The following is a 68,901-nucleotide window of genomic DNA, read 5'->3' as shown; positions in this document are numbered from 1 at the left end:
TGTCAAAACAACCAGCCCAATCTGAGTCCGAAAAAGCATGTAAGTCTGGCGGAAATGATCCCCCCTTGGTACACACCTTATCCTCTTGTCCTTTATTGACAAAACCATGAGGCTGCATTAGATAAACTTCCTCAAATATGTCACCATTCAAAAAGCAGTAACAATGTCTGATTGGTGTACATCCCAACCAAAATGAGCTACCCATACACATAGAAAACGCACAGTAGTCATACGACAAGTGCGAGCAAAAGTCTCTTCATAATCTATGCCATTTTGTTGTGCATAACCCTTTGCAACAAGTCGAGCCGTATAGCAATCAATCTCACCATCAGGCTTGCGTTTCAACTTGTAAACACTTTGTACCAATAGCCTTTTCGCCAAGAGCAAATCACATAAAGTCCATGTGTCATTTTCTATAAGTGCATCATATTTCAATTGCATGGCAGCCATCCATTTTTTTGACTTTTGTGCTTCATCAAAAGACAGAGGTTCCTCAACATCATGTAAGCTAGACGCAACCAAAGCATAACAATCTGATGCATAAGATGCATGGCGAGAGCCTGTACGAGTGCGACTAGACAAAGGTGCATCCAATTTACTGTCACGCAAAGTATGCACTAGCCATTTAGGCATACCTCTAGCTTGCTCATTTTCTGCCCTTTCCTCGTCAAGTACATCATGTAGATCTGGATCAACAATAGGCTAATCTGTAACATCTTTAGAAACTCCCATAGGCTGTACATTTGCCTCATTGGAAGTTACATTCGTACTTCCACCACTAAAAAGAGGAAACAAAGTGTCATAAATGTCCTGTGAGCTTACATTATTGTCTCTAGTACATGACAGCAAAGGTTGAACAGAATCATCCACAAACACAACATCTCGTGAAACCAGAATACGCTTTATTTGTAAATGAAACAACCTGTAACCTTTGCTTTCAGCACAATAACCAACAAGAATACATTTGATAGCCTTATCATCCAATTTTTTGCATTGTGTTTGTGGCACCAAAGCATATGCCAAACAGCCAAAAACACGCATGTGCTCAATAGAAGGCTTTCTATCATCCCATGCTTCATATGGAGTAATAGACTGCAAAGCTTTTGGAGGACACCTGTTTAGTACATAAGTGGCACACATGATGGCCTCAAGCCAAAAAGAATGCGGTAAAGCTTGACTTTTGACCATACATCGTGCCAATTATGTAAGTGACCTATTTTTCCTCTCAGCAACACCATTTTGTTGAGGCGTATAAGGCACTGTACATTGGTCTTTTATCCCACGACTAACCAAAAATGCATTAAAGTCATGAGACATATACTCCCCCCCTCGATTGGAATGAAGGGTGCCCATAGTACTTTTTGAGACTTTTTTAGCCATAGCCAGAAATTGTTTGAAGCACATAAATACTTTGGACCTCGCTTTAAGCGGAGATACCCATGCATTCCTGGAGTAATCATCAATGAAAGTCACGAAGTAAAGGTAATTGCCCAAGGACTAAGTTTGCATGAGCCCACAAACATCACTATGCACAAGCTGCAATCTGCATGTGGCCCTAACTGAACCATCCTTTGAAAACTTTGAACGCTGCATCTTACCCAAAATACAGCCTTCACAAACATGCTTGAGGGGTGCTTCAAGAGGTGGCAAAGAAGCAACCATATCAGATTTTTGCAAACACGGAAAACTGACAAGATTCAGATGACCAAAACGTGCATGCCAAAGTTTTGCATCTGAAATAGCCTATGAATCCACAATTGCATTTGCAAAATTTTGCCCACACTTGTCATAAAAAGTGAGCATATGTAGCCCTGGACATAAAATGCAAGATGCAATTACATCATCAAAACTAAGATCATGAACTGTACATCGATCATCCACAAACTTGTATACAAGTCCAAGTCTAGCAAGTGCAGATATAGACAAAAGATTCTTCTTGATCCCAGGTACATAAAGTGCAACAACAAGTGTGAAAGAACTTCCATTTGCAGCAGTAAGCAAAATCTTTCCAACTTTCGAAACCGGATAAGAGGCATTGTTGGCACAAGTGATTGAATTCCCATGAGGGACACATCCAAGAGAGGTGAACAATTCACAATGTGAGGTAATGTGCTTTGTAACACCACTATCAAAATACCACACATGTGAATCTGCAGCAACAACTGACATGCATGCATCATGGAGAGCAGGATTGTAAGTGCACTCTGCAGTAAAAGCCCATTTTGCATCAACATCATCATCACATTCCCCTTTCACAAAAGACTCAACAATGGCTGCATTTGTAGTGGAACTAGCATTTGCAGTGGAACCACCCTCTTTCTTCTTAGCCTCTTTGGCCTTCAACTTAGGACACTCCTTGATCAAGTGATCATTAGCTTTACAATAATGGCAACGCATCTTCTTTTTGCCCTTATCACCAGAATTGCCAGACAAAGTGCTGCCAGCAGAAGCATTAGGAACATAAGTTTTGCCACTCGCAGCAAAACCATAAGAAGTGGTTCCATTCTTGTTCCCACCTTTTCTTTGAGCTTCAATAAAAGCCTATTCAACTGCACGTTGCCTAGTCTTGTTTTTTCTGGAAAGTGACTCTTGCAACAACAATGTGCATAATGCATCAAACTTGACAACTTCAGGATTTCCTTGGTTCATAAGTCTCCAAGTACTAGCAAAAGTCTGGTAAGAATCTGGTAAGTCATCAAGAACAGTCTGCACAAGGGAACTGTCTGAAATGACTTCACCTGTAGAAATAAGTTGCTCATTGGTATCCTTGACTCCAGCAAGGAAAATTTTCATATCATCTTCCTCATGCATAATCTTTGACTCCATCTCTTTATGCAGCAATGTAATTTTTGCCTCATTGCGGCTTGCATAAAGACCAGGCAAAATATCCCAAGCTTGTTTTGCAGATTTTACTGAACGAATGTGAGGAGTAATGATGCGCTTCACAGACAACACAATCAACGTATGAGCCTGTGCATCCTTTACATCCCAACGAGCTTAATCTGTCGTAGGCAAAACCACTCTAAAAGCAGCAAGACCTGCAACATCCTCAACATTGCCTACATCCTCAAAACCAGGACGTACATCAATGGCCCTACACAATATTTTAGACACCCTTTGACATAAGAACATGTTGCATCATGTAAGCCCACATAGGTGTCCCCATCCAATCTGTCCTCAACAGCAAACATCTTGAACATATCTGTGTTGTTGTCAGCCATGGTAAATGATGCACCTGATGTGAAAACTACCTAAAAAGAGGAGAAACAAAGCGGGAACAACACGTGCTATATAGCACAAACCGTAAAATATTGTAAGGGACTTGTTATGTAGAAAACGGCACTGACAAAAATTCTACACAAAATGACGAAATAGCCTTTGCAGTACTGCCTGTAGTGAAAACGGAGGTCGAAATGAGCTCGAATCAGAAATCTAAGTAGGCTAAGCTTTACAAGCTGACCCAAAAGTTTTTTCCACCTACAAACGCTCGCCAAAGCTCATCAAAATCAGAGAAAGTGAGCAGGCGTGTACTGGAGCTACTGGCGACTAAGCCCAGGAGGACGCAACTTGCTCTGATACCAATTGTTGGAATTAGGGTTGCAGGAAAACACACACAGCTTGGAGAAGATGAAGGAAGCTCAAGGCACACAATAGAGAGTGTATTACTTAGTGTGCAATGGAAAGATGGATAGCCCTAGAATGAATGGGTGTATATATACAATACACTGGAAAAAAACCTCCTAAAGAGGGAAAAAATACCCCGGCGGCCCTAAGTGTGTGCACACACATCACTACCACATGTATATGGTAACACATAGTAGTGGACACCTTGATGCACTTACTACGCCCTCTACTATGGAGCATCAAGCGACCAAAAAGGGAGTGGAGGTGAGAACACTCAAGTTAATAAGGATGCCACAAAAGCCACCCAAGGTACACAATCCAATGTGCTGACTAAAACAGTCATTGAAGCTACTTCTACCCCTTTTGTTTGCATTCTAGACAAGAAAGGTAAATGAATTATGGAACCTCCAGGCACCTCAAGCGATCCAAAGTGGATAAATGTGGTTGAGGTCTCTATAGCACCCACTACCTCCTATTGCAGAGTAGTCTCTAGGACCCACTACCTCCTATTGGAGAGTCGTCTCTAGGACGAGTGAGTTGGGAGAGGCGACGTATGACTCGTTTTATTGGTGAGTTGTTTTAAATGAATTTGAATTTTGAGTTGCTTGCATGTAAATATATTTTGAAATTTACCACTATAATGGTTGTAGGATTCTAGTACTAAACTTACATTGATGCTCTACTTGTTGATGTGACCCAAATTGATAGATTTGCTCTAATTAGGTAAACGCAACAATCATGAAACATTACATTTATTATGTTTTTCAATATATCACTATGCATTGGTTTTGAAATAGCATCGACAATTTTTTTTCCACTCAAGAGACACATCTTTATAGCAAAGATGGAGTGCCATGTCAAGAGCTAGCTTGATTGATATTTGCATATTTTCCTACGAGCTTGCTGGTGGACGCCCTTTATCCCATTCCTTGGCTTAAGTGAATTTTATGAAGCAACCTGTGAGTCTACATGCCATACTTTCAATTCTTCTTGAGAGAGCATAGTCGAAGGATCTATTTTAGATTCTTTTTATTTAGGTAGTCGTTAACAAATATTTATTTAAAGGAATTTTTGTTAGGGTTTTTACTTTTTAGAACACCCTTCAACTCTTGTATAGGCCAATATGATAAAGGTGGAGATGTATTTTTCAAAAAAATTATGCTAAGACAAAGGATAACTACGGGTGGAAAAAAAAATTGGCCTATAGTTTATGCGTATGTTTTGTCCTAGACAAGTTATAGTCACTCCAACGTGATTATATGGTCTTCTTATGACTATGTTTGGCATGTGTCTATGTTGGTGTGGGAGTTATATGAGACCACTTATGTGTCTACATGCCTTACTTTCAATTTTCTTAAGAGAGCAAGGGTGCCCCTGGCCCCTCTTCTCTTTGCCATTGGATCGCATCCTTTTATAATGATGCTCGAAGCTTCTGCTGCATAGGAAAAAACTCAAGGCTTAACTTTACCCGGCTACGACTAGCTCTTGGCTAAGATGTTCGCAGACAATTTCCCCTCTTTTTGAAAGCCTGCCCTTAGGTCCTCAGGAAGGCGTTTGAGATTGTGCAAACGTTTTTCGTAACATCGTGGTCAAAGTGTAGTATTGAGAAGTCTAGATTGATCTCCCTTATGGGAAATGACTCATTTGACCCATCAGTTTAGTCAGGGGAGGTTGTGTCTAGAGGAAGGATTTTCGTCATTTGGGCGTCCCCTTGGGGGTGGAAGTTACACACAAGTAAAGGTTCTAGTGGGTCCTAGAAAAGACCCAAAAAATAAAAGAGAAGGTGGGAGTATCTGTTACTTCCCTTCTCGAGTCACTTCTTTAGATAGTAGTTAACAAATATTTATTTAAAGGGATTTTTGTGAGTCTTTTTATTTTTAAGAATGTCCATAATCCCTTGTAGAGGCCTTTATGATAAAGTTAGAGACAGATTTTTTGAAATTTCTAAGCTAAAATGAAGGAAACTCTGGCAAATTTTTTTGGTTTTTTGTACTTGAAAATTTGGTTTTGAATTTATATTGTTTACTTTTAACCTACAGTTTGTGTGCATGTTTTGTCTTGGACAAGTTGAGTTATGCCATGTTGCATTGCAAAAGAACGAAAACATAGTGCTAATTGCAAAAGCATGAAAAAGAAGATCGCAAAATAAAGATCACCCTCACATGATTGAGACTTTGCATGTCCTCCAATGGTTGATTTTACATCTTTGATTTCATCAAAATTGTTTTGGTTTGTCTTAAACGTAAATTATTGTTCATTAACAATCTTTTGAGTGTAGATAGGTCTGCCATCAACAGTTAATTTATTTGTTTTTGCTTGCAAGCATCACATTCAAGACTAGTGCTCACATAACCCAATTTGTAGCACAATTTTCTTGGTCGAAAATGAAATACTTTGGTTATGATTTCATTTGATCTTATTTCCAAGGTCAAAGTTTTGGTCCTAATGAAAAATCGTAGTGAAAAGTCGTAATTTTTAGTAAAAGAGCTAAAAATCTAGCTTGCCTTGTAAATTTTTCCTAAAAAATAAAGGCCAAATATTTTATCGTTGAAGTGACAAGCATTGCTTCAAGCAATAATTGGTGAAAATTCTTTAAATGTTTTTTAACATATCAATAATCCCTGCCTTGTAACTTGTTTGAATTTTATGGGTAGACATATAGGCCTAAACAAAAACTTTTTTATGAGATTTTATGGGGGAGAGAGAGAGAGAGAGAGAGAGAGAGAGCATGTAGGGTCTATATAGACAATTACAAATCTAGAGAAGTTCATATTTGAATGATTCAATAAGTAAACTCAATGAATAATAACAAGTTTACTGCTTGCTTTTGCAAATATAGTGTGGACAATCACTATATCTCGATTTAATAAATATGTTTTGCCTAAAATAATTTACTATGTACATATAAATCACATCTTCGACTCTATTTTAGCCAGATATCCTTCCATTTTAGGGCTATTTAGCGAGAAAAACACACACAATACTATCACGAGATTTTGAGAGAAGACTAAGATGCCAAAGAAATCGATATATATATGAATGAGAGAGAGAGAGAGAGAGAGAGAGAGAGAGGATTCCCCATTTAAGCTCATCTGCAAAGTGAGCACTCAATTTTAAATAGGGTGAAACTAGCAAGGTTATGGATAGTTCACACGATAGAAATCATGCATCGCTCAAGGGCATAATTTCCAAAGCTACTAGAATTTTCGAGGTGCTAGACGCAAACCCTAGAAGATAGAGCCAAGACCCCCACTTGGGTCTAACTTAAAGATCACAAAACTCATCAAAAGATGTAACGGGTTGTCTTACCTCATGCAAGATGCATGGGCAATGTTTTAACCCACTGGTGCTACATGTTAACTATGCACATGCCAAAGGAAAAACTCATCGAAAAAGCCTTCAATCCAATTAGCGCAAGCCATAAACACTGCAAAAAACAATCCTTCAGCTTTTTTCTATGAGAACCACCACCACTTCATACGTCACTTCCCTACCCACTTTGAGAAAGGAGACAATATCAATATGCTCAGTTGCATTGGCAAGGGTGATAGCATTTTCACAAGTTATATGGTGGAACTTCGAGAGTAGCAAGTTGTTGAAACTACAGGCTTGAAGTCTCATGATTGATAAAACAGAATTATAAAATTGCAATTGAAAAAGGAGTTTTGAATTGTTGAAGTTACCACCAAATGTTCTCACAAAACTTGTCCGTATTTCAAATAGGTATCCTAGTGAGATCAAGACAATGCATAAGTATCTGCAAGTCCCAAATCAACAAGGGCAAGAGTTTGACTCAGCCAACTGGGGTTAATGAAGATCTTCAATAGGTTCTTTGGAAGCGACAAATCTTTCAAACGCACTTCTTTCACCATTAACAACCATAGTTTATTCTCGAGAATCTTTCCTTGGTCTCAACAAATTTTCAACATGATTCCATATTTAAGACACCAATATTGGCCATGATTTGATTATTTGGAGTTTACTTGGGATGGAGAGAGAGAGAGAGAGAGAGGTGGGGGCATCATAAGGCTGATGCAAAACCTTCTTGATAACACCACCTCACACATGACTGACAAAGAGCATATGGTTACATAATCACGGCATGACGCGATCAGAATATCATTTTCCTCATGCAAAACATGCCTCCCTTTTTTGAAGAAAGGGGGGGGGGGGGGGGGGGGGGTGGGGGGGGGGGGGGGGGGTCGTTGAGCTTGCTTGAGCCAGAAGGAGAGACACAAAGTGCACTATAGATGCACCCTTCTCTAAAGGGTAAGAGGGGTAAGAGAACACAAAGGCAGCCTTCTTTAATCAGACCTTTACAAGATCCTTGGCCTTTGTGCATATTTTACACAAAGCACCTCTTCAAAACACAACTAACCCCCATGAATCCACTAAGAACATGGGTTGGGTGCACCAAGCACAGTACCCTGCAACAAGACCTAGGAAAACACAAGCAAGATCTAAAACGTACATTTAAAGGTGGAAAAGTAACAATGACACAATTCACCATTTAACCAGCCAAAATCACCCAACAATGATATATCTGTAAGCTCTTGCTATCAAATACAGGAAAAAGGGTCTCTCAATCAAACAAACAAGCGTCCCAGCACTTCTTTGGAAGAAGACCTCCCAATCCCCAGATTCCAACATATAAGGTGCTAATCAAGGGAACAAAAATTACAGGATTCTATGCCAATGGAGCAACACAAGATTCCTCTCAGTAAATCTTGTACAGATCTTTGAGTTCAGGATTCTCTGCCAATGGAGCAACACAAGATTCCTCTCAGTAAATCTTGTCCAGATCTTTGAGTTGCCTAACCGAGTCGCTAAATTTTAGAAAGATAATAAATGGCAATGGACCTTCTTTTAGCAAAAGCTAGCTCCACGCAACAATGAAAGAAAGGCACAGGCCCTTCACTCTCTAAATGAGTGACACCTTGAGGAAAGTTGCACGCAAAACTAACTGATGATATCAGAGACGAGAAGCAAGAGCTGTACCTACATCGCATATACCTCAAACTGTTGTATATAGAAAGTTGAAGCAACGACCATTTCCTTTGATTGGCAAGCCTTTACACCTCCACCTTACCAAGGGACTTCCTGTCTGTCCCATGATGTGAATTTCCCATTGTCCTCTGGTCTAACTTTGTTTATAATTCCTAACAACCTCTCCACTGCATAGTCACATGAAAACAGCTTCATCTTTGGAACATCCTTGGAGTAAGGTTTTGATAGAGTTGTGTTCACAGTGCCCGGATGGAGCAGGCAAGTAATCACAGGATCTCTGCGGCTCATGGCTTCCTGAGCCATTGTCTTCACCACTGCAAAACAAGACTCTCTCTCTCTCTCTCTCTCTCTCTCTCTCTCTCTCTCTCTCTCTCTCACACAATAATCTTCTATTAACTAAACATCTGAACACCTTGAGGGCACATTTGCCATGTAAGGATGCCAATTGTCAGAGTGTGCAGCGGAAGAGAAACATGTACACAGGGACACGAAGGAAAACGCGGGGGGAGAGAAAGAGAGGTAAAGCTAGTAACTCAATGACTCCGGAGTGGACAAGGGTTGCACTTCGGTCAGGCAAAACCTCTAAAAGTACCCAGCACAAAAAATTCACAAAACTTTATAAAATGAGCAAAATGCCTAGTGCAAACCTTTGTGTGTGCCTATAATCCCTACCAAGAGGGTGAAAGGGTGGCGAACCCACAACCAAGGGCTTGGTTCTTGAGTAGTGATTGTCACAAAATGGGAGCGCTCACGAGCCTTAGAAAATCTGAAAATTAAAATACTTTGCAAATGTGAGAGAAGGGAGAAGATCGACTCAGTATTGGGGACAAGAAGATGGCTGGTCCCCCCCCCCCCCCCCCCCCCCCCGTTAAGAGTATTCTTTTATTCAGGGAGAATTCGTATACAAGCACGAGAACCCGAGGAAACCCCTCCGTTCTGTAATCTTAGACCCGAAGGTCGTGCTTTTCCGTAAAGGGCTTGGGCACAAGGCCGTTCCTTCCCGTAAGGGACTTAGGTGCGAGTCGTACTTTCCCGTAAGGGACTTAGGCGTGAAGCCGTACTCCCCGTGAAGGGCCTTCCCGTAAGACGGGAGATTCCTACAAAACAAACCACACAAACACGCGACAACAATTCGTATGGCGAATCCACAGTAGATACCTGTCGCTCTTGCACGGGTAAAGCGACTTCCGTGCTTCGTAGTCTCGCGATCTCTTGCGGCAGAGTCTTCTCTTGCTGACGTTGGTACCCCCTTTGAGTGAGGGCATGTGGTGCTTTTATAGCTCCCTGGCCACGGCACGAACAGCTGCTCGCGTTCTAACCGAAATAGGGAGAGAATTCGCTGACTGGTTTTGTTGCTTTATCTTCTAAGTGGCTGCCCACTTATTAAGTGGGCGGCCGACATATTTTAAAATTGGTCTGAACCTGCCCAAAAACTCAATAAAACCTTATAAGTTAAAACCAATGCATTTCACAACACTTCCCAGGCGTCCTTGGATGCAACCACATGCACGAATGCAATGCAAACATAGATTCCTCGCGGGAAAGCGTCTGCCTTCCCGCGATTGTTCCTGCTTTTCGTAAAAAGCTTCATTGAACCCATCTTTATTCTTGTGCTTGCGTTCTTACGCGTATTTTCTTACTCAGTTCGGATTTCCTCCTTAGCCTACGGGATGCCCCCTTACTGATGCACCCGTCACCCATCATGTGACGCATCAGGGGCACTCGTAACCCGGCCCTTTCCACCGAACGTACGGAAACTCCTTCACGATGTTTACCGTCACCCATCAAATGACACATCAGAGTTGTCCGTTCCTGATGGCAGTTCCTGTAGCTACAATCTTTTAACAGTTCTTAGTGCACATAATAAAATATCATAAAAAGAAAAGATTAATCATTAAAAATAAGAAAATAGTCCAATTAGCAACAGTGATATTGAACACTGCCAAAGAGCTCTCATATCAACGTAATGTGTAGTGGAAGTCTCCGGATGAGAGCTCATTGTGTACTCAAGGTTCCCTTTAATTCATGAGCAGAGTTCCTTTTACTTCATGAGAGATGTGCAAAGACTCGAGAGAGAAGAGAGAATGATAAGGTTCTGTGAGAGAGAGAGAGAGAGTGTGTGTGTGTGTGTGTGTGAGAGAGAGAGAGAGAGACTAAAACCAAATGGGGTCCCAAACCCCCCTCCTATATCACTAGAGAGGTATTTGCTTTAGATTGCACAAATGTTGATACAATGGTCCTAGATGTTGAGATGCTCATAGGATCTTGCTAATGGTGCTTGGATCTGCGAGACTAAAGGCTGAAAACTGAAAGGGCTAGGGATGTTGAATGGGAATTGCAATTGCGACGAGGCTATGGGTTGATCTACTGTCACCGAAAACTGAAAAATGCTGGCTGATATGAGGGCTGAATCTGCAAACATTGGCTGATCTATTGTCTTGGGCTGAAAACTGAAACGCTAGTACTGATGGCTGGATCTGCGACAGTGCAGCGAGGTTATGACTGAAAATTGTAAACGCTGGTGTTGATGGGCTGATCTACTTGGTGCTTGTACTGAGGGTACTCACTTATCCTTGAGAAGTGACCCCTAGGGTCACTTATATACGGAAATAAAGCTGGGTCGGGCAATGCAACTAAGAATCCCACGAATTCTAAAAATGTCCCTTATTAATGAGTTAATTAAACTCGCTTATAAGAGGTGCTTCACATACAGATAAATACCTAGGCTGGATACTAATGCAACTATATGGGAACACTCCCCAATGCCTACACCTAGCAGACATTGGGTGTTCTCATGTGCAATCAGAGGATATGCAAATACTCTAGAGTGCCTAAGCATGCAGGTCTTGCCTACAGGCTCACAAGGGCACCAAAACATCTCCAAACTCCTAGGTTGTCGTAAAACCTTAGAAGTAGGAGTTAGATTGTCCACGTGCACATAGGGTTAGATGTGCACGTGAAACTAACGACCATATAACCAAGCCAAGATCCTGAGCTAAACATGGCTAAACATATCCCGACATGAGAAACAATCTCCCTACCGCCAAGCACAACCACAAAACAACCCTCAATCCCTAACACCTGTCCCTGGGAGAAATTGGGACCGATTGAACAAGACTGGGACCAATAAAAAAATCCAAAGAAATGCAAACTCTAACACACATCTCCTATGTATGTCCTAATAAAGGGGATAAGCCTCCAAAGCAACCTCCTATTAAGAAAGCCAAAATTGCAATAGAACTTGTTCCCAACATTTATGGTATATCTGTTGATGGTTCCAAAGAATTGTGCAAAGCATATGGAAAGATCAATGGCTTCAAGCATTTATCTTCTTCAATCCACACGCCACCAAAAATTTCATCCATCCAGAGTTCCTCAAGCAGATGGACTTCAAATATGATCGGTTTGTTGGAGAACTTGATGCCGAGTTAGCCAAGGCACATTTAAGCAATTGAATAAATATTATTGCTTACATCCTTGGAGAGGGTAATAATTCATAGCAAGATAGCCTAGGCACGTTTAAGCAATTGACAGAATACTATTGCTTACATCCTTGGCGAGGGTTATAATTCATAGCAAACTCATAAAATTGTATTACTCATTGATGCTCTTCCAGCCACGATCCAAGGATACCATGGCAAGGCAAACTTTCACATCATGAAGTTAGGGTGTTGTGACGCTCGTATTGGCATGATGTCGTAGGACAAGAACGATGCTAGCGTTCACATTAAGTGAAAGGATGTGTCTTTACGTCTAAAGTCATGTCTCTTCAACATGAGACGTGTCTTTTCAATTGTAACTCTTCGTCTCCTACATAAGGAGCCTATTGCACTCAGTTTTCAAGCATTCAATCAATCAAACATCAATGTTCTCGTCTCTTGAGTCTCAGTTTGATCTTAAGTATGAAGTTTTAGTCTTTAATATAGGATTAGCACCACTAATCTTCACAATGGTATCAAAGATAATAAAAATCCCGGACCCGAAGGTTGTGAGCCTCTCACCCTTGCCGCTACCCTCTCCACCCTTCTCCCCCTTCCCGGAGTGCATGGAAGCAGGAGAAAGGTCGTACACACACGCATACGCGTATAAGGTAACATGAATCCTTATGTTTCAATCACGTAATAACGGGCAGAAACACAGATATGTGTGTGTGCAACATGCCACGTACGCATTAACTTTCGGGCAAACTTCTGTTGATGACTTTTCGTGTGCCTCTTCGTTGAGTAGCAGCCCTTCGGGATTGCGCTCACACCTATTCATGTGAATGGGCAGCACCTCTTCACCTTGATGGCACCCTTTCGCATGTAGGAATAACGATTTGCGGGTGTGGCGCTCCCTTTGCTGGTGGTTGAATTCTCTTTACTGGCTACTGCATATCAAAAGGGGCACCTCTTCCCGAAAGGGCATCATAGAAGGCACCCCTTCACTTTGGTGGCACCCTTTCCCCAAGGGTTGCACATAAGTGTACCCCCCTTCCACACACCCTTGCGCTGCAATTCTCCACGCTGGCGCTGAAATTTGCTTGCGTTGGCTGCTTTGCGCTGAAATTCCCACACGCTCAAGCCCTTGCTGAATCCATCCCTGGGCTGAAACGCTGAAGTGTTTTGACGCCAAAGGGCCAGCAACGCAAGTCACTTTAACTTGTAAAAAAAACCCCTCTTAATGTTTAAGTGGCCGGCCAGACTTGACCGGCCTGCCCCCAAAATAACCACCTCTGCACCTTATGGGTAAATAACCACCAGCGTACAAGAAATTTTTTTAAAAACAATAGAAGCCAGCGAGCGATTTCTACACCTTACTCCAAATGGAGGAGAAGTCCGATCATTCAAATACAAATCTGGAAGAGTTTCCAATTCTTGGTGATATACAGAAGTAACTGCATTCACGCTAGGCCATCTAGACAATGCCTCTGCAGCCACATTCTTTTCTCCGCGTGAGTGGGTACACCTTCATGCTCTTCCGAAGTGATGGTATAAGACTTGCTTCAAACTTTGCATCTTTTCCTCGTCGGAAATCTTCATGAAGGACGTAACTTTCAGAAGAACCAACCAAAACTTGTCAACATAAGTCGTGACTTTCTCATGTTCCTTCTAGGCAAGCCAGTCCCATTCCTTTCGAATGTCCTTCTCGAAGTTGGGCGGAAGAAATTGTCCATGGAATTCAGCTTTGAATTGAGCCCATGTTCTGGCTTGTGTACCTTCTAGAATCTTGGCTAACCACCAATTGCTTGCTGTCTTCTTGAGATGCATCCCAACATAGCGCAACTTGGATTTTTTGGTGAAGTTCCCGTTGGCAAAAGCAACTTCCAACTGCCTGATGAAAGATAGTGCCTTGGAGATATCTCTCCATCCTGTGTAGTAGTCAAACTTCACGTCCTTGTCACCGGATTTGAAAACCCGCATCTTGTAGTGACACCTGCGGTTATACTTTTTGAACTGGGGCTTTTCTTTAGTATTACGTAGGGAAGTAGTAGGAGTTTTCTTCTTTGGGGAAGACTTATATACTCCATGAGAAGTAGATGTAGTAGTATATTCAAGAGAGTATGATGGAGAAGAGATAGAGACATCCTTGCTTTCGTTAAGCAAAGAAAGTTCTTTTTCCTAGCCCTTGCTCTTGGAAGGTCGTTTGTCCTGATCCGGAGATCCCTTGTGTGCTTCGGCACCTCTTTCCGCACCATCCTCCTGCGGGTTGCTTCCACCAACAAGATTTTCCTAACGCCGATCCCTTGCGGCTTCTCCGATACCTTTTGGACAGCCGGCAACGGAATAAGCTGCTGCAATTCCGCGAGTTGAGCTCGCACTTACTGAAGTTCGTCTTCAACGGTTCTTTCGTGGCTTGTCATGGTTCTTCTCGTTCCTTCCCGGGATTGTCCTCCTTTGCAGAGAAAGAGAGGAATCCGAGCTCTGATACCATTGTCACAAACGGGAGCCCACAAGAATAATCAACAAGCTGAAAATAAATAATCTTTCAATTAAAAGAGTCGAAGGAGAAGATCAACACAGTATTTGGGCCTAGAAGATAGGTTGGTCCCCCCCCCCCCCCCTTTAGAGAGAATCTTTATTAGGGAGAATCTTCTTTTTAACAACCACAAGAACCCGAGTGACCCCTCCGTTCTAGATCTTCCGACTCGATGGTCAATTTCCTTCCCGTGCGGGAATTTCTCGAGACGAGCTCTCAATTTTGTTTCCGTCTGTCCCAGAGCGTGAAGCTCTACAAACTATTCTCGATTCCGTTCCCAGAATCTCTGAGCATAGACCAAGGCCTTACTGATTCCTCTCCATGATGGAGTACCTGCAAAAGCACAAACACGAGACAACAATTCGTATGGCAAAGTCAAAACTGATACCTGTCGCTCCAAGTACGCAAAAGCCAACTCCTGTGTACTGGCTTCGCTCGTTCACTTGCAAATTCTCTGTGGGGTAGACTCTTGCTGCTAGAGCTGGAACATCTGGAAGATTGAGGGAGAGAGCGGATTGTTTTTATAGGCTCTCGTACCCGTCAAGAATAGCCGGTGCGGAGCCGGCTGGAATAGAACAGCAAGTATTGCAAGTGATAGGCGGGGTGCTGCAGGTTGTTTCTGGCGCTATCAAGGGGGGGGAGAGAGAGAGAGAGAGAGAGAGAGAGAGAGAGAGAGAGCGTACGATTTCAGCCAGCCAGCGCTTTGTTTTTTTTTATTAAACCATGCTTTAATTGAAGAGGGCTGCCCACTTACTAAATGGGCGGCCATATTTTTAAAAATTGTGAACCTGGTCAAAACTCCATAAAACTCAATGAGCTGAAAATCGATGCTATGCAATCACATTCCAAGCGGATGCAGTTCTCACGCACAGATGCAATGCAAACACATATTCCTTGCGGGAAAGCATTCACGCTTCCCAGAAAATACTTATAAATATTCCGCTTTTTAGAAAAAACTTCTCAGGACCCATCTTTATTCTTGTGCTTGCGTCTTTACGCGTATTCCTTTTCCGGTTTTTGTTTCTTGCCAGACCAATGGAATATTCCCTTTCTGATGCTCCCCTCACCCATCACGTGACGCATCCGGACTATCTGTTTCCCTGTCTCTCCCACCAAACTAACGGTACAACCCCTTCCCGATGCTTAATGTCACCCATCATATGACACATCAGAGTTGTCCATTCTTGATGGCTTTTAATAATTCCCGTAGATCTACAGCTCCTAGCCTTACGGTTCAAGCGCACACATTTAAATATCCTAATTTCAATAAAAAGAAATTACTCAAAAAAAAAAAAGTCCATTTAGCAACACGAGTTAGGAACCATCTGATTTAACACATCCGTATCTTCTCCACGAGCCATCTTTACGGGACACTAATGGTCATTGTCCGCGTCTGAAGGTGCAGTTTCTGTACCAATTTTTCATTCACAAAATTGTGTGAGCTTCCACTATCAAGGAGTATGATCACGTTGTAATCATTGATCTTCCGAGGGAAACGGAGAAGATCTTGCTTATCAAACACCTTGGTGCTAAAAGTACAATTAGTGCATGAACTATGCGCTAAGTGATGGATTTCAACTTGAATAACATCAGAGTTACCTGAGATCTCATGAATTTGAACCGAAGGGCGTCCTTGCAATTTCTTGGTCTTCTTCTTTGGGTAGTCTTTAATTTGGTGGCCCATCTGGCCACACCCAAAGCAAGCTCCCTTTTTCACTGCATCAACAATAGCAGCATTCCTGAATTTCTTTTGAGCACCACAAGAGGTAACGTCTAGAGAAGGTTCCTTCAACGGCAATTTGGACCTTTGGGGCCGCTTCCTTGAAGTTCCCTCGATGGATTGATGATCAGAACTTTTTCTTCTCATAGTTCGCTCTATTTATCAAATGGAATGTTCTGGCCTTCGCCACAGCATCCTCCACGTCACTCCGAGCTTTATCTTTGATCAAGGCCCAACGGTAGTCCTCACGCAGACCTAACAAATACATATGCACAGCGTGTGTAGAATTCACCTTGCAAAAGGTGAGTGCTTCTTTGAAAGTTGTATACTTATCAAAAGACAGTTTTCATCGAAAGACTCTGCAATTTTGCATAATATTCAAAGGATCCATTTTTGCACAATCCTTCTTAAATTTCACGCAAAAATCAACCCACATCATAGGCTTCTCTGTCATATCACACCACCAGACTAGCGCCTTACTGTAAAAATAGAGAGGAATCGTCTTAAACCTCCGTTCATCATGCTCTCCGTGGAAATCAAAATACGTAGTCCACTGATGAAGCTAGTTATTTACGGCCAATTCCGTACACTGCTCCTCCCCTGAAAAATTGGTAACCTTGTACGGAATTGTGGCAGTGGGATCACCCTATGAGCGCCCAAAAGCAACAATCTACGTCCACAATTGTTGGAGATGGGTATCGTTCTCAGAAATACGCATAGTCGTCGATTGAGCCGTATTTTTTAGAGTAGCAAGACAGGCGTCAAACCCTTGCACGGCGGAGAGAGGAGGTTTGGGAGAGAAACAGGGAGCTCGAAAAAATGAGTCTCTGTGAGTATTTTGCAGACTCTGTACGTGACGTTTTTTTTAATTGCAGGTTTCAAACCTCAACTTTAAAAAAGATCCCTGGCCATTCTCAAAAAACACTTTAAAAAAATACTTCAATGCACGAGAGAGAAGCTGCATTAAAAAAAATCAAACGCAAGGTCATTTGCAAACGCGTAGAGAGAGAAGTATCGCCCCCCTTTGCTCGTGGCCAACCCTGTCGAACACACACCACCAAGTCCACCTTTGAGCCAGCACATCCCCTCCCTCCACGTTGGAAGGTCAGCGCTGCGCAGGATTCCTTCTCTTCTCTTCCCACAGTGCAGAAAGAGGTACTCTCTCTCTCTCTCTCTCTCTCTCTCTCTCTCTCTCTCTCTCTCTCTCTCTCTCTCTCTCTCTCTCTGTGTGTGTGTGTGTGTGTGTGTGTGTGTGTGTGTGTGTGTGTGTGTGCGCGCGCGCGCTTTTCTGCACAAAGGGAGAACACAAAGAAAGATTAAAAAAAGCACTATATGATGAATTTAATTATAAACCAGTAGACTAATGCGTAATTTTCATCAAAAATCAGTAGAATTGACCCAAAAACTTCTGATTTTTACCAAAAATCAGTAAAAGGAGCATTAACTTCACCTACATGCTTATAACGAGAAGAAAAATTAGTAATTTCAGCAATTAGTAATCAAAAATTACACAAAATTGAGGTTATCCCACTCGAACCGATCCATACTTTCTGCAACCAAGCCGGCTCTAATACCATGAAACGAACTCTCGGAGAGGATCTCTCGGCTACACAAACCGCCTATAGACACGCGTTGGACAAACCACTCAACCATAGCCACCATCCAGCAGCATCCCTGTGCTAGGGCCAGTGTCCGAGGACCTAGGCGTGCGCCTGTAAGACCGAACGTCCCACACCACCCGGCCTCACCTTCTCAAGGTGACCTCGTGCACTTCTAGCCTCACGGGCTAACCATTGGCGCACTGCCAACGGTGGTCGATAGATACAAATGTGGCCTAGCCTCTCTTTTATAAAAGTGACCAGCAACACTCACCGAGTTCACACTACGTCCGCCCGGACACCGAACGCCCATCCCGACAGTGTCTTAGACCAGATCCCCTCTCCTATAAGCGTGACATAACAGCACCTCAATCTGAATCGTCGGAATTCTCTGATAAACCATCAATAGATTCTCTTGCTTCGTTGGAACCCTCAGATGCACTTTCGATTGATTCCCTTATCCTCTGATGAACTTTCATCAATTCCCTTGGTTCTCTCTCCTCTGAAAGACTCTTGCCCTATTGAGGTGGACACTAGCTTCTCTGTAGGATAGGTCAATGAGCCGGGATGCATACGAAAACCTTGCTTGGCATGTCCCAGAAGTCTCTGAATAGAGTCAAATTTTTGTTGCAGATAATACCCTCGAATCTCTTTTGGCAATCCATAGCAAAATCGCGCAATCTGGTCCTTCAAAGTGACCCTCCGAAACGAGGACACTGATAGATTGGTATCCCAAAACCTTTGATAGTAGTCATCGAAAGTGTCTTTCTTAGTCATTCTTAAATGATGCCAAGCCGTGATGACATCTTCTTCGTATTCTTCCAACAGAGGTGAAAAATTCTCTTGAATTTTACTTACTTCTTAGATGCTTCTCTGTGTAACAACAAAGTAGACCACAATGTTTGTGCACTTCCTTTCAAGTAAGATGTCGCCCCCCTTTGCACCTTGGAGCATTCCGAGAAACGACCTCCCCATAACTTAGAAGACGATGCCAACTGTTGTATGAATTCAAGGGCTCGATGGGTGGCTTGGTAACCTGAAAACGTGCCAAGCTTGACTGCTTTGCTCCCATCCTTGAACTCCTTGGTCTTCTTGTTCTTTTGCTCATTGTATGAGTTGTTAGTAGAGGACGGAGCCTCCTCCTATGACCTGCTAGATGGCTCCCTGTGTGTTGCTAAATTGGCTTTATCTTACAGAAAAATAATTCTAAATGAATTATTGGATTTATAAGTGAGAGGGTTTTCTCGCTTGGAATACCAAGGAAAAAATAATTATAAATTAATTATTGGAATTTTAAGTGAGAGGGTTTTTCTCACTGGAGACATCCGAGTACAGAGTATTCCTAGTGCGTCATTTAAAGTAATGACGGAAACACTGAGAACGGGAATATCTGTAAGGCCACCAGGAACGGATACTTCTGATGCATCACATCGGATGGGTGACAGGGAGCATCGAAAAGAAGTATCCGACCATCCGAGAACGGACATCTCTGATGCGTCATAGGATGGGTGACATAGAGCATCGTGAAGGAGATTGTATCGTAAGTTCGGTAGGAAAGGACTAGGTGATGGGTATTCCTGATGCGTCACAAGGTGGGTGACGGGTGCATCGGAAAGAAAATATCCATAGTCGGGAGGAAATTCCGAACTGTGTTAGAATTGTGCACAAGGAAAAAGCAAGCACTTGAATGAAGATGGGTTCAGAGGAAACTTTGAGGAAAAACAGATGCTTTCTGAGAAAGCGGGATTGCTTTTCGGGAAAGCAAATGCTTTCCCGCGAGGAAGTCTATGTCTGCATTGCAACTGTGCGTGTGATTGCATCCAGGGACGCCTGGGAAGTGCTGTGAAAGCATTGTTTTTAACTTATAAGGTTTTATTGAGTTTTTGGGCAGGTTCAAACTATTTTTAAAATACGCCGGCCGCCCACTTAATAAGTGGGCAGCCATCTGATAAATAAGGCGACAGATCAGCCAGCGTTTTCTCTCTCTCTTTTTCTGGCAGAACAAAAAAAAAAGAAAAAAAAAGAGAAAAAAAAAACGGCCGCAATCTCTACGCGAGCAGCTATTCGTGCCCGTGGCTAGGAGCTATAAAAGCATCACATGCCCTCACGCAGAGGGGAGGACCAATCTTTGCAAGGAGGAGATGCTGCTGCAGATTTCAACCGTAAAAAAGACGTTGCCGGTGATGCCCATGGCTGCCCCAAGTGTACCAGATGTTGCCAAGACTCAAGGCGCGAGTTCCCTCGCGAAGAAGTGTCTACGAAGCGTGTTTCCATCGCGACAAGTTGCTGTTTTTCTCTGTTTTCAGCCCATAAACGTCGTAGACGGGGCTGATTTACGAGAAGGAACCCGAGAACACACCTCTTTTGTGTGTAGGATTGGAAGAGAGGATTTTCTATGGAGAGATCTCTTCCGGGGAATTGCTTTTCTAGAACGGAGTTGCGTTTCGAGCGTCGAGACTTTGAAGGTAACGATTTTCATGTTCTGATCTGTGAGTATTTGATTGCAGGTGTACTTCCTCTTCGTGAGGGAGTAGGAGCAGAGGAAGGCATGAGCCTCTGCAGGAGAAAAGCGCTCTGAGGAACTAGAGCCAGATCAGCCCAAGGGTTTCGTACCCGAGTTTGGGAAGTAGATCCACGGATCGGAGAGAGGTAGTCTCTCAAGTTGTGATCCGGAAGTTGGGATTCCCAAGTAAGGACTTCGTGTCCGGGAAAGTAGAGTTGTTCTGCGGGAAGAGGACTCTGGAAAGAGAGTTGGAAAAGAGTTGCAGGGATGCCAGGCCCTGAGTCTGGAAGGTGAGATCCAGAGGCGAGAACCTTGATTCTCGAGGAATTGGAATAAGAAACGCAAGTTCCTTGGAATAGGGTTTTGCCCTAGGAATCGGAAGCTGAGGCTTCCAGGAACCATCAAGTCTTATTCTAGAACGAACGTGGTAATACGTTCGGTTCAAGTGCTTGTATAGACTTCTCCTCAGTAATAAAGATACTATTACGGGGGGGACCAGCCCATCTTCTGGTCCCCAGTACTGTGTCGATCTTCTCACTCTCTATCTCTCTCTCTCTCTCTATTTATTTCTCTCTATATCCTCTGGCTTCAATAATAAGTGATAAATCCTATTTATCCGAATGTATTTTATATTGTTATGGGCTCCTGTTTGTGACACTGTGCCTTCTAGAATGTTTCAAAAATCTGCTTTTCTTGCTTTTTCTCCGCTTCTTCCACTTTTTCTCATCTGAACTGTCGAAATTCTGAAGCCGAAAAAAAATTTGGGTCATCCTTGAAACGAGCACGCTTCTTAGATCAGCTTACCACCTCGAAAGTCGACTTTAGAATAACCCGGGAAATCCGTTGATTTTTTTTCTTTTTCCAAAGTGCTTTATGTTAGAGTTCATGTACACCACTCTGCTGCTTCACTCAGGTCTAGGGCATGCATGTATGGCTGGTGTGCCTCTGGGCTAGCCACCCATAGCATATGCATGTAGGCTGCATTGTCCGGTCGTCCACTTCTGGGCCGGCCGCCTTCTCTTATGTCCAGGCGCCCTACACGCGTACATGCTGGGTCGTGGGGCAGTATTTTGACTGATCTACCCCCTTGGGCATTCATATATATGGGGTAATGGGGATACCCACTGCAAACAGATAGCATCTAGCATTTGTACAGGTTTTATGCTCTGGTAGTCAGGGGGGCTGATCGCCCCCTCTTTCCCTACACCAGGGTTTTGTGTTGTGTCTATGGTCTCTCTCTCCTCTCCTCTCCTCTCCTCTCACGCTTTCGCACACATGCACTCTCACATGGTATCAGTCGCCACTATTGTTGGGAGCTTCCTACATCAGCAATCTTAAGTTTATTGGCTAGCATTGGGCACACAATAGCTATTCATCGCAAAGACCTTGCTTTTCAGCCCTCCAACGTTTTAGCCCTAGCGTTTATTGCATTAAACTCCAGTGTTTTCTGCTCTACAAGCGTTAGTTGGATTAAACTCCAGCATTTTTTCCTTAGAGAGACCCATCGTTGATCTGTTGCTTGCGTTTATCGCACTGGGGAGGTCCTTCATCTGATCCCTTCAGAGTTCCCTCTCCATCCCGCATTCCCTCATTGCCTTGACATCAACTAGGCATTTACCTCTTCTGGAGCAGAAGTTCTACTTGCTGCGTTTTCCTACAGCATACGCAGTGAGGATCTTGATCTTGCCTTTCCCCGGTACAATCTACTGCTAGGCATCCCTGCCATTCACAGGTGGTTTCCCTCTTCATCCGGTGCTTTTCTGGACCATTGTTACCTGCTGTTTTTTTCTCGCATTTCAGCCCCTAGACGGCTGAGATACACAGGGAATACCCATTGCCTTCTTCTGCAACACTCCCGTCCCGTTCATTAGCGTACAAGGTTGCTGTTTTTTTCTGTACAGCAGCATAATCAGCCTCTTAGCAGTTTATTTTTGGGTGGACAGCTTGTCGGACTTTCATCCTTTTGCGTGGTTGATACCCGGTGCTTGTCAAGACACCATCCGGTGGTTGATTGAGTGGTTATTTGGACTGCTACAGCTTTGGAGTACATCGTATCTTCGACATCAACTTGATCGTCTACGGGCATACAATCCTTGGGAGATCCATTCATTCCAGCCATCATTCGGCAATTGCGCACTCTAGAGGGGGTGGTGACTTGTGGTTTGCTATGGACACACCTATGCACTCATCAGAGGAGTTCACACAAGATGTGGCCATGCTCATGGCATATGGGATCACGACATACCCAGAGAAGACACCACCATCTTGGGTGGACAAACACTTACCACTTAACCTCGACATGTCAGGTCACTTGCTTACACAAGAGCATCTACATGGACTTAGGGAGAGAATCTTGGATGTCTTCTTGGACAGGTTCATTGCTTGGATCTACAGACCGGAGTGGGACTTCAGTGCTTTGGACTATCTTGGAGAGTTTGCCCGCAAGATGCGGGAGATCAAGTATCATTACGCACCTACATTCGGAGTCACCCGGAGCTTGGCTTGGATGGTCTATTGTCTCTCTCTCTCTCTCTCTCTCTCTCTCTCTCTCTCTCTCTCTCTCTCTCTCTCTCTCTCTCTCTCTCTCTCTCTCTCATCTCCTCTCCTCTCTCAAGCTTCCGCACACACACACTCTCACACTTTAAGCCTTTCATTAGCTGCTTCATCTTCTTTTCAAGAGCTTTGTCAAGCTCTTTCTCCAAGTACAATTTCCACTTTTCTACACTCAGCTTTTCTGTCAGCTTCCTTACCGTATTGAGAGGAGAATCAAAGGCCTCTCGCCATCTCAAGTGAATCCCATCAATCGAGTAATTCTTCACGTGATTCACATATTCAAGTCTTTGGAGTACTTGATCAATCTTTTCACGCGCGTTCAACTTGCAGTTGACGTTTGTACTCCGCTCTATCGAGATGCCCTGCCGGAAATTTGCCAAAATCTCCATTGGTTTCTTTTGTTCCCATGCTACGTTTCAGCTTTTCTTCATCTCCCTGGCAACCAACAGTCGAAGAGGTGTTGTCTCTGTCACATTCTCTGCGAGAACCGATGTGTGCTGTAGAAAGGATTAGATCCTTCGTAGAAGAAGAATCCTTCTAAGCTCTGATATAATTGTTACACGCTTGGACACTCCAAGCGAGAAATCAATAGCAACACGAACAAAAACTACAAAATTACTGAACTCCAAGAGAGAGAGAGAGAGAGAGGATGCAGTGGACTTCCAAGCCAAGACGCACTAGCCCCAAAGATTGTCGCCCCTTTCCATATTTCTTTATTATTACTCTTCGCAAAGGACAACTCCCGAGGGTCCAACTCTCTCCCAGTCTCTGCGTCCAGATGCTCTCAAGAAGAGTGGCCCTTTCGGCACTTAAAAAAATTACAAGGGATGCCCAAAAGCAGAGCCCCAAAGCATCAGGTTCAAAAGCACTACACCCAAAAGCATCTACTCCCAAAAGCCTTGCATAAAAACTGCCAAGGTTGCCAACGCAAACACGAAAATTCGTACAATCTTCCACATCAACATGCCAGCGCAAAATCCAAGCTTGTCGTACAGTGCCACGTCAACAACTGATCCGCGATTTTCGGCGCCGCAAGCCACATCAACATCTCACACAACTTTTGGAGCGTTCTGGGTTACTAGGCCCCTCGGCCATTTGTTCCAAGTTCTTCCAATTGTTAGGGGGCAAGGTTTTTAAATCCTAACCCCTTAGGTCTCTTCAAAAGGTTCAAAACTTCTTATACTCTCGGCCAGTTTCCTTCCAATTGGGCACGCTACGTCATCACTTTGTAACAGAAACATATCTCTTGTTCACTTCAGCATATCATCCACAAAAAATGGACAAACTGAGCAAGTGACTCAAATATTGGAGCAAATGTTACGATATTACATTCAAACTTGACTCAATACATAGGAAGAATATTTGCCTTTAGTAGAGTTTGCATAGAACAATCGCTTCCATTCAACAATTAAAATGACTCCTTTCCAGGCAACCTTTGGACATACTACTTTGGTTCCTATGAATTTGTGGTACAAGACAAATGAAATGCAAGATATTCTTCTTCATATCAAGAATAAATTGGATCATGTTTGACAGACTTATCAAAAGCAAGCAAATAAACATCATCGCCATTCAAAAATTCAAGAAAGTGATTTGGTACTATTATATGTTTCTTCGCATCGTACAAAACCGTAAAGTCTATATTTCCAAAGATACGACCCAAATATTATGGTCCTTTCAAGATTTTGAAGAAGCAATCTATAGTCAGCTACAAACTTAAACTTCCTGAAGCATGGGGAAAGATCCATCCAACATTTCATATTTCTTGGCTTAGAAAATACATTCCAAGAGATTCAGTTACTTCAGATGTGACAGCTTGAGTTCCACAGATTGAAGAAGAACACTTGGTGTTAGTTCCTAAACTTATAATTGATCTTCGTTAGAAGGAGACAAGAAGAAAATCATTACGAAGTTTCTAGTCAAGTGGATGGATCTTGATGAGTCAAATGCTATTAGGCAAACGGACGAAGAAATGCAACAGTATTCTAACCTTCTTGGAGAGAATTTTGATAAACGAATGTCTATACTTTCACACACAAGGTTTTATTTAAAATGGGAGGGAATGTCATGATTGTGACGTATTCTTTGTCTTTGTATCGCCTTCCTTGCTCGTTCCTACTGCAGATATGAAGACGTACTAGATCAAAGACCCCTATTTTCGAAAGGGTGTATCATTTCGCTCAAAGATCACACTTGTTCGGCAAATAGCCATGCCTCTTCAATGAATGGCTGCATCTCTGAGCCGAATGGTCATGACTCTACAACCGAAGGACACACGTATTGGTCTAGAGTTATGTCTCTTGACCTATGTCATGTCTCTTCATCTTCTATATAAAGAACCCATTGTAACAGTTTTGAATCAATCAACACACATTCAATCTCTTGAGTCTCTTGTCTTCGAGCTCTCTTCAAATTTCAATTTTTATCGAAGTATTAGTAATGAATAAACACACATAGTAAGTGTGTTCTTCACAACAACCACGAGTTGCTAAAGCAGTGTCACCCACAACAAGGTAAATGGAATCTCAATCCTGGGCGGTGCTCTGGTCAATAGCTATGCTAGGTAGGTTACAACGCTCTAGGGTCAATTGCTTGTTGGTAATGCCCATTACAATCGTGGTTGTCATAAGTTAGTGATGTGGCAACCCCTAGGGAGCAGGACATTAAAACCCCAACCTTGGACAACCCAGCCAAAAATCATAAAAAGTGCTGATGTGAGACAGTACATACCAGCCCGCATATCACGGAGATTTATGTTGAGGTGGCATTGCACGGATTGTCAGCGCAAATCGTAGAAGCAACTGCTTTTAGGGACCAGAGAGCTTTTGAAAGAACTGCTTTTCATGTATGATGCTTTTGGGCCAATGGCCTTTAAATATGAGCCTTGGAAGCTTACTCTGGCATTAATTTGGCCTTGATATAGGTTTCTTCTTTTCTTTTCTACATGAATGGGCAGTGTGAACACATGCATGCCTATGTTTATCTATTTGTACCCCACATAACGCGTCAAAAACACGCATCATGGACACACAGGGTGTAGCAATAGACAGTCAAATACATTGATCATTAAAGCAACCGAGTAAAAGGACGGCAGAAAGACCCCGATGTCACATCCAAATGATAGAGCTCAGTGACCCAAAGGCAGATACTTACACATGTTGAGGGCAGTCTTTGATCCACGGTAGCCATACCAGGCCGCTAATGTGTTCTCTTTCATGGAAGATGATCTAGTACTGATATGCGCAATGACAGCTCCTGCTCTACCAGTTTTAGTGCCCCGCCCTATCTTCAGCAACTCCCAGAAATGCTGTGCAAAACAAAAACCAAATTAGAAACCATGCCTAATAAAAATGAGTAATTGTTGGCATAAGTGGGCCTTCAGTACCTTGGCAACAATAGCTGGACCAACAGCATTGACTTCAAACACACGCATCATTGCCTCAGGTTCAAGCTGCTCAACAATGGTCTCTGCATTCACAATTATACAGTTACAAAACATGTTTCAAGATACAGAGTAACATTCGCAACTTAAGTTACATGATGTCTGATCAACTGGATAACAACCCCTATCCTCTAATTAAAAGTAGAATACAGGTCCATAAGGATATATTTGACTTGAAATAAATGGCATGACGTTTCAAAGTAACCCGCAGAATGACCTCCATCGGCAAAGAGGACCTACCTGGCTTAATTTCGTTGGGTACGTGCAGGATGCCAGCACAATTTACTATAAGGTCTAACCGACCATACTTCTCATGTATTTCCTTAGCCAGAGCCTGACATTCAAAACACAAGCAACTTCAATAACAATGCTCAGACTCCATAAGCAATAACCGCAGTGGGACCATATTACTTCAATGTAGCAAGCTACGTGATTACAACTCACTAAGTTAGCCAGAAAATAACAGAGTCACTGATTAACTGAAAAGCTTAAGTAAGGAACAGGCCAACACCTCAACTGTTTCCTCTTTCGTCACATCCATCCGAGCAAGTTCACAGCGTATAGGATGCCTTCGCTTCAGAGCTTGGAGACCTTCTGATGCATCTGGATTTCTTGCTGTACCATAGACCACTACACCAGGATATTTTGTAAGGAGTTGTCGAGTCTACACGACGCAAACAAGGGGAAAAAACATTAACTTGGAATTCCTCCAACACAACGATGATTGTGCTGCTTTAACAATCATTGCTGCTTTAGCCTTCTTGTAGCAAACAAGTTTTGGTGTGTTTCTCAAATCAATGTGCAAGTGCACTTCTGCATGTCAATGCAAATTGTGATTGTTGCCTTTCTATACCAATTATTGCAATATTCAGAAAAAATAGCTCATACAAGGAGATAGGACGTGACATAAATACGACATGACAAATAAAAACTGAAGACTTAGTAAAACGAATAAGAACGTGATGCTCATCAAAACAGCTGCAAGTTTGACAATACCAAGCTGCTTCAAAAATCAAAAAGCCAATTCCACATCAAGGTCAAAACAAAGAAATCAATTCCCTCACCTGTATGAAAAAAATACCTTGACATGGCTAGTCTCCCTCACCTTCCTACTGCACACCTTCTAAGAACTCTAGTTGACAAAGTTAAAATTTAAAGATGTCACACATACCACCTCTTGGCACACAGTGTGTGCATTGCATTTTTCAGTTTGGACCTTTTAGACCCATGCGTGCATTTTAAGGGCATTTTTCAGTTTGGATGTACAACACATCATAGAATTACCCAATGAGCTACGTTCTATAAACGATTCATCTAACTCTCAAATTTCCAAATGAAGTTTGGAGACGAGCAGTGTAGGGCCAATGAGGACAATAAAACAATTAAAGGTTCAACATAGTGAATCCCCAACATTCACACAAGCAAATACAAAAATAGAAGCCTTGCGTTTAAGAGTTTCGATCAATAAGCTGTCACAACTTGTTGACATGGCATGATGTCACAAAGTGATGACATGGCAAGACCAACTAGCAGCCAAGTGGACAAGAGAAACTAAACAGACTAACTTGAAGAACTTATGAAGCACCGGTGGCCGTGGGGCCCGAAACCCTAAAAGACAAAAGCTTGAACCCTGAAAGAGATTTTTGTAAAATGCGATGACGTGGCAAATTGGACGAATGCAGACTTGGCAGTGCCGTACGGAATTTCCATGATTTGTGCAGCAGGTACCACATGGCAAGCTATACAGATTTCCGCAAATTATGTTGGCTGCTTTGGGAGTCTTCAATGTGAGCTTTTAAGATCAGCTGCTTTTAGGCTTAGTGCTTTTGAACCTGCTTGCTTTTGGGGCTCTGCTTTTGGGGATCCCTTGTAAGAATAAAAAAGCCCTTGGGGCCTCACTCGGCAAAGTATCTGGTCGCAAAGTCTGAGAGCAGAGGTCCCTCGAGTTGTAATTTGCAACGATCAATGATAAAGAAATACCGAAAGGGGCGCCATTCTTTGGGGCCAATGCTCGTGGGCACGGAACTCCATCGTGCTGTGTCGACTTTCTCTCTCTATCAAAGTTCAATGATTTTAAAGTTTTTTTTTGTGTGTTAATATTGATTTCTCGCTGGGGGTATCCAAGCCTGTTACACGTGACATCACAGCTCAAAAAGATTCTTCAATGGAGGATCCGATCACTTTTGCAGCACACGCAGTTTTTTGTGAAAGAATCTTCATGTCCCAACCCCGGTAGGCACTCCCACCCTTCGTCCATCGCACATCGGGCGCGCTCCCGTCTTCATCGCTCTGTCTTAAAGGACATAAACCATAAAGAACCCCAGGTTACACATGGGATTTTATGGAGAATCTGACAGAGATAACACCTCTCGATGGGCAAGCAAAGAAAAGTTAAAATCCGGCACGGGAATTGAAGAAAGGAATGAAGAATTGGGCAAATTTTTCGGAAGAGAAGTATGCCAGAGTGTAGCACAAACGTCAACTGCAGGTTGACACGTGTGTGAAAATATTGATGAAGTACTTCAGAGACCCAAGATTCCAGAGACACTTGAAGATTTACCCGATGGATGAGATTCACTGTAACAAACTTGGACACTCCAAGTCAAGAATCAATCACGACAGCACCAAATAACCGCTTCAAAACAATTCACAGATCACAATAGATTTGCACTGGCCCGGCGGAGTTCCATGCCTAGAGATATTGGCCCCAAAGACTGGCACCCCTTTCGGTATTTCTTTTTATATTAATCAATCATCAAAGTACAAGAGAGCGGTTAGGGTTTCATTCTCAGACTCTGCGTCCAGATGCTCTGAGAAGTGAGACCCGCACCACTTATTTAAAGGTTACAAGGGATGCCCAAAAGCAGAGCCCCAAAAGCTTTCCAGTTGAAAGCATAAGAGCTCAAAAGCTCTTCTCTCTCAAGCTCTTCTCTTTTTTTATTAAAAAAAAGCATTCTCTTCCTTTCTCTTGCGTTGAGTAAAAAGCAAGATTCGCGTCGCTCATTATAAAAATAAAAATAAAAAGCCTTCGCGATTTTTGAAAATTAGGGTTTCTAACAAAAATTAGGGTTTGCAGGAATTTTAGGGTTTCTGGCAAAAAATTAGGGTTTCTGCTATCCGCCACGTCATCACTTTGTGACATACCCCCCTCTTGAAAGCATTGTAATCGACCGCGATTACGCCTGCAAAACCGACAAAAAACATAAACCGTCTTAGCAGACACTGACTATTAGTACCTACGTACTAGGGACACACATCTAGCACATGTACCAAATCGACAGTCACATCACAGGACATCACATGACATTCAACATTCATTCGGATCTTAGACCATGATTTATCGGCAATGTAGCTAGCAATCACATCTAGGTCCAATCGGGACCTCATCTATGTCCGATTGACTAACCCCTATTGCAACCATGTCTATTCGAGATCAAGTAGACCAAAATGCTGCAATCATTTCGTCTATCAGTTCCAGCACTCAAAAGAAGTAAAGAAACAAATCAGTATCATTATCAGGAATTCCATTTCATAAAGTCATCCAGCAGAATACTGTCAGCTATCAGTATCCCTAAAGCCCAAAGAGACATCAGTGACTTTAGTATCAAAATCGAGGCATCTGTTGACAAGGGAGCAGAGTGACTCCCCTCTTGTGCATCCCATTGCACCAGATCTCCGGCCAAGCTGAATTCTGGGTTCCGTTTGGAGTAGACTATGCTTAACCAAAACATCGAGGTAAAGTTTCACAATCCGAGGAGTATCTACTAGGTCCTCCTCCTCCATCCACTTCGCATCAAATGCAGGAAAGTTCTTGATCTTAACCAAGAACCGCCTTCGGACTTTACCTTTCTTCGTATCGTTATGTGTCGAAATATGTTCAGGAACAAGGATCTCCTCGTTTTCTTCCACTTCGAGTTGCTCTTCAGGCACATCACCCTTAACAGGTTTCAAGTGACTCACATGCAATGCATTGTGAATCCTCCAAGTATCTGGCAGTTTCAATCGAAAGGAGACATCATTTATCGTGTCAGTGATCTGGAAATGTCCGTAGTATCGCATACTAAGCTTTGGAAAAAGCCTCTCCTTTCTCTTTTTCTTTCGTAAGCATACCTTCTCAAATCGTAAGAGCACCCAATCATCCTCCTTCAATTTCAAGTCGCGACAATGGCGATCCGTTGCCTTTTTCTGTCGTTCTTGAGACTCCTGCAAAGTCTCGCGAACCTTGGCAAAAGCCGTTTCCAAATCTCGCGAATATTCATCCGCTTCAAATATCTAATCTTTCATGCTCAGGAAGGATGGAACCTTCGCAGCACTTTCAACAATCTCACATGGCGTCTTCCCAGTCGAAGAGTGTATCGTGTTATTGTAGGCAAATTCCACCAAAGGTAAGTTCTTTTCCCATTGAGTCTTCTGATCCGAGATACAAGACTTCAATAAATCTAAAATCATTGAATTGGCAATCTCAAATTGCCCGTCAGTCTGCAAGTGGAACGATGACGAGAACTGCAACCGCGGGCCAATGTTCTCCCAAATTGCCTTCCAAAACAAACTCATAAGTCTGGGGTCTCTGTCGGAGACAATCGTCTCAAACGTGCCATGTAATCGAAAAATCATCGTGATCATTCTGTGTTCTCGGGAGATCAAAAATGAAATCCATTTCAATATTTTCCCAGGGGTGGGTGGGTATGGGTAAAGGCTGTAACAATCCCTGTGCCTTATGCCTGTCAAACGTGACCTTCGGGCATACTGCGCACAACTCTTCCACATCCTTTTTGAGTCTCGACCAAAAGAAGTATCTCTCTACCCCCTTCATGGTGGTAGCAATGCCGCGGTAACCCATAAAAGGTGGACAGTGGCATTCAGTTATAACCTTTTTCCTCAACGGCTGTGTAACGCACAACATAGTCTTTTTCATCAAGTAGCCTTCCCGAAGGGAACATCCAACTACTGTCTCCCCATCCCGTATCCATGTGAAAATATCTGCAAAATCTGTATCTGTGGCATACTGATCGACTATATCCTCGAAGCTCCTATGATGTATCGCGGAAATAGCAAGAACCAACGGTTTCCAAGACAAAGCATCTACCACCACATTCTTCTGTCCCTGCACATGGACAATCTGGAAGTGAAGACAAGATGTTCGTCCACCGCATCGCTTTTCGGAAAGCTCCTTCTGTGACAAGAAGTAGCGCAAACTCTGATGGTCTGTAAAGACAGTAAAATCCACTTCGAGTAGGTAATGCCGCCACTGAGTAAGAGCATGGATAACCGCCAAAATCTCTTTCTCATATATCTGTGTTGTCATCTCCGGCCTAGAGAACAATCGGCTCTCATAAGCTATGACATGGCCTTCTTGCATCAAGACCGCACCCAGACTACGACCACAAGCATCACAATATACTTCAAATGACTTCTGCAAGTCCGGCACAGTCAAAACAGGTCTTGTAGTCAATTTCGCTTTCAAGGTCTGAAAGGCAGTGACCTCTGTGGATCCCCACGAGAAAGGTACTCCTTTTTGTGTCAAGATATGCAAAGGGGAAGCAACCTCTGCAAACTTTCGTATGAACCGCGCATAGTACGAACACAATCCCAAGAAGCTTCTAACTTCATGGACATTCCTCAAATCGGGCCAATCACGGATAGTCTCTATCTTGGCCGGGTCCATTTGCACTCCTGCTGCTGCTGCTTACACAATGTGTCCCAAAAAGTGTATCTCTGGTAGGAAAAATTCACTTTTCTTTGCATTAATCACTAACATGTGATCTCGTAATGCCTGAAAGACTTGAAGCAGATGATCTCTGTGTTCTGCCTCATTCTTGGAGAAAACAATGATGTCGTCAAAGAAAGTGCCAACAAATAGCCTGTACTCTTGAAAAATCCTGTCCATCATCCGGTTAAATGTCGCAGGAGCATTGGTTAAGCCAAAAGGCATCACCAAAAACTCAAATAACCCAAAAGTCGTCCGAAAAGCTGTCTTATAGACATCTCCTGGCGCTATCCTGATCTGATGATATCCACTCTTCAAGTCAATCCTGCTAAAGCACGAGGATCCCTGTAACCTGTCAAGTATATCATCGATCCTAAGAATCGGAAATCTGTTCTTGATGGTGATTTTGTTGAGAGCGCTATAATCGATGCACATTCTCCAAGATCCGTCTTTCTTCAAAACCAACAACACTGGAGAGCAATACGGTGAAGTACTAGGCTGGACAAGACCCTTTTCCAAGAGGTCTCTCACTAGGTTCATAATCTTTTCATTCTGTACTCGGCTCACACGGTAAGCTGGCAGATTCGGTGGCGTGCTTCCAGGTATCAGATCAATGGTTTGATCTACAGACCCTCTGAAAAGCAATCGGCATGAGTGTGGCGAAAATTCTTGGCGTTCATTTGATCGGGTCAAAACATATTCAACCTTTATCCATCGTTCAGTTCTCTCCCAAAAGAATGAGTAAGAAACTGAAGTTCATCAAGTACAATCTCTAAGCCCTTCATTTATCAAAGTCGCTTTCTCAGCCCGATAGTCAACCACGGCGTAGTTCTTGTGGTACCAAGGGATCCTGAGTAGAACGTCACTCGCGTGCCCTGAACACCCCTGTCATTGCAAACGAAGTTTGCCAATGCTCGGTGTAATGGCAACATCCCATCCGGGTGCCAGTCGAACTACCTCCGCCTCTGGCATCAGTCTGTCGGGCGTAATTCCAAATCGAGCCGCCAATTCCAAGTGAAAAGAAGTTGGCCTTGGCTCCTTCAAAAGAGCTTCCTAATCCTTCACTTTGCCCCAAAAGCGGCAAAGTTTGTACTTTCGTTCATTAGATTCGGTGCAGGTTCCACGCCATGTGGTACCAGTTCTGCTTTTCTATCTGCCTTTTCTGCCACGTTCCTCAGCTGCTCCCGAACTCTCAGGCCTGTCGTCGTTCTTATCATTCTGTTCTTTCTATGCCTTTTTAGGGCACTTCGCGGAGATATGTCCATGTTCCCCGCATCCAAAGCACTTTCCCTCTCTAATGAAGCGAGCTCTCTCCTCACGAGTAAGCTTGGGTCGTGCATCATTTTTCTCTGGGTTGCTCTTTTTCTTTCTACTTTCATTCCCACAAGTCTGTTCGGCTCGTTGTGTCATGGCCTCATCTGTGGGGTAGGTCAGACTGCCAGAGTGCATGGCAAAGCCCTGCTTCGCATGACTCATCAACTCCTGAATAGAAGCTGACTTCTGTTCCAAGCAGTGATCTCGGATCTTTCTAGGTAGACCCAAGGTAAACCGCTCAATCTGTTCTCTGAACGAGATCTTCTTGAATGAAGAGGCGGGTAGAAAAGAGCTCCAGAATCTTTCACAATAAGCATTGATTGTATCTTTCTTGGTCATCCGAAGATGGTTCCAAGCAGCTCGTACATCTCGTTCTTATTCTTGTGTCAACCAAGAAGAAATAAAAAGCTTCTTAAATTTCAGCCATTTAACTGGCTTAGTCTTGTTTAAAAGAAGAGTGGACCACCAAGTACGAGCATTCCCCTTAAAATAAGAGGCAGCTCTCCGAATCTTGGAGTGCTCTGAATAGCGTCCTCTCTCGAAAGCGATGTCAAACTGCTGTATAAAAGACAAAGCCTTCGAAGCATCTGAGTATCCTGAAAAAGTATCAAACTTGATCGAGTGGCCACCTTCCTTAAACTCTCGAACTTTCTTGCTTTTATCTTCGAGAAAGTCATACTGGTTGGCTTTGTAAAAATTCTTCTTGTTCGCATAAAAGTTTCCGTCATCGGAATCTGAGCTCTCTGTAGACGAGTCCTCAGTAGAACTGTCAGTCGCTGGGCGAGATTTAGCCTTCTTTGCCTTTCTCTTGCCCTTTCCGAAGCGTTGCTTCTTGCTTCGCTTTTTACCTTTTCTGTCTTCTTCGCTCAAATCCGAGGAGCTAGAAGAACTGTCAGAAGAAGAAGAAGAAGAAGAACTGGGTACTCCTTCAAATCGAACACGCTTCTTCTGCTTCTTTGCCTTGTCAAATGTCAATTGATGACCCAAATAACCTGGAAAGTCGGAGCTTTTCTTCTGCTTTTTGCCGTGCTTTTTGGCTTTCTTCTGTGCGTCAAAAAGCTGAGCAATCCGTGCATCAACCACCTCTGCTAGTTCCTTCTCTGAATATTGTTTAGCATCAGAAGGTTTCTTGAAAGCAGATTTCGGGGGTGGTGTAGTGGTTTTCTACCACTGTGCATGCACTTCCTGAAAAGAAGTCTCGCTCATATATTTTGCCAATTTCGGATCCTTCGCAAAACTGAGCATCATCTTTGTTGCATCACCGATCAATTGACGACGCTTCATCTCTCTTTACTACGCATGAGTAGGCCGAGGCAGACCATACTCTCTGTCTGAATCTTCGTTGTGATCCCAGCCCGCATCTCCAGATGCAAAGGGAGTCGACTCATCCTTGCGTGAAGCCATAGCTGTCGCGGAAAAAAAAAATTGGGGATCAGATTTCTCGTAGAAGAGAAATCGGCCGTGCTCTGACACCACTGTAACAGACTTGGACACTCCAAGTCAAGAATCAATCACAACAGCACCAAATAACCACTTCAAAACAATTCAAAGATCACAATAGATTTGCACTGCCTGACGGAGTTCCGTGCCTAGAGATATTGGCCCCAAAGACTGGCGCCCCTTTCGGTATTTCTTTTTATATTAATCAATCATCAAAGTACAAGAGAGCGGTTAGGGTTTCACTCTCAGACTCTGCGTCCAGATGCTCTGAGAAGTGAGACCCTCACCACTTATTTAAGGTTACAAGGGATGCCCAAAAGCAAAGCCCCAAAAGCTTTCCAGTTAAAAGCATAAGAGCTCAAAAGCTCTTCTCTCTCAAGCTCTTCTCTTTTTTTATTAAAAAAAAGCATTCTCTTCCTTTCTCTTGCGTAGAGTAAAAAGCAAGATTCGCGTCGCTCATCATTATTAAAAAAAAAAAAAGGCATCCGCGATTTCCAAAATTAGGGTTTCTGGCAGAAATTCAGGTTCATAGGAATTTTAGGGTTTCTGGCAAAAAATTAGTCTGATGTTCGCCACGTCATCACTTTCTGACATTCACTTGAGATGACGTGAGGCCATTGATTCTCCTCTCAAGTCGGGAAGAAAGTTGAAAGGACAGAGAAGTGCAGAAAAGAGGAAGTTGTACTCACAGAAAGAGTTAGACAAAACGCTTGAAAAGAAGATGAACCAGATACTGAAAGGCTTAAAGCACTCTCGAAAGAAAAGAAAATCGGTGGGGTTTCCCCGGTTATTTAAGCCGGAAGTCGAGTTTCGAGGTGGCGAGTAGATCCAAGCAGCGTGCTCATTTCGAGGATGACTCAGATTTTTCTTCGTCTTCAGAAAGTTCCGGCGGTTCTTCACCATCCTCTAGTTCCAAAGAGGATGAGAAAGAGGAGAAAAAGCAAGAGCAAGATTTCTGAAAAAGGAAGGCCATCTGGCAGTTCGGAGGAGAGCTCGTCCTCATTTGACAGTGAGCAGATGAGCAAGAAGACCAAGGAGTTCAAGGAAGGGGGTCAGGCCGTCAAGCTTGAGACATTTTCAGGCTAGCCTTCAAAACCTGAGTTTGTACAACAGTTTGACGTCGCCTTTGTCAGGAGTTGGTTCACAAAACATCCAAGGTCTTACTTGAAAGAAATTCTGTTGTTACGCAGAGGAACACCTGCGACATGGGTAAAATTCAAGAGAATTTTTTAATCAAGTTTAATGTCAGACGAATATGAAAGAGATGTCATCACAACTTAGGCATCCTTTGAGAATGATTATGAAAGATACATTGGATGACTACTGCCAAAGGTTTTGGGATATTTATTTGTCACTGCCTTCATTTCGGAATGTTACTTTGAGAGACCGGATTGAGGGGTTTTGCTGTGGTTTGCCAAAAAAAATCCAAGCGCATTGTCTGTAACAAAAGTCTGACTCTATTCAGAGACTTGTGAGACATGCTGAACAACGATTTGGGATGCATGCCGGCTCATTGACTTATTCTATGGACAGGACAGTATCCACCTCATCAGGGGGAAATTCTTCCAATAAAGAAAATGAATCGGAGGAGCCGAATGACAGATCACCAAAATTCGGGAGAAGTACAAGAATCAGATGATAGTTGTAATAAACTTGGACACCCCAAGGCTAGAATCTATCGCGACACGAGAGAGAATCACTTAAAATACTTCACAACTTTAAAATCACAGTACAATTTGGTCGACACGGCCCGGCATAGGTCCGTGCCCAAAGAGATTGGCCCCAAAGACTGGAGCCCCTTTTGGTATTTCTTTTATATTGATGCTTGATCAAAGTTACAACTCCCATAACTCAAAAAGCAAATTGCCCCAAAAGCAACTGGTCTTGAAAAACTGCCGAAAAGCATCATCGCAAATTGCGAAAATCCGTACAGCCTGCCATGTCAACAACCAGATGAAACACGAAAATCCGTACAATCTGCCACGTCAGCATATCAACGCACAACTCGGAAATCCGTACAATACTGCCACATCAACTGTCAACGCAAAATCAAGAATTTCTATGCAGTCAACCACGTCATCACTTTGTCGTGTGTGTGTGTCCGAGTTGCATTGCCACGACATCAATTTGTGACATACCCCCCTTTTGAAAGAATTGTAATCGCCCTCGATTACGCCTGTAAAACAGACAGAGGCCATAAACTATCTTAGTAGACATTGACTGTTAGTACCGATGCACTAGACACGACATGTCTAGCACTTGTACAAAGACGACACTCACATCACTGCACATGACATCACACGAGATCACATGACAATCAATCACAAAAACATTCATTTCAAATCTCAAACAATGATTGCCAGCAACTTATTTAGTAACCACATCTAGATCCATTCTAGACCTCATTGATGTCAGGTTAACTAATACCATATTGCGATCATATCTATAGAGATTTTCGACTCAAGCACCGTCGTGTGCAAGTAGTCATTCGCCTTAAGCATTGTCGTGTACGAGTATCTGTCGCCTCAAAGCATTGTCATGTGCAAGAATCTGTCGCCTCAAGCACTATCACGTGCGAGAATTCTTTTCTGAGGATCCCAATATATCGTCAAGTTCATACTTAACAGAGTGGTTTAATCATTCATTCAATTGAATCAATCGTGATCCATGATTTGTTATCAAGTTCATTCATGACCTGTTACTGCTCCAAAATCAGCATCTCATTCTTAATCCTGTTATTTGTTCACAAATAGCAGGTTCTTTCATAAAACATTAATTTCACTCAAAATTCATGATACTTATCGGATTCGTTCTCGAGCGGTCATTGCTCCCAATTGCATTCATCATCATCGATTTCACCTGTTATCTGCACACAACTAGCAAGTTCTTCCAGACAACATTAATCTCGTACATAAATCAAAATCATCTTCAAAAGTTCCTATTTCAAAGTTCTTCATTCACACACTTAGTTCATACTGAACACAATATTTCAATCATCTAGTCATCTCATCTGTCCAGAAGTCTTGATGCACCTAGATCCTTGTGTAGTTATCTCATCCGGCAGGAACTCTTCCGGCAGGAACTCTTGATGCACTCACCACAGCATCTAGTCATCTCATTCGTACGAGAATCTTGACGCACTAGAATCATTCAACATGCGTGTCATCATTCATTCGCTCAAATTCATCATTCTTATCTCAAATCGAAAGGATATCCGATTCATTCCTGAGCTATCGTCGCTCTCGATCTCACCATCTCATCCTTGATTTCACTTGCAAAACAGGCAAGAATGACTCACCTCGTTGCAAAAGAGTGGATGTCCAACTCCATGCTTTCGAATCCATACAGATGCTAGTTCCTCGCTCCTATTTCTAGCTATTTGTCACAAGCCACCAGATTGTCAGTACATCAATATCTCTTTCAGTGTCCTTTCCTGTATCAGGTTCATCTTCTGGTCAACAGTTCTATTCGAGCTCTTCCTGCAAGTAAAGCTTCCGCTTTTCTACACTCGTCTGTCCTTTCAGCTTTCGTCTTGTCCTGACAGGGGAATCAATGGCCTCACACCATCTCGAGTGAATCTCATCAATCGAATAATCTTCAAATGTTTCGCAAATCTCGGATCTCTAGAGTACTTCATCAATCTTTTCACACCCATGTCAACCTGTAGTGGACACTGATATTTTGCTCTAGCAAACTTCTCCACCAAAAAAAAGTTTACCGCTTCAGTTCTCGCATCAGATTTCAACTTTTCTTTGCCTTCCCGTTGAGAGGTGTTATCTCCATCAGATTCTTTAAGAGAACCCATGTGTAATCTAGGATTCTTAATGGCTTTATGCCCTGTAAGACAGAGTGATGAAGAAGGGAGCGCGCCCGATGCGCGATGTATGAAGGGTGGGAGTGACTAATAAGTCCGAGGTCGGGACACGAAGATTCTTCAATAACAATTTCCAAAATTGTGCCCAAGTGATCTGTCTGCTCTTTAGTAGGACCGGTATGCTTTGAGAAAAGCACACGCCTAATGCTCTGATACCACTGTAACAAACTTGGACACCCCAAGTCTAGAATCTATCGCGACACGAGAGAGAATCACTTAAAATACTTCACAACTTTAAAATCACAGTTCAATTTGGTCGACATGGCCCGGCGTAGTTCCGTGCCCAGAGAGATTGGCCCCAAAGACTGGAGTCTGGCGCCCCTTTCGGTATTATTAATGCTTGACCAAAGTTACAACTCCCGCAGGGTCCCCCGCTCTCAGACTCTGCGTCCAGATGCCCTGAAGAGTAAGGCCCTTAGGGCTCTTTTATTCTTACAAGGGATGCCCAAAAGTAGAGCCCCAAAAGCAGAGCCCCAAAAACAATAACTCAAAAGCAAATTGCCCCAAAAGCAACTGATCTTGAAAAGCTGCCAAAAAGCATCACGCAAATTGCGGAAATCAGTGTTAAACGTGGAAATCCATACAATCTGCCACGTCAGCATGTCAACACAAAACTCGAAAATCCGTCCATTATAGCCATGTCAGTAGTCAGTGCAAAATCAAGGACTTCTGTGCAGTCAACCACGTCATCACTTTGTCATGTGTGTCCGGGTTACACTGCCACGTCATCAATTTGTGACAATAGCGCATCCAAGGATTCCGATTAACTAAGGGAACCTGATGCAAGGTCATCAAAGGAGAAAGAGGAAAATTATGAACCCAATGAAAGAGCTTCTAGAGAATGGTCTCATTTCGCCCAATACATCACCTTATTGTTTGCCAGTGTTGTCGGTTCTAAGAAAGATGGATCTTGCAGAATGTGCATTGACTTTAGAGCTCTCAACAAAATCACTATCAAGAACAGATTCCCTATTCTAAGGATCAATGATATACAAGACAGACTTCATGGTTCAACTTCCTTTGGCAGAATTGATAAAAAGTGGTTATCACCTAGGGAAGTCTATAAGACAACATCCAGGACGTCTCTTGGCTTGCAGTGATGCCTTTCAAATACTCCCGTAATATTTAACAGGACAATGGACAAGATTTTCAGAGAGTATAGGTCATTTGTGGGCACCTTTTCCGTCGACATCATCGTCTTCTCCAAGAGTGGAAAGAGCACAGACACCATTTGTTACACGTTTTTCCAGGCACTAAGGCAACATCGATTGGTGGTGTATGGGAAGAAGAGCGAGTTTTTCTTACCCAAGATCTGCTTTTTGGGTCACATCATCTCTGCGGAGGGTGTCAGAATGGGACCCGGCCAAGATGGAGATCATCAGAGATTGGCCCGATTTGAAGAATGTCCGAAGCTTTTTGGGTTTTTGCTCTTACTAACGACGGTTCATTCGAAGATTTGTGGAGATTGCTTCTCCTCTACATGCTTTGACACAGAAAGGGGTTCCTTTTGCATAGGGGACCATTTAAGATTGCAACCTTCAAGACTCTCAAAGAGAAGTTGACGGTTGGGCCAGTGTTGGCTTTGCCAGTCTTGTAAAAGCCATTTCAGGTACATTGGGGTCGCAGTCTGAGCTTATGAGAGCCGAACGTTTTTCAGACCAAAACAGGTTGCACAGATTTATGTAAGAGCTTTTGGCAGTCATTCACGCTCTTACTCGGTGGCGACACTTTCCACATGGAGCCGATTTGGCAATGTTCATCGATATCTCGTCTTTGAAACAGCTTTCGGACAAGCAGATGTGGTGGGCAAACACTTGGTCACAATTTCACTTTCATATTGTGCATGATCAGGGACAAAAGAGTGTGGTAGCGAATGCGCTATCTCGTAAGTGTCACAAACTCGTGACGTGGCTGCCCCACAGTAGACACGCACTCCCGCCCCGGTTGGCCGCAGTGCCACGTGGCAACCGTACAGACTTCCAAAAATTCCATCACAAAACGCGCTGACAGGGTGACGTGGCTAAGCGTATGGATTTCCGTGAATACGGGCAGCTGTACAGAAGTGCCGCTTTTGCGCAAGAGAAAATCTACGCAAGATTTTGGAAGAAGCTTTTGAAGTTATGCTTTATTTTTAAGAAGCTTTTGATTTTGAATCTTTTGGGGCTCTGCTTTTAGCATCCCTTGTAAACTTATAAATAAGTGGGCAGGGCTCCCACTCTTCAGAGCATCTGGACGCAGAGTCTGAAAGTGACAACCCTCCCACTCTCTTGTACTTTGAACACAGATTAATACAAAAAGAAATGTCGAAAGGGGCGCCAGTCTTTGGGGCCAATAACTCTAGGCACGGAACTCCGGCAGGCCGTGTCGAAACAATTGTGAACTGTAAACTGTTTTGAAGTGAATTCCTGCTGTGTCGCGGTAGAATCTTGACTTGGAGTGTCCAAGTTTGTTACAGTAAGTCTTAGGTTTTGGCTATTTCAGCGGTTCATCACCACAACTTCGAGGATATGATAGATTAGTTCACCACATATCCAGATTTTGCATACATCTTTGGCCAACGATAGAGTGGGGAAGTGGTTGCGGGCTATCCACCCATGGAAGGCTATTTGATGCGGGGAAAAAAATTTACTTGTGTATGACAAAAGCGTTGAGAAATAAGGTTTTGATAGTGCCACTATCCACCTTTTTCGGGTCACCGCAGCACAGAAACCACCAGTGACAGGTGTGCAGCGGTTCTTCTACGGGCCGAGGATCAAAAAGGATGTGGACGAGAATGTTTGATATGCCAAAAGGTCAAGCTTGACAGGCATAAGGCACCAGGTCTTCTGCAATCTTTATCAGTCCCTAGCAAACCATGGGAAAGTATAGCAGTGGATTTCATCTTCCCAACATTCCGAGTGGACATGATGACATTTGAACAGTCATCGACAGATTTAATAAGCAGGCTCATTTTCTTTCGATCAAGAAGACTATCACAAACTGGTGACGTGGCAGGCCCCCGGATACACACACAACATGCCACATGGCAACAGGCTCGAAAAACGCGACACGTTTTGCGCTGACAAGCAGTACGGACCTCCGCAATATCCGCTGGCTGCTAAGCGGAATTCCGCGGAACACGTTGGCCGTTTTTAGCACTAAAGCTGTTGGGGATGATTGCTGTTGTGTTTGAAGCTTTTGGGGGCTCTGCTTTTAGCAACCCTATGTAATCTTTATAAGTGGCCTTAGGGGCTCACTTCTCAAAGCATCTCAACGCAGAGTCTGAGAGTGAGCACCCGCAGGCTCTCTTTGTACTCTGCACACAAATTAATAAAAACAAGAAATACCGAAAGGGGCGCCAGTCTTTGGGGCCAATACCTCTTGGCTCGGAACTACGCCGGACCATGTTATCGTTTGTGAATCTCTATTGTGTCGTGGTAGAGTCTTGACTTGAGGTGTCCAAGTTTGTTACAATGGTATCAGAGCACAGAAAGATTCTTCTTCTACGGAGGACCCGATCCTTTTTGCAGAGCTCACAGTTTTTGGGAAAGAATCTTCGCGGCCCGACCGACCCCGGACTTATTAGCCACTCCCACCCTTCATACATCATGCATCAGGCGCTCTGTCTTACAGAGCATAAAGCCAAAAAGAATCCCAGATTACACATGGGTTCTCGTGAAGAATTTGACCAAAAAAAAAAATTGACGGACAAGTTTGTCAGAACGCAATACAAACGTCAACTGCAAATTGGCATATGTGTGAATAGATTGATTAAGTACTCTAAGGACCCGAGATTGGCGAAACACCTGAAGAATTACTCGATTGATACGATTTACTTGAGATGGCGTGCGGCCATTGCTTCTCCTCTCAAGTCAGGTGCAACAAATTCCTGACGTGTCAAAGCCTAAAGAATGGAGCCAACTTACAGATGCCGACCGAGGGGCCTAAACCCTAAGAAGAACAAGTAGAAGAAGAAGAAGAAGTCCTATCAACTTATGGGGACCCCGTTCGATGGGGCCCCAAGTGACATAAAGGATTAAAATAAAGCAGGATCCGGACACACGCAAAAACTGATGACGTGGCAGATTTTTGAAAATTGTCGCTGACATGATTACGTGGCAGGCTGTATGGATTTTCGCGTTTTGCGTTGGCTGATGACGTAGCAGGCTGTACGGATTTTCGTAAATTGCGCTAGCAAATTTTTGGCTTTGCTTTTGGACCAGAGGCTTTTGAGTTTTAAAGGCTTTTTATTGTAACTGCTTTTCAGAACAAGGGCCTTTAAATATGAGGTTAGGGCTCATTCTCTGGCATGCTTCCTGGAGAAGGTGCAAGGTCTGGAGTACCGGCTTGTACTGTGTTGATGCAATATAAAGAAATACCGAAAGGGGCGCCAAGGTTTGGGGCCAATACTCTCTGGGGTGGAATTCCGCCACTCCGTGTCGCGTGTTCTCTCTCTCTCAGTTCAATTGTTATTTGAAGTGCTTAAAGTTGTTTAGTCTGTTCTTTTCTATTGGCACGTGGTGCCCGCCTTGTGACATCAAGAGGAAAGCCAAAAGGACAGACGAGTGCAGAAAAACAAAACCTGTACTCGCAGAAAGAAATGGACAACAACTCTTGAAAAGAAGATGAACCAAAGGACCACCAAAAGTGTCAGGTGCAGCGGAATGAATGTTTGCGCTTTGCTAAAGATGAGTTCTCCGAATTGTGCTCAAGGTTCCTTTTTGTTCTTATGGAAGGTAGAGCCTTTCGTTCTTAATGAGAGAATGCTATGATCACAACAAAGTGAATGGACATTGTGCGTGCAAGTGCATGAGACTGAGAGATAGAGAGAGAAGAGAATATGACAACAGAGACTGTTGTAAAACCCTCCTCCGAAGGCCCCACTCTCGTCGGCGAGAGTGGTCTACTTATGATTGCACAAACTGGTACAATGGGAATGCATGTGACTGATGAAAGTCTAGGCTATGTCGACGGGGATGGCGACACCAAACTAAGGGCTGAAATCTGCCATCTTTCATCTACTGTCCAAAAACGCTATGGGCTGAAATCTGCTGTTGCCGAAAACGCTAGGGAAAACGCTGATTCTGCTGGTCTTTAGGGCTGAAAATCTGCACTTCCTTAGGGCTGAACTGCAGGTTCTTAAGGGCTGAATATGTGGTTGCTTCATGGCTGAAAAACGCCAACTGCAATGGAGGGCGATCTGGGTTGAAAAAGCTAGGACTGGATGTGTGTGGGCGATGATCTCCTGATGCAAAAACACCAAGGGTTGGGACTTGCTGGCGATGATGCAAATGCGAGATGATCTACTGCAAAAACGCCAAGGCCTGTCTGCTACAAAAAACGCTAGCTTGGTCTTGATTGGCTGGAAACGCTATGGGATCCTGCCGGTCTTGCTGAGAAGATGACTGTTGAGCTTGGCTTCTGTTGCCTCTTCTGCCATTTAGTGCTAGTCTAGGTTTGCTTATATACAAACTTACTCAATTTGCCCTACCTACTTTCCAACAAAAGTCACTTAAAAATAATAAGTGAAAAATGTCAAAAATAGGTAAAATAGGCTAAATGCACTGGAATAACCCCCTGAAGGATTCTGATGGATTCTGATGGGAATGCTTATGATCATGTTGAGTGCAACCAGAGGATATGCATCTACACTAAGTGACTGGGCATGCACGGTCTACGAATAGACTCACAAAAGTGCCAGATCACTTCTAATCTAGACTGACTGCACTGACTGAACCCTTGTCGTGTTGTAGATTGTCCACGGACACGTGGGGTTGGATGTGTCACGTGACAAGAAGAAGATAAATTTGAGAGTTACAAAGCAACAGTCGAGTGCGGAAGAAAAGGAAAGATGAAAGCAGAATTGGTACCACATTGAGTGGGGCCAAAACCGAATCAGATGAACGAAAGTACAAAACTTTGCCGCCTTTGGGACAAAGTGAAAGATCAGGAATGTACCCTTTCTATTGAGACGATGTGTCTCAGACCCGGCCATATACAGTTTGGCGTCGCCTTCTTTGGAGAGTGGCTCTCAGAACATTCGAGGGAGCGACAGGCGGCATATTACTTCAAAGGAAGGATGCGGATGAATGTCATCACGACTTGGCATCACTTGAAAATGGCTGAGAAAGATACATTGGATAACTACTGCAAGAGATTTTGGGATACTTGTTTGCCAGCATCTTCGTTTTGGAAGATAACTTTGAAAGACCAAATTGAGCAGTTTTGTTGTGGTTTGCTAAAGAGATTCAAGACTATGTTTTAAACCAGAAGTCTGACTCCATTGAGAGACTTATGAGACATGACTAAGCAACGATTTGGAATGCAGGCCGGCTCATTGACTAATGCGAAGGGCAGGATAGTATCCACCTTAAAAAGGCAAGAGTCTGCCAGTAACGAGAATGAATCAAGGGAACCAAATGATAGCTCATCACAGGATTTTGGAGAATTAGAGGCTCCGACAAATTAAGGGAACCAGATGCAAGTTCATCAAAGGATTCCAGAGAGAGCGATGACTCTAACATGCCAAGAAGCGAAAGACGCTACCCGCAGGTCCCAAGGCACAAGGAAAGAAAGGATAAAGGAGATCAATTAGTAGATCATAACATTCCCTAGACACAGGGTAAGATTGAGACTATTCCCGATTAGCCAGATTTGAAGAAAGTTCATGAAGTTGGAAGCTTCTTCGGCTTGTGTTCTTACTATCGGCCGTTCATTCGAAAGTTTGCAAAGGTAGCTTCCCCTTTACACATTCTGACACACCCTTTCTCGTGGGGACCCACAGAGGTGACTGCCTTTCAGACATTGAAAAAGAAATTGACTACTGGACCAGTATTGACTTTGCCGGATTTGCAAAAGTCATTCGAAGTATATTGTGATGCTTGTGATCGTAGTCTGGGAGCGCTCTTAATGCAAGAAGGCCATGTGATTGCCTATGAAAGCCGATTGTTTTTAAGGCCACAATTGATAGCAAATAGATTTATGAGAAAGAGCTTTTGGCAGTGATACATGCTCTTACTCAGTGGTGACATTACCTACTCGGAGTCGATTTCACGGTCTTCACTGATCATCAAAGTTTACGCTACTTCTTGTCACAAAAGCAACTTTTGGAAAAGCAAATGCGGTGGGCTAACATCTTGTCATAGTTTCACTTCCAGATTGTCCATGTTCGGGGACGAAAGAACTTGGCGGCAGATCTTTGTCTCGGAAGCCGCTAGTCTTGGCTATTTCCGCGATTCATCATAGAAGCTTCGAGGACATGGTTGATCAGTACACCATAGATCTAGAATTTTCAGATGTATTCACTAGAATACAAAATGAGAAGGTAGTAGCGGGATATTCCATACGGGATGGCTACTTGATGAAGAAAACGATGTTGTGCCTTACAGAGCCGTTGAGGGAAAAGGTTTTGACTGAGTGCCATTGTCCACCTTTTACGGGTCACAGCGGCATCGACACCACCTTGAAAGGTGTGGAGCGTTACTTCTTTTGGCCAAGACTCAAGAAGGATGTGGACGACTTTGTACGCAATTACTATGCCAAAAGGTCAAGTTTGACAGGCATAAAGCACAGGGATTGTTATAGCCTTTACCCATTCCCACCCGCCCTTGGAAAAGTATTTCATTTTTTATCTCCTGAAGACACGGAGTGGGCATGATGACATTTGGACTGTCATCAATAGATTTCGCAAGTAAGCTCACTTTATTTCACTGAAGAAAACAGTCAAGCCGGATCATTTAGCGAGACTATTCATTGCACAGAGATCTCACACAGACAACGTGAGAGTGAATGGTGCATGAAACGTAGTACTGCATTTAGACGTAAAGCCTGGGAAGTTGAGTACCCATCATAAACACATGCATCCTGCACATCTCTCACAACAGCTTGTTCTGCTGGATGTGTTGCTAAATTGGCTTTATCTAACAGAAAAATAATTATAAATGAATTATTGGATTTATAAGTGAGAGGGTTTTCTTGCTTGGTTACACCAAGGAAAAATAATTCTAAATGAATTATTGGAATTTTAAGTGAGAGGGTTTTTCTCACTGGAGACATCCGAGTACAGAGTATCCCTAGTGCGTCATTCTAAGTAATGACAGGAGCACTGTGAAAGGGAATATCTGTAAGGCCACCATGAACGGGTACTTCTGATGCGTCACAACGGATGGGTGACAGGGAGCATCAGTAAGAAGTATCCGACCATCCGAGAACGGACATCTCTGATGCGTCATAGGATGGGTGACATACAGCATCGCGAAGGGGATTGTACCAGAAGTTCGGTAGGAAAGGACTAGGTGATGGGTATTCCTGATGCGTCACAAGGTGGGTGACGAGTGCATCGGAAAGGGGATATCCATAGTCAAGAGGAAATCCGAACTGGAAAAGAGGAATACGTGTAAAGACGCAAGCACAAGAATAAAGATGGGTTCTGAGAAGCTTTTCTTAAAAAGCGAAAAATTTTAACGAGTTTTCCGGGAAGAGCAAAATCTTTCCCGCGAGGAATCTATGTTTGCATTGCATTCGTGCATGTGGTTGCATCCAGGGACGCCTCGGAAGTGTTGTGAAAGGCATTGTTTTTAACTTATAAGGTTTTATTGAGTTTTTGGGCAGGTTCAAACCAATTTTAAAATATGTTGGCCGTCCACTTAATAAGTGGGCAGCCACTTAGAAAATAAAGCAACAAAACCAGCCAACGAATTCTCTCTCCTTATTTCGGGTAGAACAGAAAAAAAAAAAAACCGGTCGCGATCTCTACACGAGCAGCTATTCGTGCCGTGGTCAAGGAGCTATAAAAGCACCACATGCCCTCACTGAAAAGGAGTTGCCAACGCCAACAAGCGAAGACTCTGCCGCCAGAAGATGCGAAGACTCTACTGCCAGAAGACGGGAGAGATCGCGCGAGACTACAAAGCACGGAAGTCGCTTTTCCCGCGCAAGAGCGACAGGAATCTATTGTGGATTCGCCATACGAATTGTTGTCGCGTGTTTGCGTGTGTGTTTGCAGGTACTTCATCGCAAAGGAGAAGCGAGAAGGCTTCGGCCTATGCTTGGGAATCCCGGGAACGGAATTTGAAAATTGTCTGTGGAGTCTCGACTCCGAGTTCAGACGGAAAAAGGATTGAGAGCTCGTCTCTCGGATTTCCCTTACGGGAAGGAAGGACCATCGAGTCAAAGATTTAGAACGGAGGGGTTTTCTCCAGTTCTTGTGCTTGTAAAAAGATTCTCCCTAATAAAGAATTCTCTTTAAGGGGGAGACCAGCCCATCTTCCGGTCCTCAGTACAGTGTCGATCTTCTCACTCTCTCTATTTATTTCTCTATATCCTCTGGCTTCAATATTAAGTGATAAATTTTATTTATCCGAGTATATTTTATATTGCTATGCGCTCCCGTTTGTGACAGGATGACTTTAAGAAAGAAGTACTGCGAACTAGGAATTTCCGAAATGAATCTGTTACATGTGATCTCTCATGTGAATAGTGTTTGAGTGCATGTTCAAAGACGAAATGACTGCAACATTTCGGTCTTGTTCTCCGGAGAGATGAGACAAACATGATAGTAACCAAATTTAGTCAATCAAGACATCCGCGAGAGATTAACAACAAATCTGGATGTGATTACTAAATATGTTACAATAGATCATGATTTTCATCCAAGATCTCGACAAAGATAGTGATGAGAATGTGATTTGAATGTTCAGTGTGAACTAAGTGTGTGATTTTTGCACAGCATGCTATGTGGATGTATTGTCTTGTGGGGTAGTCATGGGCATGGTTTGCTTGATTGAAATGTGAAAGGATATGACTTTGATAGTAACAAGATTTAGTAGATCAAGACATCTGTGAAAAGATCAATGACAGATCTGGATGTGATTGCTAAATGGTTACAATGATCAAGATTTGTATTTGAGACCCTCGATAGAAATGTGATTGATCAGTGACTAATGTCTTTGTAGAAGTGTTGGATTGGTGAAGTCTAGTGCATGAGTACATAGAGTCAGTGTCTTTTGAAGAAAGTTTGTCACAAATTGCTGTCAAGCCAATAAAGAACAAAGCCGACTTGCAAATCCCCTAGAAGCAGCAAAACAAGGAAGCAACAGAAGAACCAACTTATGGATCCCCGTTCGATGGGGCCCAAGGAGCTAGAAGCAGAACCCACAAAAGATCTAGCATCAAAAAGTGGATGACGTGGCTGTTGTACAAAACCCTCGCAAAACGCGTTGACATGCCGACGTGGCAAGTTGTACGGACAGTCCTGACATCATATACATTCAATGACCTCTCCCAAAAGATGTTATGACACGCAAGTAAGGAGGTAATAGTTCTTGTTCTCCTTCTATTGCTTTCTATCTCTCTCATGTGCAAATAATTTGTCTAATGCTTGAGTACATAGTGTATTTAAGGCACTTCCAAATTCTAAAATGTCTCGAGCAATTTCGGAGTTTCAAGTGTATTTCTTTTCGATTTTCTTTTGGCCAGAGAAGTTGGGTTATATCTTTGTTCATAAGTCATGGAAGTTGTATCATGCACCCTGTTCATGATTTTCTGATGTTGGATGATTTCATAAAATAATCATGACCCATATTCATTCAATCATTGATCACCTTTGCATAGTGTAACTTGATGCCTAGTCAGTATATCAATCCAGTCTACAATGACGAACTCAATGTTTTGAGAACATGTGAGATAGGATTTGTCACTTCACAGATCATGTGCGATAGGACTTGTCACTTAACAGAGGTCTTTTCTTGCTATGTATCATGCATAATGTACCTTGATAATTGTGAAAATAATGTTCCCCTTACCTAGCACTTGCCACACAAAATTGAGATGAGGTCTTTGACTCCATGGTTTTACACCCGTTCTTTTTTTGAAGCAACCCATGTAGCTGACCATCACGACAGGCACGCTAAACAATCAAAGACCAGATAATGAACACCCCCCTTACACTAGTTTACAGCACTCTAGCATAATCAACTAAGATGAGCTCGTCTGTATCCATAGTATGAATATGAAGGCAGGGGAGGAGTACTTACAAACTCAAGGCCCAGTCCACGGGATGCGCCAGTGACGAGGGCAAGAGGCTCGTGGTATTTATTGAGCTGAGCTTCGTCTTCTTCCACTACAGCTTCGTCAGGGTCTGAAAAGAGGCTAGAGAAGGAGGCCCTACAGAGTGGTGCTCTGCTGGAAATGGCCGGCGACACAATTCCCAGGCGCCGTCCCGCACCCGCAAGCTTCCTGGTCAGCATGCCGCACGCCATTTCTATCGCCCTGCTTCTTCAGGGTTTAAGCTCATGCATAGGGTTTAAGTCTCTCTCTCTCTCTCACATCGTTTTTTGCCTCTAAAACAGGCATCCATAGCCCAAAATGTAATTACATCTGTTTGTATTTACCACCTAAAAATGTCTATCAATGGGTTGCCTCTTGCCGATATTTGTGAAATCTCTCTCAATGATGGAGTCTCTCTCATACAAGGGAGACGTATCTCGTTGAAAGTAAGATGTTTAGGCATCTCGTTGAAACTAAGTTGTCTAGGCATCTTCCTCTTAAGACATTGAATAATAGACTAGATTCGTCTACGACATCTATGTTTGGGTCTCATCCCATGTGGGCATGGGTGTTTTGCTTGGACTTAGTGTGATGCCTCTAAAAGATGAATCCCTTTGATGATGTATTCCTCCTGATGTTCATGAAGCTCAAATGGCGCACATTATATGAAGAAATATGTAGAGAGCACAACAAGTGGACTCTAGCAGTGTGCCATCCTCATGATGCGGTTGAGGCCTTTCTATATTTTGTCTTAAAATGTACAATGCGTTAGTTGGTAAACGTAGGAGTACAACATGTATGTTAAACCAGCGGCTTCAATATCTCCCAACATGGATGTATATACGGCAGTTCTTATTAGGAAAGCCCCAACATATAGTCCCAACATGTACAACATGTATGTTAAACCAGCGGCTTCAATATCTCCCCGCATGGATGTGTATACAGCAGTTCTTACTTGGAAAGCCCCAACGTATAGTCCCAACATGCTCTCACTAACCAACTCAAATCAATTTGGAAAACATGGCACATGAGCCTATAGGATAGTTTTGATTACAAATGGTGGCATTCATTTTATCATGTAAAACTTGGCATTTAATGTCACATTGTACAGGTTGACTTTGAGCTTAGAAACAACAGATATTATAACTTTGTAGGTGTTTGTTAGAAGGAAGGCATGTCTACATGGTTGCATAGGGACTATTAGGTTCTTCGAAACCTCAAAAGGTAATAGGTTTTTAAGTATCATATGAATAAATTTATTACCATGTTTTTCACTTACATTGTTGCCATTTTCATCATTAAAGGCGAACCCTTCAAGAACCATAAAACTATCATTTTCCAAAAGTCTTTTTGCTTCAATGTGCCAAAATTGAATATATTGCATATCTTCCTTCTAAATACATGGACTAAAAAATACCCTGACAACAATAGGGATACATGTGCATATATCTTATTCATTGGTGGCGATACACATATGCATCCTATTTCAAATGATCTTTTCATTCTTATGTCGAGTTTTTCTTTCTACCCTCAAAATCTGATGAATGGTAATCTCAATTTCTTTCGTTCAATGAGGTGGTTTACTTTGAATTGTAAGGAAAGCAAGATGAGCAAAAAAGGAATATTATGCCTATAACAAACTAGGATTTTTCATAATTTCCTCTTTGAAAATGGGTCCTAGAGAGCAAGGCACCAAGGCTAAGAGCCCAGATGGCATGCATGGGTGTCATATGTATAAAAGGCTATATATATGGGTGGGTTAGGAGTAATCTGTCTCCAACATTCTTTCGTTTCATTTAGAGGAAAAGTGTGTGGTCCTTCCCCTCCCCTTTGGCACTATTATTGTAACATTTAATGGTCTAGATAGCTTGTAAATAGCGAAAAATAACTTAACATAGTGAGCATTTTATTAAGAGAAAGTTCCTAATGAGCATAGAAGAGTGCTTGGGTGGAGATAACAACATTAGCATAACACCTAATTACTGTGGCATAACAATACTTGAAAGAGGGAACACTTTCCATAAAAAATAGGACTAAGCGTGTAGTTGAACAGGCTTTTATTGCTTTTCAAAGACAGGGTGGTAACAGCAATGCAGCCACTTCTTATGGTTCTGCTGCGAGTGGCAAAACTTCTGTTCCCAATGCTTCTGCTGGTAGCACATCGTCTGGCAATTCTGGTGTTAAGGGCAAAAAGAAGATGCGTTGCCATTATTGTAAAGCTAATGATCACTTTATCAAGTAGTGTCCTAAGTTAAAGGCCAAAGAGGCTAAGAAGGAAGAGGGTGGTTCCACTGCAAATGCTGGTTCCATTACAAATGCAGCCATTGTTGAGTCTTCTATAAAAGGAGACTATAATGCTGATGTTGATGTAGAATGGGCTTTTAGTGCAGAGTGCAATTACAATCCTGTTGTCCATGATGCATGTAACATTTAATGGCTTAATAACTTATGTGTAGCGGAAATTAGCATGAACATAGTGGGCATTTCATTAGAATAGATTCCTAATGAGAATTACAAGAGTGCTTGGGTGGAGAGAGCAACAAAAAGCATAACACCTAGTTAGATAGCATCAACAATACTTTCAAAAGAGAGAGAAATTAAGCTATTGACAACAGTTGAGGACCGGATTTGCATGGAGCCGGTCCCCCCTCCAAAAGGCTTTGTATTATGGTTTCTCCCATCAAGAGAGACATTGTACAATACAATTCTTTGTGTTCCTTCAAGACTAGCTAGTGCAATGAAGATGAAAGCTTCATGCACTAAGCAAAACACTTAATCAAACACAACTTGAATTATCCCCGTTCTCAGACCCAAGACCTCACACACCTTCGAAGATGGTGAGAGCTAGCAGGGTATGAGAGTAGATTGAGAGGAAGAAGGAGTATCTTACGAGAAAGATGTACATCTCCTCACATAATCGCTCATATTAGCATAGCTTAGCTTAGTAATTAGCTTGGTAGAGGAGATGAGCATGCATCGAAGCTTGGCTCTTGGTTGGATTTGCATCCACATGCCAAGAGAGTGTTGATGTAGGCTTCTATCTCACAAGCTTGGAGTAGGTGATGAGTTCTCCATTAAAGCTTGGGAAGAGATAGTCTGCTCTTTCTTCACACATGAGCTTGTGTGAGTGTGTGTGTGATAATGCCTTGCAAAAATCAGCCCCCTCTCTCTCTTGGGCGAGCCCTCTTGCTATTTGCTCTTGCTGAAGCCTCACTGGCTCTCCCCAAGTCAAGCCAATCACATTTAAGCAGCATAAGTGATAGCCTTCTGACATGTGTCCCCCTTTCCCCTTTTGTGAGAGCTTTAGGTAATTAAATAATTAATCTAAACTCTCATTGGACCCCTTTGCCTCCTGGCCAATAGGAATCAGGCAAGCCATGGGGCTCCTGAATGCTCATTGGACCCCTTGGGAGACTGCCCAATAGTCTTCTAGGAGACTTAATTTTCATTGGTTTCTTTTATTAAGTGTTTTTAAATTAATTAAACTAGATTTACTCTAGCTTAATTCTCATTGGTCCACTTCAAGGGTCTTCCAATAGGAATTGGGCACACCTTGTGGGCATCTGGGCTAGGGAGCTGACATGTGTCCCTAATTCCCTTTGTGTAAGGGGAGCCTCTGTGTGTGTGTGTGTGGCTTTCTCTCTCATCCCCTAGAAGAAGGGCTCGCCCCCTCCCATGTAGGGATGTGCAAAGACTTTTAGGGCACACACAAAGCATCCAATTTTCCCTAGGGTTGACCTTTGGACACAACCTTTGAATTTTGGAACCTTAGCATTTTGGAAGTCTTAATGAGCGGAACCTTAGGGTCTTTTTAGCCCATTGTTGCACATGGCTCTTTTGCAAATGGCCCCCCCTTTGGATCCCTATTTTCCCTCCTTTGGATCCCTATTGTGGCCGGTCTGCTAGCTTAACCAATATTCTAGCTTTTTCTCCCCTGGCACTTCCCCACATTAAATGATCAATTTAATATGAGAAAATCATTTAGGAGAATTAGATATTGATTATTATGACAATGCATGCATGTCAGTTGCTGCAGATTCACATGTGTGGTATTTCGACAGTGATGCTATAAATGTCATGCCAAGGGTAGGACTATAGGAGGGCACGGCCCTGGCCAAGGGCCGATAGATACACATGCGGTACAGGGGCTATATATAGGAGGGCCAAGGGCCTATATATAGGTATGGTTGGGTGGCTATTGGCATGTCTATCTTCCTATGTCCGTTCACTAGTATCAGAGCACAGGGGAGAGCATCCATGGAGGGGAGGGGAAGGAGATTTGCATGGCTTCTCTCTCTCTCTCTCTCTCTCTCTCTCTCTCTCTCTCTCATGCGAGAGCAAGGCCTTTCTTCTCTCATGCGAGTTTTCTCTCTCTCTCAAGCCTGGATGGAGGAGGAGACCGTGCTTGCATGCTATGCATGCTCAACTGCAAAGGAGGTCGAGGTCGACATGACAACAAAAAAGCCGTGGCGTGGGCATGGCCCCTTGATTATGCAGAATGAAGGAGGCCGAGTAAAAAAGAAGGGGGTCATGGGAGGCATGGCTTCTAAGAGGCAGCGTGCGCAGGCCTCCTTCACCGAATGGAGCGCAGCTGGGCTCTACGTGTTCGCCTTGGGCCAAGGAGACGAACTCGTCACAGGGTGGGAGGGTATTAACCACTTCACTGCAAGCAAGGATCCCTCCTCTCTGCCTCTGCACGATGTCGAGAAATTTGCGGTCTTGCCGAGAAAGCACCGGGCTTATGGCTGTGAGAGTTTGTGAGAGAACTCAACAAAAACTATATGAAGGAGTTAAACCATGGATGCCATGAAGACTAGGGTTTGGAAAGAAGTGTAATCAAAGAAGACCCACTCTTTCTCTCTTGCACTCACACACACAAAGAAAGAACGCAAAAGAGAATGTCAAAACAACACAAAGATGAAAACATCAAGGCTATGGTCATATCGTATCATGGGTAGTATGAAAGGGTTAATAGATGAGTTAATGGCATTCAATCTTGGCTGACCAAATAGGCTACGAATTGTTCTTTGGAATTGTAGCTTTGCACTTACCATAATATATATATTTTGTTTAGTGATTGGGATTAATTGTACAAATCCTCTTGGTTCATAGCAAGATAACTACGCTTACGTCAAAAGAAAAGTTATAGTCTATGAGAGGTAGTATGATGGGATCCGGTGATAGAAGTACTTCATTACGCCTTTCTGGGCCAAAGAGAAACACTATACGTTGTTGAAAGTGTATTTTACGGCTAATCCATACGTTAATTCTAATAGATTGTACAGAGTGAAAGCGATAGAAATTATCATCATGCGGGTTATTCATCTAGGATAGTATGTGAGAAATGTAGATATGAGAGAAGAGAAGGGAAGAGAAGAGAAGAGAGTTTCCCTCCCAAGCCCCATTCTTGCCTGTAGGCAATAAGGATACTGCAGGGAGAGATGTACCTGTAGCAAGGAGAACCTAAAATTTGTAGAGAGGATGAATTACTAAGAGTGGGAGAGATAGATTTGGTTAAAGAGATGAGATTAGATATATATATATATATGTTGGATTAGAGATGAAAAAGAAAACAACAAGAAATCAAGAAAACATCAATGTAGAACACATCTTACTTGACAAACCCTTCGACACCATTATTGATGGCGAGAGAAGAAGAGGGGAGAACTCCACTTTGATTGATACGCCAAGTGCAAAACCTTCTTTGATTAGAGTTGATCTTCCAAGGATAGAGTACAAGAATGGCTAGTCTTCCTCTAGGAGAAAGTGTAGGCTTGGGCTTATGTTAATGGCTAAGTACAATTAGGCATTACTACTCACTCCCTCAAGAATTCCTCTCATCAATGGCTTGAATGCTTGAGTTCTTTTCAAGGAAGAAAAGGTCCCCTTTTATAGGTGAAGGGAACCCCCAAGGGTTTACACAAGAAGAGAGGAGCCAGTGTGAACAGAAATTGGAAAAGTTGGAAATGAGTTTTCCCTGCATAATGTGGGCAGACTGGGGTCCAGTGTTTTGATCATATCTCCTCAACCGTGGCTCCAAATAAAAACGTAAAAATATGGGTAGAAACTTCAACTCATTAGCTACGATTTTCATTTTAAAATCATTTTCCAATTCGGATTGGAAAATTGTGTAAAAAATTCATCAAAATAGGGTCCATTTCTGGCAGCAAAAGTCTTCCCGTGGTCCCCTTAGCCTAGACTTTCATTTAATTCCAAAGGACACCTCATGCCATATGAAAGCATGACATTGCTCCTTGAAAAAGTTTTGTAATCATGCTTGCAATAATGCATTAAAATAAGTGTATCTTTGAAATCATGCCACCTAGTGTCCCACTAGGATTTGATTCCCTCCTAGTAGCTATTTAAAAAGAAATATAAGAAAAGTATAAAAAATACATAGAATATATATATTGGAGTTTACCCTAGATATAGGATCTAGCTAGGGTGTGAGATGATAATGAGATAGTAGAAATAAAGAATCAATGTTTTTTGCCCCAAGTTAAAGAGGCGGAGCTATTGACGCTTTTCCCATAGTATTTTTTTATGGTAAAGTAAGAATAGGTTACCCTTGAGATAAATAATAGGATGAGATAGAAGGCTTATTATTATACTTAAATATGTATATGTACATTATAGGAAAGATAATTATGTATCTAAAAAATTACAAGATAGATCTTGTAGCATGCGTTCCCACTATGTATGTGTCACAGCACGACAACGGCACATGCAAGCCCGCCATAGATTCATACAATCACAAGTGAATTTAGGTTTTTTTTTTTAATTTGGACACAAGTCCGTTCCCACGGAATTTGTTTGAAGACAACAAGTTACTCGACACGGTGGTAGACCCATGAACAAGGAGGGGTGCCCAAGGTCGGCCCCCCATCCTCTTCTTCCGTGCTTCGACAAGACAGTCAAAACACGCTCTTGCAGAATTTCTGCAACATCGGCAAAATAAAAAAAACTTGAATATGCCGAGCTTGGGTCTTGCACAATCATGCAAGATGGACAAGGGGTACATGTGTCAAAAGGTCGATCACAATCTTCATCGAGCACGGCAAGGTGCTGCATCTTGGCAAGATTAGGACCCATATTCGACAAGCCACCAATTTCCTATAATGCAGAACTTTGAATGCATCATGCATGACAAGGTCGTAGACTCAAGGATTTTTTACAGAATTTCGTACAGGTTGAAGGTTCTTTGGTATATGGGAGATGCTTCATGATACATCCAATAGCAAAGTGTTGACAGTATGGGCATCGCATCGAGGCTTTTGGTCAACTATTCCAAAGGATGCATTACAAGACTACCTATGGGTCAAGTATGACCATGGTCATTATGTCCACTTTTTTTGCACATCGGGCAAGGCCCGACCAGCAGGAGTAGATCATCTATTGCACCAAGCAACAGTGTCTAGAAAATCATTTCTCGTTTTTCGTACTACTCCAAATCATTCGATTTTTGGGACGGCAAGATTGGTCGGTAGGTGTGCTTAATGAGGTACGTAGTTGATTTTTGTTTATTTTCATCTGCATAACTGGTTATACAATTCTGGCCGTATCTCTACATAAGGTAACGTATGAGACTGGCATGTGGCACTTAGCATACATCTTTTGATCGTCGACCATGAATTGAAGTAATAACAACAGGGCTGTCAATTGCTTATGAAGCATTTGACCTAGATGGAGCATGTATCACCTCTATTACATATCTCTAACATGCATCAAAGGTGATGCACTTTCCCCACTCCAAGCACAAGCACGACTTCTGACAGTTCACATAAACACTCAAATTTTGTTGCATACATTAATGGCAAGGGCCAATTTTTAGTATCTCAAGGAGACATGCATGGCCTCTTACTAGACTTGTTGAAGAAAGCAAGTTGCTCGGCATGGACGACTCCTTGTCACGAATTCTACACGCTGACAGAGGATGCTTACCACATAGTACTGGTTAATTTCAATTGAAATTGCTCGACACGGTCGATTATTTTAGTCATGATATCTGCTGCCACATCCGTTGGCTCTCAGCACAAACATATTTATGTGAAGCAAGGCTTCAATTTACCACTCTTGCATCGAGATTTTTTTTTCCGTTTGGTGTATGCTATGAGCAACACCTTTGGGGAATTTCTCCATATGCCTGCAGGATATTTTAGGCTAACTTTCTCTCGCGCAATGGAGATGGTTTTGTTCTACATTTGAGCGAGTTTTTCTTTCGACATCTCCAAACAACTGGTTACAGCAGGATGACCATGTTAGACCATGTTCACTATTGTTTATTTTTCCATGTTTATACATTTACATTTGGAAACTAATGCTTTTGTGCAAAGCAAAGTTCTTTGATAATTTTACATGAAGCAAGGCTTCTCCCTTGTGCCAACGTACTGCCCAATGACTTGGAATCACTGGTAGTGGCACACAAGTTTGGGAAATTGGCAAAATAGGGGATATCACTCCCTACCAATACGTCTGTGCAAGGCACTTATGGTTTTGGGCTCTTACGTTTGAGGCCATCACCTTTGCCAAGGGCTTAAATTTCTACATGCACGGCATGCTAGCTTGGTAGATTCAATTCTACCGCCTTATGCAATATGCTTCCGTTGCAACCCAGACACTTTGTCCTGGACAAGATACCAAGAGTCACACCTTTATGAAAATATTGCATCGGCACTTGTACCCTAACGTTGACCTTAAATTAGAGATGAGAAAAATGTATAGTCGCTATAAAAAAAAGAACCTAAAACTTCGACTTGGTTCACCGGCAAAGTGCCTTATTCAAGTCATCCTCGTACAGTCACAACCCATACACGGTAGATGGTCAAGATTTTACTTGTATTTTCTGTTGCCTCTCTCGATGAGAGCGTCATACATATAGATTGTTGTATGCTTATAGCATAAGCAGCAACCCAGGCATAAGATGCACACGAGCACATGGATTGGGTACGCACTACATTAGGTTAAGAAACCTTCCTCAACCCGCATGCTCTTTTTCTCTCTCTTTCTTATTCCTCTCAAAGAATAATGAAAACTTTCTAAGAAGCTTTTGAACATATTTGTTTGGGAGTCAGCCTGAGCCAAGGTGCTCTAACTCTTAGCTAGAAATAAGGCAAGACGCCATCTACATTAGTCTTCATCGGTTTGTTAATTGAACACTAATGGCCATAAGGGCTATGAGCCACACTATGCGCTCCTTGCCACACTGTCGAAGCAAGGGACTTGCCTAACACTGTGTGCGAGCCACAGACGGCTCCAAGCACACAACTAGCTTAACTAGTAAGCTCAAAAGAGGGCAATGGTGTGTCACTCACCGCTCTATGCTCCTGCCGTGGAGGATTCCTCGCCGCAAAGAAGAAGGAGACGCCGCTACGTCGCGCTCAACCGCTTCACCGCCGTCGTGCCGCCGCAATGCTCGATCTCACTCTCTCTCTCTCTCTCTCACACACACACACACACACACACATACACACACACACACAAGGAGGTCAAGAAGAAGAAGATGGAGATGGAGATGGAGCAAGAGCACTCTTCTATTGCACAAATGAGAGAATGAGTGAATTTTAGGTTTAGTTGGCTTTTATATGAGCTCACCCCATTCACACTTGGGCGCCCATGCTTAGCCAACTAATCCCTTGAATGTCCCAGTTAGAGTGCGCCTCTCATCGGCGATCACTCTTACCCTTTTCCTATTGGACCAACAAGCCCGGTACCTGACTCTACCAAATAAATAATACAATGTCCACCGTAGGTTACAACGTCCGTCTCGTAGGTGATAGGGTGTCCGTGAGCCGTGAGGGTTAACATGCCCCCCTTCCTAATGTAGATTCCGTCCTCGGAAGCTATTGAGTTGAAGCTCGTTGGTCGAGGTGGAAGAGCATTTGAGATGAATGTCCTTAGCCTTCATTAGTCACTGCAAAATCAAACAACATTGCACAGTAATTGCATTTTCATAAGCGATTAAAAAGCATATGCAATTTTAGGCAGACAATTGATTGGTAATAGAATTTTAAACAATTTGTCAGCAATAAGCATTAAATTGCAATGTAATCAAATGCATAAACAGATGTAAAGGTAAAAAATTAAACAAGTCTGGGGTCGCTAATTTAACGGTCGAAAGGCACTAGAGATCGACTATTAATACCATGGGTAAGCTTCTTAATTTTCTCTGGTTAATTAAGTTGTTTAATCGCGAGAGCCAAGTATTTCATGTTCGAGGGCTGACTAGAGGCTATACCTAGAGGACCTTGTAGTTAAGCTACGATAAAAGGAATTTCTCATGAAATCATCGCCTGACTGATTACCTTTTCTTTGACCCCCCAAAGTCTTTTCACAGTGATTCAATTTGATGTGTGTGCTTATTTTGTATGCCTTGGGTTTTTTGCTTTTCAAGGAAAAGCGCCCACACTGGGAACCTCTAGGGCTCTAGTACCATAGGCAATACATGTGAGTGAAGTACCAAATCAAGCTGAGATTTCTCTTCCAACTTAATATTTTACAGTGTGGCACTTTGATTTTTTGTTTTTTCATTTTCAACATTTTAATTTTGTAACTTTGGGGGGTCATATAACACTGATACACCTCCCCAGGCTCATCACACTAGTAAACTCCCTTTATAATACTTAAGCTAAAGGTCAATAGGGTCAAGCCCACTAGAAAGCCCTAGTACATTTCACACAATGCTGCCTAAATCGGATTAAGAACCTAAGTAACCATTGATTATTAGGAAGGCATTCCCCATGGTATTAAGAGAAGATCTCTAACACCTAACTTGGTCAAACTAGCTTAGTCGGACTGCTTGATTTTTAAACCTAAACAAGTGATTATGACAAAAAATTACGTTGAATTAAATGTTTGATACTAAGCAAATGCGGTGAATATTAGGCTACCAATCACAATTAAAGCAGACAATCATAGATGCAAAAAAGATAAGGGGCAATGCTAATGGACAAGAAACACCTGTTTGTGTCGATGGTCGCGCTTGATTTGAAGAGCGAGTCGAGATAAAGATTCCATGAAGGTCCAAATCCTATCAATAGCAACACGCTCCTGTACACACTAGGAAACAAAAGGAATACCTCCAGGAGGCACATTAGTGGGAAAAGGTACCAACGCTTATTGAACACAACAAAAAACATAAGGAACCCTAACCTAATTATTTGCACTCCCCCTAGAGAGTCAAGGGAATAGGATATTGTAGAGGTTGGGGGGAAACCCTAAGGCTAAACCCCTATCCTCGTCGTCGAGATAAACAAAGTCATCATCCATGAGACCATATGTGCCATCCATGTAGTCCTGTAAATTTTCTTCTTCATCATAGGTGCCCATGTTTACTAAGAAGTTCACTAGACGCCTATAGTCATCTTGGTCAAAAGGGTAGGCTTGTGCAATGGGAGAAACGCTCTCTACTAAGTATGGATCAGACGTGGTCAAGAGACGTATCAGCCATTCTAACTCCTCCAAATTCCTCTCACATGCTAGCGTACCTATCAAATCCCATTCACATGCAAGCACTGGAAAGACCATGTGAAATATTTGTGAAAAGTAACGAGGGTACCTCTCACCCAAGGCATGAGTGGATGATTCTAGCATACTAGCCATATCTGTACACGCAAATAGATGATGGTTAGAGTGCAAATATTACAAGGGTCGTGTTCTTATGCATAATTTGTTTTTATGATTTGTGTTATGGCTCTTGCTCTTTTACTTTTTTATCTTGTTTTTGTGAGTATAAGGCTTTATATATACATTCCCTAAGATTGAAGATTAAGAGGTCAGGGAGAAAGGTTGAGAGGGAAGCAAGTGAATAATGGATGTCCACAAACACTCCCCCCTTCCTTGGGTAGATCATATCGTTTGAAATGATGTCGTCACCCTTTGAAACCAGTTGTTCCAAGTTGTTATAGGTTAAGATTTTTGTCAGTAGTTTTCTATTACCTTAGGTGCCTTGTCGAGTTGCAAGGGTGGTAAGGTACTCTCCCAGGATCGAACTTGAAGTGGTTCATTAGGTGATTCTTGAACACTGGAAGGTGTAGATTCCTTTGTAGCTTCATGGAGGTCCACTATTGTAGGTGGAGGCTGTGTAGAAGCTTTTACCTCTATGGATGTATTACATGAGGAGCTAGAAGCTTCATGGAACTCCCCCCTTCCTGAGCTAGGTGGAATAAATTGGTTTTGCCTTGGAGCCCAAACTAGCTCTGGACTAGGTGTGTAGCATTCTGTGATCTTTCCCTTCCCACGGTCTGCCCTTGGATTTAGCGTTACACTGTTTGACTCATATGGGTTTGTTGTCGATAGGGAAGGACACATTTTACGTTTAGATACCCAGATTTGCTCATTTCCATCATAGTAGCCTTGGGCTTCTAATAGTCGTTTTGGAATCCATCGTGATTTGGTCTTGACCCTCCTAGAGCGCGCTCTTGGTTTTCCAGGGAAATTTTTTCTTGGAATGGATGGGAGGGTTGAGGTAGTTGGAAGTAAGGCCTTGGGGACCCATTGATATGTACTCTTAGGTCGTGCCGGTTGAGTACTTGCAATATTACTGCTTGTTGCAACTACAAGTGTTGAAGTGCTAGGTTCATGGGTAGCCGGCAAGGACGAGTTAACCACCTTGGCTTGTGAATGTTGGCTATCCTTCAACTTTGTTAGATTTTGCAACGTAGGTGACTTTGCTTGAATGATAGGGGTAAGAGTCGATGGTCGCGTCGTGACACTACCAGTATCCCAATCAATAGTGCATTTGGTTGCCAACATCCACGTGCGTCCCAGGTTTACGTTGCCTTCCATAGCTCCCGCGGGCATGACTAGAAACCTCTGCACTATGCTTCCATTGTCATAGATAACAGGGGTCTGAAGGACTCCAAGAATAGCAGTTTTCTTTTTATTAATGCCCTTGACTTGCATCGTACTCGGGGATAGGGTCGATTTTCCTAATTGACACCAAACTCCATAGGATAACAAATTGTGTTTAGCTCCCGTATCTAATAAGGCATTGTATAGTACTTTCCCATAGGGGCTATTTAGCTCAATTGGGTATTGTAGGGGTGGCTCAGATTCTAATGAGTCGTCATCTATGTCCTCGAAAAATACTTGCGTGATTCCCAGATTAGCCTCTCATTGGCGTCTAAGACGTTGTTGTCGTTCTCGAACCTCAACTCTTGCTTGGATTTTTCTAAGCTCTGCTTGTTCCTTGGCAGCCTTCTTTTGATGGATGGCTTGCAACTCTTCCTGGCTTAGAGGATCATAATATCTTTTGAATTTACTCCCATTAAGGAATCCAATGGTTTCAACTCCATCTAGAGTCTCCACACGAATGGTACCTTGCGGGGTAATTTCAAACACTCGATATGGTCCCTTACCAGCGTATTTCAATTTCTTCTTTTCATTACGTACCCCGTACATAAGAACTTTATCACCAACCTTGATGTCTTTATCCTTTAAATGGCTATCAAACCACTTCTTTCTCCTATCCTTCTCCACTAGAGCATTTCGCACCGCTAATTGCCTCTCTTCATCTAGCCTTTCCAGGATATATAATCGCTCCACTAAGGGGTTACCATCCCAACCTTCTTGAGAAGCTACTCGAAGACTAGGAATGACAAACTCCCATGGCATAACTGCTTCTTGGCCATACACCATCTTAAACGGTGTGCAATTAATAGCAACTTTATACGCAGTACGATAAGCCCATAAAGCTGATGTAAGCTTTAGGTCCCAATCAGTGCGATGAGCCTCGACTGTCTTTGTCAAAATGGAGATGAGAGTTTTGTTGGTACTCTCAGCTTGGCCATTTGCTTGGGGATAATAGGGTGTAGACTTGTGGTGAGATATCATGAAGTTTGATGTGAGTTCTTTTATTACTTCATTTATAAAATGAGTTCCATTGTCACTCACAAGTTCAAAGGGGCATCCAAAACGTGTGATAATGTTCTCAAAGAGGAACTTAGCTGTTGTTTTTGCATCCACCTTTCGTGTTGCTTTTGCTTCAGCCCATTTGGTTACATAGTCGGTAGCCACAATGATATATCGTGATTGCATGTTACGTGCAGCCTGACTAATCGGTCCTACAAAGTCTAAGCCCCACGTTTCAAATGGTTGGGTTACCTTGATGGGATGTAGAGGCATCCTATCCCTTCTTTGTGGCTTGTTGAAGTGTTGGCATTCATCACATCCCTTTGCAAAAAGTGATGCATCCTTAAACAGAGTGGGCCACCAATAGCCTGACTGTAAGATCTTTCGGGCAATCAACTTTCTTGAAAAGTGACCACCAGCTCCGCCCATGTGTGCCTCTTGTAGAATATATAAATACTCATCCTCGCGGGCACAACGTCTAAGAACATCATCTTTTCCTCTCTTATAAAGAGTTCCAGCCAGTAAGAAATAGGGTTCGCATTCCTTGATTAATTTTCGAGCTATATCTTTTCGCAGCTCTTTGGGTGGAAAACCATTAACTAAGAAGTTAACAATCTTTTCACTCCATTCAGGCATTGTCTCAACAATGAACAAAGGAGTATCAGGCAATTCATCATCAACCCCCGTAGGAGCTTCGCCATTAGGGATACGAGATAAATGATCCGCCATGACATGTTTCCTCCCAGGCCTCACAACAACGGTGAAGTCAAACTCAAGAAGAATTAACAACCATCGTGTAATTCGACCCGTGGAACACGGCTTGTTTACCAAATATAGCAATGCTTGATGATCAACATAAAACACAAACTTGGTAGCAAGAAGGTAATAGCGAAATTTCTTTACTGCGTAAATCATAGCTAGACCTTCACGCTCTGTAGTAGTGTAGTTCATCTCGGCATCATTTAATTGGCGACTTGCAAAGCTAATAGGGTAGTCCAATTTATGTTCTCATGGTTGAGTTAGAACACACCCAATAGCAAAATTTGATGCATCAATATGCACATGAAAAGGTACATTCCAATCAGGTGTTCGCAGGATTGGAGCACTTGTTAGGGCCTTCTTTAATAACTCATAAGATTGATGACATTCTTCCGTCGAGTGAAACTCGATAAGAAGCTTGTACAATGGACGCGCTATCTCGGCAAAAATTAAAATAAACCTTCGATAATAACCAACATGGCCCATAAATCTTTGAACTCCTTTATACTTCGTAGGTGGTGGCAAATCGGCAATGGCTTTAATCTTACTCTCATCTGTGGATATCCCGTTCTTGGACACTATATGCCCTAGAATGACTCCATGCTTAACCCAAAATTGTCATTTGAAAGGGTTCAATGAGATGCGATAAAATCTGCACCTTTCAAATATTTTTCGTAGATATAACAAATGCTTCTCCCAAGAAGAATAAACACAAAGGTCGTCTAGGAAAGCTTCACAAAACTCCCTTAGAAATTCTTTAAACGCAGTGTTTATTAATCGTTGGAATGTAGCAAGGGCATTTGTTAAGCCAAAAGCCATAACACGAAATGCAAACACTCCAAACTCTGTGATAAAAGCAGTTTTAGCTTGGTCCTCTAATGCAATTGTGATTTGATTGTAACCAGAGTACCCATCTAAAAAGCTATAAGCTTCCTTGCCCGCAACTCTCTCAAGCACATGTTCTGAATATGGCAAGGGATAATGATCTCTCCTAGTAGCTGCATTAACTTTGTTGAGGTCCACGCACACTCTTAGTTTCCCATTCTTTTTTGGCACAATGACTATTGGAGAAACCCATTCTGAGTGCTCAATAGGGTATATGAATCCACATTGGATAAGTTTTTCAATCTCCTCTTGTACAGTTTTGGCGTACTTAGGATTCATTGGATAGGGTCGTTGCTGGACGGGTTTAGCAATGTTGATCATGGGAATTGTATGTTGCACCACAGAAGGTGGAACGCCCTTCATGTCATGATATGTCCAAGCAAAGATATCCTTGTATTCCTTGAGGAGCTCCTTAAGTACAGGCTCTTCAGTTTCGATAAGGTCTTGAGCAATAAAGACTGGTTTAGACTCCTCTCCTGGTTCTGCTAATTCTATCTCTTTAACTACCGCTGGACCATCATAGACTCCACTGCTTCCATTGGTAGGTATTCGTTGGGCTTTGGTATACACAACCTTTCGCTCCCCCGTGGTATAAGATTTAAAATGTTTAGGAGCCGTATGTAAGTCAGTAGGCTCTTGTCCCGACGGAGACCTTTCTTTTAGTTCTGCCTCCTTTTGTTGTTGTGCTAACTCTCAGTTTTGAATCTCCTAGAGCGCGCTCTTGGTTCTACAGGGAAATTTTTTCTTGAAATGGATGGGAGGGTTGAGGTAGTTGGAAGTAAGGCCTTGGGGACCCATTGATATGTACTCTTAGGTCGTGCAGGTTGAGTACTTGCAATATTACTGCTTGCTGCAACTACAAGTGTTGAAGTGCTAAGTTCATGGGTAGCCGGCAAAGACGAGTTAACCACCTTGGCTTGTGAATGTTGGCTATCCTCCAACTTTGCTAGAGTTTGCAACATAGGTAACTTTGCTTGAATAATAGGGGTAAGAGTCGGTGGTCGCGTTGTGACTCTACCAGTATCCCAATCAATAGTGCATTTGGTTGCCAACATCCACGTGCGTCCCAGGTTTACGTTGCCTTCCATAGCTCCCGCAGGCATGACTAGAAACCTCTGCACTATGCTTCCATTGTCATAGACAATAAGGGTCTGAAGAACTCCAAGAATAGCAGTTTTCTTTTTATTAATGCCCTTGACTTGCATCGTACTCGGGGATAGGGTCGGTTTCCCTAATTGACACCAAACTCCATAGGATAACAAATTGTGTTTAGCTCCCGTATCTAATAAGGCATTGTATAGTACTTTCCCATAGGGGCTATTTAGCTCAATTGGGTATCGTAGGGGTGGCTCAGATTCTAATGAGTCGTCATCTGTGTCCTCAAAAAATGCTTGCATGTTTCCCAGATTAGCCTCCTCTCGTTGGCGTCTAAGACGTTGTTGTCGTTCTCGAGCCTCAACTCTTGCTTGGATTTTTTTAAGCTCAGCTTGTTCCTTGGCAGCCTTCTTTTGATGGATGGCTTGTAACTCTTCCTGGCTTAGAGGATCATAATATCTTTTGAATTTACTCCCATTAAGGAATCCAATGGTTTCAACTCCATCTAGGGTCTCCACACGAATGGTACCTTGCGGGGTAATTTCACACACTCGATATGGTCCCTTACCAGCGTATTTCAATTTCTTCTTTTCATTACGTACCCCGTACATAAGAACTTTATCACCAACCTTGATGTTTTTATCCTTTAAATGGCTATCAAACCACTTCTTTCTCCTATCCTTCTCCACTAGATCATTTCGCACAGCTAATTGCCTCTCTTCATCTAGCCTTTCCAGGACATATAATCGCTCCACTAAGGGGTTACCATCCCAACCTTCTTGAGAAGCTACTCGAAGACTAGGAATGACAAACTCCCATGGCATAAATGCTTCTTGGCCATACACCATCTTAAACGGTGTGCAATTAATAGCAACTTTATACGGAGTACGATAAGCCCATAAAGCTGATGTAAGCTTTAGGTCCCAATCAGTGCGATGAGCCTCGACTGTCTTTGTCAAAATGGAGATGAGAGTTTTGTTGGTACTCTCAGCTTGGCCATTTGCTTGGGGATAATAGGGTGTAGACTTGTGGTGAGATATCATGAAGTTTGATGTGAGTTCTTTTATTACTTCATTTATAAAATGAGTTCCATTGTCACTCACAAGTTCAAAGGGGCATCCAAAACGTGTGATAATGTTCTCAAAGAGGAACTTAGCTGTTGTTTTTGCATCCGCCTTTCGTGTTGCTTTTGCTTCAGCCCATTTGGTTACATAGTCGATAGCCACAATGATATATCGTGATTGCGTGTTACGTGCGGCTGGACTAATCGGTCCTACAAAGTCTAAGCCCCACTTTTCAAATGGTTGGGTTACCTTGATGGGATGTAGAGGCATCCTATCCCTTCTTTGTGGCTTGTTGAAGCGTTGGCATTCATCACATCCCTTTGCAAAAAGTGATGCATCCTTAAACAGAGTGGGCCACCAATAGCCTGACTGTAAGATCTTTCGGGCAGTCAACTTTTCTGAAAAGTGACCACCAGCTACGCCCATGTGTGCCTCTTGTAGAATATATAAATACTCATCCTCGCGGGCACAACGTCTAAGAACATCATCTTTTCCTCTCTTATAGAGAGTTCCAGCCAGTAAGCAATAGGGTTCGCATTCCTTGATTAATTTTCGAGCTATATCTTTTCGCAGCTCTTTGGGTGGAAAACCATTAACTAAGAAGTTAACAATCTTTTCACTCCATTGAGGCATTGTCTCAACAATGAACAAAGGAGTATCAGGCAATTCATCATCAACCCCCGTAGGAGCTTCGCCATTAGGGATACAAGATAAATGATCTGCCATGACATGTTTCTCCCAGGCCTCACAACAACGGTGAAGTCAAACTCAAGAAGAATTAACAACCATCGTGTAATTGGACATGTGGAACACGGCTTGTTTACCAAATATAGCAATACTTGATGATCAACATAAAACACAAACTTGGTAGCAAGAAGGTAATAGCAAAATTTCTTTACTGCGTAAATCATAGCTAGACCTTCGCGCTCTGTAGGAGTGTAGTTCATCTCGGCATCATTTAATTGGCGACTTGCAAAGCTAATAGGGTAGTCCAATTTATGTTCTCATGGTTGAGTTAGAACACACCCAATAGCAAAATTTGATGCATCAATATGCACATGAAAAGGTACATTCCAATCAGGTGTTCGCAGGATTGGAGCACTTGTTAGGGCCTTCTTTAATAACTCATAAGATTGATGACATTCTTCCGTCCAGTGAAACTCGATAAGAAGCTTGTACAATGGACGCGCTATCTCAGCAAAGTTTAAAATAAACCTTCGATAATAACCAACATGGCCCATAAATCTTTGAACTCCTTTATACTTCGTAGGTGGTGGCAAATCGGCAATGGATTTAATCTTACTCTCATCTGTGGATATCCCGTTCTTGAACACTATATGCCCTAGAATGACTCCATGCTTAACCCAAAATTGTCATTTGAAAGGGTTCAATGAGATGCGATAAAATCTGCACCTTTCAAATATTTTTCGTAGATATAACAAATGCTTCTCCCAAGAAGAATAAACACAAAGGTCGTCTAGGAAA

At 42.7% G+C, this 68,901-nt stretch overlaps 1 protein-coding gene across 1 annotated transcript; it reads right to left on the bottom strand.

The window, feature by feature from the left end:
- Positions 1-8,562: 8,562 nt before the first annotated feature.
- LOC147457205 (uncharacterized) lies at positions 8,563-50,061 on the bottom strand. The gene is made up of 6 exons (XM_086512167.1): positions 49,753-50,061; positions 26,917-27,069; positions 26,646-26,739; positions 26,349-26,431; positions 26,117-26,270; positions 8,563-8,945 (listed from the first exon to the last, which is right to left on the bottom strand). Exons 1-6 carry the CDS (start codon positions 49,975-49,977, stop codon positions 8,710-8,712), a joined length of 945 nt encoding a protein of 314 aa, XP_086368293.1. The 5' UTR covers positions 49,978-50,061; the 3' UTR covers positions 8,563-8,709.
- Positions 50,062-68,901: the final 18,840 nt, after the last annotated feature.

The sequence above is a fragment of the Adiantum capillus-veneris genome, chromosome 5 (genome assembly GCF_014529385.1).
Source record: "Adiantum capillus-veneris isolate H3 chromosome 5, ASM1452938v2, whole genome shotgun sequence".
NCBI lineage: Eukaryota > Viridiplantae > Streptophyta > Polypodiopsida > Polypodiales > Pteridaceae > Adiantum > Adiantum capillus-veneris.
Note: the sequence above shows the minus strand (reverse complement) of the source record. Positions and strands in the feature narration are given on the sequence as shown.

Excerpts from the sequence above, each read along its gene's own strand:
- LOC147457205 (XM_086512167.1), bottom strand. The coding sequence starts at position 49,977 with ATGGCGTGCGGCATGCTGACCAGGAAGCTTGCGGGTGCGGGACGGCGC. Across the intron at positions 27,070-49,752 it reads GTGGACTGGGCCTTGAGTTT|ACTCGACAACTCCTTACAAA; the intron begins GTAAGTACTCCT and ends TGCGTCGTGTAG. Across the intron at positions 26,740-26,916 it reads CGAAAGAGGAAACAGTTGAG|GCTCTGGCTAAGGAAATACA; the intron begins GTGTTGGCCTGT and ends TTTGAATGTCAG.